This window comes from Coptis chinensis, chromosome 2, assembly GCF_015680905.1.
Source record: "Coptis chinensis isolate HL-2020 chromosome 2, ASM1568090v1, whole genome shotgun sequence".
Lineage (NCBI taxonomy): Eukaryota > Viridiplantae > Streptophyta > Magnoliopsida > Ranunculales > Ranunculaceae > Coptis > Coptis chinensis.
In genome coordinates, this window is record NC_141457.1 from 112973454 (window position 1) to 113044479 (window position 71026).

General features: G+C 35.6%; 7 protein-coding genes, 1 long non-coding RNA gene and 1 pseudogene across 12 annotated transcripts in view; 5 read left to right on the forward strand and 4 right to left on the reverse strand.

Moving 5' to 3' along the window:
- Positions 1-6209: 6209 nt before the first annotated feature.
- Positions 6210-7649, reverse strand: LOC147520837 (LOB domain-containing protein 37-like). The gene is made up of 2 exons (XM_086592345.1): positions 7139-7649; positions 6210-7024 (listed from the first exon to the last, which is right to left on the reverse strand). Exons 1-2 carry the CDS (start codon positions 7320-7322, stop codon positions 6495-6497), a joined length of 714 nt encoding a protein of 237 aa, XP_086448471.1. The 5' UTR covers positions 7323-7649; the 3' UTR covers positions 6210-6494.
- An 11420-nt stretch (positions 7650-19069) lies between these two features.
- Positions 19070-19779, forward strand: LOC147520838 (uncharacterized). Its single transcript, XM_086594340.1, has 2 exons — positions 19070-19229; positions 19325-19779. Exons 1-2 carry the CDS (start codon positions 19070-19072, stop codon positions 19777-19779), a joined length of 615 nt encoding a protein of 204 aa, XP_086450466.1.
- Positions 19780-20407: 628 nt separating this feature from the next.
- LOC147520839 (uncharacterized) lies at positions 20408-25624 on the forward strand. 2 transcript variants are annotated; one of them, XM_086592346.1, is made up of 7 exons: positions 20408-20813; positions 22897-23134; positions 23276-23466; positions 23573-23808; positions 24535-24778; positions 24923-25030; positions 25211-25624. In XM_086592346.1, exons 1-7 carry the CDS (start codon positions 20592-20594, stop codon positions 25331-25333), a joined length of 1362 nt encoding a protein of 453 aa, XP_086448472.1. In that variant the 5' UTR covers positions 20408-20591; the 3' UTR covers positions 25334-25624. The 2 variants fall into 2 exon arrangements, with proteins under 2 accessions (XP_086448472.1, XP_086448473.1); XM_086592347.1 differs by lacking the exon at positions 20408-20813 and adding an exon at positions 21404-21800.
- On the reverse strand, positions 25349-40943 carry LOC147520840 (uncharacterized). The gene is made up of 2 exons (XR_015212883.1): positions 40815-40943; positions 25349-25493 (listed from the first exon to the last, which is right to left on the reverse strand). It is a non-coding gene; the product is annotated as an uncharacterized LOC147520840 (long non-coding RNA).
- LOC147520841 (uncharacterized) lies at positions 32664-40942 on the forward strand. 3 transcript variants are annotated; one of them, XM_086592348.1, is made up of 8 exons: positions 32664-32825; positions 35940-36662; positions 38310-38547; positions 38689-38879; positions 38986-39221; positions 39954-40197; positions 40343-40450; positions 40625-40942. In XM_086592348.1, the coding sequence occupies exons 2-8, from the start codon at positions 36441-36443 to the stop codon at positions 40745-40747; spliced, it is 1362 nt and encodes a 453-aa protein (XP_086448474.1). In that variant the 5' UTR covers positions 32664-32825; positions 35940-36440; the 3' UTR covers positions 40748-40942. The 3 variants fall into 3 exon arrangements, 2 of the variants coding, with proteins under 2 accessions (XP_086448474.1, XP_086448475.1); XR_015212882.1 differs by lacking the exon at positions 32664-32825 and having other exon boundaries at positions 36334-36662; positions 40301-40450; XM_086592349.1 differs by lacking the exons at positions 32664-32825; positions 35940-36662 and adding an exon at positions 37201-37646.
- Positions 40944-42103: 1160 nt separating the features above from the next.
- Positions 42104-48866, forward strand: LOC147520842 (casein kinase II subunit alpha-4, chloroplastic). Of its 2 annotated transcripts, XM_086592350.1 has the most exons (10): positions 42104-42455; positions 42535-42664; positions 43273-43467; positions 44359-44516; positions 46223-46313; positions 46607-46672; positions 47536-47618; positions 47716-47779; positions 47863-47931; positions 48490-48866. In XM_086592350.1, exons 1-10 carry the CDS (start codon positions 42451-42453, stop codon positions 48550-48552), a joined length of 924 nt encoding a protein of 307 aa, XP_086448476.1. In that variant the 5' UTR covers positions 42104-42450; the 3' UTR covers positions 48553-48866. The 2 variants fall into 2 exon arrangements, with proteins under 2 accessions (XP_086448476.1, XP_086448477.1); XM_086592351.1 differs by lacking the exon at positions 43273-43467 and having other exon boundaries at positions 42114-42455.
- A 13821-nt stretch (positions 48867-62687) lies between these two features.
- LOC147520843 (putative N-acetyltransferase HLS1) lies at positions 62688-65449 on the forward strand. Its single transcript, XM_086592353.1, has 3 exons — positions 62688-63501; positions 64157-64350; positions 64444-65449. Exons 1-3 carry the CDS (start codon positions 63322-63324, stop codon positions 65294-65296), a joined length of 1227 nt encoding a protein of 408 aa, XP_086448479.1. The 5' UTR covers positions 62688-63321; the 3' UTR covers positions 65297-65449.
- Positions 65450-68050: 2601 nt separating this feature from the next.
- On the reverse strand, positions 68051-69648 carry LOC147520844 (uncharacterized; annotated as a pseudogene).
- A 172-nt stretch (positions 69649-69820) lies between these two features.
- The window catches only part of LOC147520845 (phototropic-responsive NPH3 family protein NPY4-like), a 6436-nt gene continuing 5230 nt past the window's right edge, over positions 69821-71026 (reverse strand). The window contains 2 exon segments of the mRNA XM_086592354.1: positions 69821-70635; positions 70638-70859. Coding sequence (XP_086448480.1) covers positions 70288-70635; positions 70638-70859 — 570 coding nt within the window. The 3' untranslated portion in view covers positions 69821-70287.

Consider the following 71026-nt stretch of genomic DNA (forward strand, 5'->3'; position numbering starts at 1 on the left):
ACAGCTGCAACTGCAAAAGCTGATGAAATTAAATTGTTTTTATTAGATGCGTTGGTTATTGTTTTTGGTCTGTGTTTAGTAAAAAACTTGGGTGTGATTATAGTGTGAGCGAGAGAGAATGAGAGAGGAGTTTTCGGGGGTTGGGTTTATTGCGGAGAGGAACATACAAACTAATTAGAAGGAAGACACCGATGATGATTAGTGGTTGTGTTTTTTAGTAGTGTTAGGATTTTTTATTGGGAGAGATTACGACACGTACGAATAAATGGTCGGGATCAATAGTCACGGTGGCTATTGATTTGAACAGAACATTGATATTAGCCGTTTATTTCAATCACATATAATACACGTGAAAAGGTAAATATGTCAATTTAGAAAATATGGACGGATCATCGTCAATTTTGGCCCAAAGGCTAATAAACGATCAATTGGTGACCAACTGCAAATTATCCATTATAAAAGTGGCCCAAAAGCTAAATACCCCTAATTAATAACATCTCTTATGTTTTCCCTGTCGTATATAACATTTTTTATAGACCAAAAAAATCGACAATTTTCTATTGGGTTTAATTTACATATGACAGTATCAAAATTCATTAAAAAAATTGAGTAAGAAAACGTAATGATATTAATTAATAATACCTCTTATGCTTTCAATTATATAATTTCGTCACATCATATTGCCGTATGTAACTTTGTATACACCCAAAATTGAAAAAAAAAATAGATCTAAGAAATTGTCATGGACAAAAAAATATTTTATATTTGAGCACACGTTGAAGAGATATTTGAATGCACAAAAAAAATCTTATAACATAATTTAAATTATAGTCCAAAGAAAACTAAAATTTGCTTTGTTAGGTATCAATAGGTAGGGTGCGCACAACTTTTTCAAAAGCAGGCTTCTTCATTTATTTTATCAGGACACAAAAGACTTGAAACTGATTATTTAAGGGTGAGGGTGATGAGAAGAACTTGCAAAGTAATAACAAAGTAATAACTATTTAATTTACTTGCTGAAACAGAAAGGACTATTTGATGTACAACATTAGTGTACGCTTTCTACAGTGCTCATCTTTATAGAGGATAACCATAACAACCTCGCTATGTTTTTATAACTTAGCTAAAACAAATAAAGAAAAGCTACTTAAATGTTAGAACTGAAGTGACTTTTTGCTATATAACAAAATTTTGAGACTAACAGGCTTGTCTATGGCTTTGCACTGTCTTTGTCTGTAGGTATATAGTTGTTGATTGGAGGCTTTCTCTTACACTTTCCATTCCCAGTGTAATTCATACACATCAAATTGACAACATCAATGGTTTCCTATAAGAGCCTTTTGTATTAAGTAGTTTCATGCAATGCTTCATCAGAGCGTGAGACCGATTTTCCTGATTACGAGTTGCCACTATGATAAATGGTAGATTTTTGTGACTTGAAATTGTTCCTAATCGAGAGATCAACTGGTTCACTATGAAGACTTTTCTTTGTGACTAATTTGTGATCGTTCTGTAATTAAGAAAATTATTAGTAATGTAGATTGTCTTAACCTATTCAGCAACAAAATGAGCAATAATTGCCCTAAAAACATGTAATGCGAGCACGTCAGAGAGAGAGAGATGCCTACTTGGTCATTCATCGTCTTCTTATGTGATCCTTTGAGCAATCTGTTTTAAGTATAAATTGTATCCCCTGCATTCAAGCATATCAAAATATTCAAATTGATCCTTGGAAACCATCTAGCTTTAGCCTAGCTAATTGTTTCTTTAGTATATGAAGCATTCACATTGTAGATTCCATATAACTAATGTTCGTATCAAATCTTGCTAAACAGTGCATACACATACACACTAATTAAGAATAATATAAATATATAATATAGCGATTTGATACTAATAAACAAAATTAATTGCACGTGGTCATCAAAAAACTACTATTTAATTAGCAACTAAATAACCTATAATTTATTAACACCAAAGAACAAATTAGGAAACTTGTTTGTTAATTTTCCAGTGAAACTAAAATTTAATTCATACAAAAATGAAATAAGAGAGAACATTAGACTTGGAAGGCGGAACGTCCAACTAACTGTTCCAGTTTGAGAGTGTTTTGATGATGCTAGATCTCTATGTTTCTTCTCTACTTCATAGATAATATAAGCATGGACGACACAATATCAAATGGGAAAATAGTGAAGAGTAGGGTTTAGTATATCACTTGTGGAACAGAAAAGGAACATTTTTCGTGCTATAAATTAAATCGTTGAGTTTTTGTTGGGTTTAGCTTTCCTTTTTCAGTTAAATACTTCTAATTTAATCTTCCTGATTTCTCATAATCCCCCTGTGATGTGGATATCATTACTGAACTGAAAAGAGGACCAAGTCATGGTTTCTTGCTCTATATCACATACTTAACTACAGAATAAAAGAAATCACACAATAGATTATAAGCACAGGATAACAACACTGCGTTGATTTAAACCAATTCACACTTCCAAGCTCAAGTTCAAGACTCAGGTTATACCAAATTAAATAGACTACTTACAATTCTCTCTTGTTAAAGAAACTGAATTGAGTCCTGAATATAGGCACCAAGTACCTTAATAGGCATGCATGGAACATCATTAAGTCTCCATTGAGGGTACTTGCAAAACTTTAAAGGAAAGAAACAGACATTTTGTTCTATTGAATACCAAAAACAGACCACCATCTTCTTCATGTTCATGTTCCTCCCTCCCTCCCCTCCTCAGCATATCAAAATATTCAAATTGACCGAGAGAGACACTGGTCCTCTATCTCTCACATCACTTTTATTTTGTTTACAAATCTCATTTAAATCGGTAATTTTTTATTTCTTCTCTCAAACTAAACTGTCAAATTGAGAAAATAAAATAATAAAATAAAAAATATATTAGATGCTTTTGGGGATCATGCAGTACATTGTAGATTTTTTATGATTTTAAATACCGACATGATCATGTTAGAGACATTTTGTGTGATATATTTTGGTAGGCTGGGTACAAGTGATTGATCCGAATCAAATGAGGGCGGATCGACACTTTGGCCTGCGGATGTTTTGATTTACAGTTGGTCTGAAGGAAAACATGCATGTGTTGATGTAAGTGGAGTATTTTCGTTGGTAGGGTTGGAAAATGGTAACTTTGAGGCGGGAGAAACTGCTAAGATGGTATCAACATGAAAGATGGAGAAGCATGATGAAATTTGTAGGACTAACCAATATTGTTTTATTCCGTTTAGTTTCAACACTTTTGGTTTCTTGGAATAACAGTCTGTTGAGCTCCTCAAGAGACTTTAGAAAGTTATGGACATTAACGTTATGACTGTTCGTTCTAACGAGTTTGTTTTTCGAATGATAGAATTTGTTATTTAGAAAGAACTTGCGGCACAGTTTGTTGCACGTCTATCATGATTATTTGTAAAACTCGTTATCATTATTAATAAAATTTCCAATTAAAAAAAAATCGTTAAAAAGATAGGATTTACCATTCATAAAAGACTTGCAGCGTAGCTTATTGCACGTTTGTCTTAATTATTTTTAAAACTCGTTATCGTTATTAATAAAAATTTCCACTTAAAAAAAAATTGTAAGAAATTTACAGAATATTAAAAATTTAATAAACATATCCTATATTATTAGATTAAAATTCTTTATAAGAATCCCCATGATAAAATATTTAGTTGGTGGTGGTGGCGGCGGCTAAGGGTGGTGGTTTTAAGAGGAGAATATGATAATTAAAGAAGAATAAAATGGAAGGTGGCGGCACTCTAGTTGGTAATACGGAGTCTGACGAATGTAGTGGTTGTTGGGGAGGGCGGCGGTGGTAATGGAGAGAAGAAGACTCTGTTTTGAGTGTTTACTAACGCAGGTTGTTTTCCACTTTTCCAGGTTGAACTTGGTGAAAATATAGGATTTGTAAAAAAAAAAAAAAAATTGAGCAAAAATAAACTATATTGACCAAGTCAACAAATAAGAAAAATTCATAAGGGTGAGTGTTGTTCAACATGCAAAGAACCATATGTTGAATCTTGAAAAACCAGTGGTCAAGATCATCTGATGGAATAGTGGAAGTCCACTGATCAAACATTTGATTCTCTACGAAAAAGAACTGCTAAAGTACAAAAAAAGTCATACCAGAGACGCAGAGACCAGAGATAGAGACGGGCACAAGAAAAAATGGAAGAAAAGAAATAAAAGATGGGGCAAGCAAGCAAAGCAGAAGCCCAAGTGGATGGGAGAAGGTTCCGTGGGGCCATCGCAAATGCGGCGAGACGCAGCGAACCACCTTTGTATTCCATTCCAATGTTAGCGGTGCTGGTTCCGTGCTTCTTTATCTAATCACTCATCTTTGTATGTATCTATCTTTATCTTCTTTAGAATAAAAAAGTGAAACAAAACAAACGCCTAGTGGTTGCTTGCCCCATATTAAAATACCATTTGTTTGGTCTTAATTATTGCCCAGCTGATGTGGAGCAGTACTTTTCAATAACTCTCCCTGATTTAAAAATTAAACAAAATAGTAATACCTTATACTTTCTTCTAATTGTGCATTTAAGCGTTCATCTCGCTATATAAATTGCACCGAGATGTTAATAGATAAATACCAAAATTGAGCTAGTTTTACGTCAAGGTTAGATTGCATATTTGAATCTATAATAGTATTTTTAAGTGAGATACTATCCTAACATCAAACATTAAATTTCTAATAATTTGGTGTTTTTTCATTTTCAGGAAAAGATACATATTAATGAAAATACAAAAAAATACCAAACCAAACGCCAAATTAGCCAAAATTTGGTTTCAGTTTTGGTGTTGTATCAAATCTTGCGGTTTTTTAAGAGCTTAGGTTAGAGTGTGGACTTCAATTACGCGGTTTTGCGAAAATCATGCGAAAGATTTGGAAAGAGAAAAAAAAAATTACGGTTTTACAAAACAAAAACCGCGTGAGAGATTTGAAAAAAAAAAAAAAAAAAAAAAAAAAGTTGATGTGCGACACATCGTCGCAGTTTCTAAAAAACCACGTGGGATTGAACTTTTAAAATGAGCTTCAGTGATACGGTTTATCCAAAACCACATCATTTAATGTCGAATATTTGATGTTTCTCTTAAAATTGGTTGGTGTTTGATTTGGTTAAAAATTTTAATATTTTTTTTATTTCTCTACTAAATATGTTCTAAATAACGCAACCCTTCCTTCAAATCATCAAATGTCTAGGTCACTACAGTGCATAGATATGCACCATAGGTCATTTGGGAAGACCTAGTCACCTAGACATCTAAACAAGGGCACTCTCACTATGTGAATGCCCATCATACACAAGCATTTTTAATTCCAAAAATTAGTGAATCAATCTGTAACCCACCTTCAAAAGATTTCACATTTTCAGCACCACCAAAGATGGATAGATCATGATGCACAGTAGTAATACTGTATTACAAAAGCAGACACAGACGTACCCCACGCTGACATGCCGCCGCACCCTTACATCAACTTGCAACCAATTACAAAATACAAATGGCTTAAATTGGGTCCCATAGCATCACCACCTCTGATTCTTTCCCCACCTCCACTTCTCACCACGTCTCCTCCTTTTCATTTCTTCCAAAAGCCGTCTCACCTCATCTCTCTCCTGCTGTTCCCCTCCTATATTCCATCGTCTCCCTACAAGACAAATCAACCCTCTTAAAATCTTAACCCCACCATGACCGACCTACCTTCCTCCTCCCAAACTCATCATCATCATTTTTTATTCTTGTTTAATGAAATTTGTTTTGGATAAGTATGGCAACAGATACTACTTGTTTCCTCCTCCACTTACAAGTTACAGCCCACACTCTTCTATTCCAACTGTACCCTTTAATAAAACCTGAGATCACAAATATAGATTTTGTCGAAATGCTTAAAGTTTCAGTAGTCAGTACTACGATAAGTATCTAATGATATGACAAAGTATCGAAAATGTCAAAAGAAAAGTTTAACTGTTCAGCTAACAAAACTTAAAAATCACTCATTTGCCAGAAAACTTAAATTTCAGATAAATTTTTTTTTTTTTAGCCCACGATAGTAAATTGCTGGAGGAACTTGAATACCAATGAGCTAACTTGAAATCATTTTGAATTTTAGCTTATGATGTGTATGAGAGTACTAAATTTCAGAATTCAGTTTGTCTATGAAGCTCACAAGTCACAATTACTAGGACGTTTCGTCAATTTAGATCATTTAAATAAATACATACATTTATTCATCAAAACATTGGTTTCCAGACAAACTCATTTTTCCCAAAATAGGAAATCCTATGCCGGAAAACTAAAACCAAAAGAAGTAAAATCCCTCTCGCCGGATACCAAAAACCGGGAAGATTACATTACACCTCGATTTAATCAACTCTCATAAATCGGAGTCATCATCTAAATGACTCACGACTCACATTCACTGCTACAACAACCATTGATTTGCCGCTGATTATTTTCTCAGTTACATAAACAGATTCAAAAGCGTCTTTTCGCCGCGATTGTTATGATGATGACGACGATCTTGTGCAATTGCCCCGCACCCGCTATCCAAGCTTGTTGTTACTGATTCTTCTGAAGAATACATAGATGGAGTAGTAGGCCTTTGTTTTTCGCCTCGTTCAGCTTGAGCTAGCTTGGAAAACTTTCTAGGACACAAAGAAAGATCGAGATCATTTACATCACTATGACTCATGTTAAACTTGTTCATGTTTTCAATCCCCTTTCGCTTCACCAACTTTGGTTGGAAATATGGATCTTGATACCGTTCCTCATTTCTACTACATCCACCAACTACTTCAGAAACATCATCAGAATCTTGCATCAGGATTCCACCTACAAATTCAGTCATCGGCCGTAATGTGCCGCCTCGTAAAACTGTGTCTACTGATGCTTGACAAATGTTCCAGTTTCCTGTCCAAAGTAGTCCGACAGCACCATTAACTGGATTGACTGTCCTTCCACATGCTTCGAACAATAAAGATTGAAACAAAGCTGAAACAAAAATACCCAACATCAGTACTTAACTAGCTTATAGATCTATGTAACATCCGGAAAGTCAAAAACTATAAATTTCATGAAGTATTAGTTTTGGTTCCAAATATTTACCAGGTCTTTGAGTTTCTGGAACAGCTGAAATGAATGACATAAGCCCAGCACGACCGAAAAACTTAGCGACAAAAACTGTAGCATGGCCTTGAGCTTCAGGACTTTCAATCCACTGTAAGCATGGTCTAAGAATGCAAGACTCACTGCATCCTTTTCGAAGAACACGACAACCATTGCAGCTCATTTTTTTTGATATTCCAATTTTCAGATCATATAACCTTAAAAAGAGAAGTATTATTAGGATTTAGGAATGACACAAGAGAAAGAAATGTCTCAAGTGAAAAAAAAAAAGGAAGAAAATGAGGAGAAAAGATGGAGAACAAGGGCTTGGAAGAGCAAGAGGGAAGTGGATATATAAGGCAAAAAAAAGTACGGTTGAGGCAATTAACCATGGTTAGGTAGGGTGGGGTTTTTTAGGTTCCAAAGTCCTGGGTGCGAGCGGCTCCGTGTTTCCGCGAATGGTTGTCCATCAACCGTTCGATTCTGATTCCTTGCGTGGGTTTCGAGAGATGTGGAGAAACTTTACTTTCCTGTCTTTTTATCATTAAAAACAAAGTATCCAGAGAAAAGCAATCTGTATTTTCGTTGTCTACGTGTTTTGTATGCGTACACTAATAAGCCTACTCTATTGAGTAGCGAGTTATTGACCAACATATCTATCAAGTGGATCATATGCTTATCCTTTTTTTTTTTTTTGTTTCCGCTACAAATCACATATTTATATATTATTATAGAATTAAATGGTACACCGAAAGTCTTAGCAATACTTTGGTAAGATATTGATGTCAGAAGAACTATAAGTCCATTTAGTTAGATTATTAGCCTCACCATTAAAATATTTTTTTAACTATCTAAAACATATGAAAACTTAAATTTATTAAGCAGGTCGATAATTGATTTTGTAATGTTTTGAAAAGACCAAACAATACTAGACTCCCGGAAACTCAAATTGTTAATAACGTTAATGTTGTCCCCCTCAAAAAGAAAATTTTATCCTCTTAAGTATTGCGTCAGCTTCACTGTTACCTCGACTATAAGAAATTCACTCTTCTCTGCTGACTTTGCTGTGAATCTCCTCACTGCAGCAGCAAGTAAAGCACCTTCTTAATTCCAAGCCATAGCAGCAGCAGATCCTGACAAAGATTTCTTATTGAAAGCAACGTCAAACTTAATATTTACAAAAGCAGGCATCTGAGCGTGGTGTTACTTATATGATAATATAAAATACATATATTATTATTGTTACTAGTAGATGTTGAAGCATGTGGGCTATGATTTGAATTTATATTCCTAAATGTAGTATTAACAGAAGAAGTAAGATTTGGATTCTCTTTGTCAAAAGCTTTGAGTCTTATTTTCCATTAAATCATAGTAGCGATTATTATAGATCCCATATCCGATGCTCTTTTATCCAAACTTCTCCAATTCCTATTATCCCACATAGTTTGCATTAGTGTGCATGCATATACACCCAAATTTACTATGTCAGGGATCTTGTTTTCACACCATTTTATGATCTCATCCACCTATCTTTTAATGGACCATCATCTGTTGACCTCTGTTCGTAAACCCAGTGGCGAAAAACCACAAAATTTTAGCCCAATCACATTAAAAAATATGTGTTCCACCGTTTCTTTTTGCCTTAAGCAAAAGCAACACATAGTGTCATTGTTTATAATCCTCTTCTGTATCTTATCTCCAGTTGACAATATGTTCATGTATAATTTTCACATGAAAACTTGTTCCCTAACTGCCAGACGAACTCTCCAAATTTTTCTGATAGTTTTTGCTTGAAAAGTAGAGTCATTTCTCTCCCAATCCTTTGCTTTCAGCATATGAAAAGCAGATTTGACATAGAATTTTCCTTTAGTGGCGGGCCACCAGGTTAACTCATCATCCCCACTATCATGTGGTCTGATGTGTGTTCCTTTGATAAGCCCTGCTACTATAGGATCAAAAACTTTGTCAATAAGTTAATCATTCCATGTTGATCCTTCCTTATTCATGAGATTTTTTACTTTCCAGTATTTATGGATCCCCACTGGTGGGTGCAAATCCTTTATCAGTATAGGGTGATCATGAAGCATAAGCCAAGGATCATTGAACACAGAGGTGTGGGCACCATCCTCGATGGTCCAGATAGACCCTTTATGCACCGGATCAAAACTTTTTATTGACCCCTCTCTCGAAGTAATCCAAGGGACTTAGGTCTCAATAGTGTGGATACTCTTAGATTCATCATGTCCATGCCACCAACATTTCCTACACACTTTATCCATATTGTCACAAACAGATATAGGGAGGGAATACGAGGTCATGGCATAAAGAGGTGGAGCTTGAGATACATCTTAGATAAAACTTGTTATGACAGCTTGGGATAAAAGTATGGCTCTCCAATCTTTTATCTTACTATGTACAATATCTACAAAATAATCAAAATCAGTTTTCTTACTGCTATGAGTAAAATAGGTACATCTAAGTATTTATCTTTATTTGAAAATTATCTCATGTGCTAATATTTTCTCAAAATTTTTCTATATTTAGCATGCACATTCATACTAAAATAGATACTAGATTTATCAAAATTGATTTTTTAGCCAGAGACCATACAATACTCATACAAAATATCTTTAAGAACACCTGCTTCATTTAAAGAAGCTTTAGTGAAAAGCAGTAAATCATCAACATATAATAAATAAACAATAGGATCATATGCTTATCCTAAAATCAAGTAGATTAGATTTCTATTTATCTCAATCAAAATTTTACCAAGTGAAAAGAGTAAAGAGTTTAGAACAATGATATCAATTTCATTGTTCGATCGGGCCCATGTGTGTTATGAATTACGAGCCTTATATATTTGCAACCAATTCTTTTGGCACAAATTTCGGCTGAGAGCTCAAAGTGTCTTCAGAGTTCTTTGGTTTCTCTAGCTCATTTCTGCTGCCTAACGCCGCTTGGTCCAAAATTCTCCTATTAGTGTTCGATCTCTTGAAATTTTAAATATTGAGGCAATCGCAAGGGTGATCTTGGACACCCACTTGCCAGATTGTATAGGTTTTGCAACTCATCTTCTTATTATCTATTCTTTCAGTTCTACCAAAAGTTTAAAAGTATAGAGAGTTGGGTACGGGAGTGTTTTTATGAGTGTGTCCAAGATCACCCAATCTTAATTATAAATGTTAATTAGCCAGAAACAATTAGCCTATTCAAAAATATAAAAGATAATTACCATTGATAATGTCGGCATTACTACAGTTAGACAGTTATGAAAATAGGGAAGAGGAACAATCCACTCTATCCAATTGAGCAGATCATATCTTATGACCTAACTAATTATCGGGAAAAAAAAATCTTGTGACTTAAGTTAGGAGTGCCTTAAAAACTTGTTTGGGGTGACTGAACATGATTTCAAAGTATTTTACGTTGGCACGATATTTATGAATGGTAACATTATATAGGAGACAATAATTATTAGTTCCTTGGCTGTTAGTGTTAGTTTTCGTCTTTTCCAAAGGTGTATGGTGCGCTCCTTGCCGAATTTGGAATGGTATGTACCACTTATTGGTGCTTGAGACTAATATTATAATTGAATGCTCTTCAATGATAAATTACTATATCTTCACTACGTGTAAATTGTCGTGGGCAATTTCAGATGTTACGTTTTTCACGTACATTTGGGATGAAAGGATCGATATGAATGGGCTGGGTTGTTGTTAAATGTATAGTTCAAAATATCGGAATCTCTAGAATTCTGATAAATCTAAAAATTGAAATTTCAGGTTTTATTCTGCTATATTCCGAATGCATTATGAATTTTATGTTTTTTCGACTCTTAATTCAGAATTCCAAATTTATCAAAAAACGAAATATTCAAAATATGAGAATTCCATCTACCGTCGAAATCACAAACTATGGTTCAATGTAAGTGAGACAAAATGTTGTAATTTTTCATTCTAATGCTACATATTTATCATATTATGTATAAGGGTATTATGGTATTTTTATATTATTATATTTTGCCGTGATAGGTAGAGGCAATAGCTAAAGACTATAGATTTTTAATTTCCAACCAAGAATACAAGGAAATAGAGAGGCGGTATGCTGGTATACGACTAATATATAAAGGTATACGACTAATATATAAAATAAATTGTGTTTTGCAAGGTAAAGCATCGCCATCATCGTCATAATCAATCTTAATCTATACCTTATCTCAAGTACTAAAGTCGGCAACTATTGGTTATTGGTCAGTACAATTTTGATCCTCGTTCTAAATGCGTTGTGTATTGAAGATGACATTTCCTAGCTAGGTAGGCCCCTCTGATCATATAATTCGATTATGAGACTCTTCGATTATATATTAGAGTGATCCATAAAATGAAATGGTACGGACGTAGATTTGAAGTCCGGCCCACACTCTCGCGTGCAACTATGTCAAGCTACCACAACGTTAGTTTCTTTACACATACTGATAAAAGCCCAGAAGCATTTTGGTAGTCACCAAAAATAAAATAAAATCATTTCTTTTTATTGGTACGTTTATTTTAACGAGGCTGTTATATGAACTCCATTTTATATAAATTTCAAATTAATTCCATCACAAAAAATGGATTTATAAGATGAATTGAGAGCTGATTTTTTGTGAAGATAGTATTTTTATAATAGAGAATTTTTCTATAAAAAATCATCCCAAACGAAAATGTTTAATCTTGTCAAAAATTATTTTGAAATTTGAAAAATCTAAACCGTTGGATAATTTTATAATATTGTAAACAAAATTTGATACGTCTAGACATCTTCAAATGTACTTATTTAAATGAGATTAGTAATTCTGTGATGTTGTTGGGTTCAAGTCCGAAACCTTTAGTATTATCACTCAAAGATTTTATTGACTTTGCTAGTCGGTGCCTGCCAAAATAAAATAAAATCATTGCTAATGAAAACATTTGGTTAATTTCTAAGATATAGACAATGAATGCAGCTAATTGGCTTGAAATTAAAGTACAATTAATGTTATCTATGTCTTTATCAAGAGAGAGAATTCCGGGAATCCGGATTAACTTCAATTGAACAACGGCATTATCGTATTAATCAAGTTTTATGCTTTTGTTGACATTTCAAATATTCAAGAGAACACAGTCATACCAAACGAATTAATTTGTACCATTTTCTATAGTATGTACCTGTCTTCGCAGATGTGGCGTCTTTATCCAATCTACAAAACAATAAACATATCCAAGAAATAAACATATCCAAGAAGTTTGGGGCTGACCCTACCAGGCTGCGAGTGGGAGCAAAAGGGGCTCGCAGGCCGCAATAACCACATGTAAACTGCCGTTGGTGATGCACGTTTGAAGGACAAAATTGTTTGTCTGTCAGCGTTGGATTTCAACGTTTGAAATTACATACAAATTTTCTCAGCCATTGAAATATGAATGTTTGATAAGTACACAGTATACACATATACATACATATCATACGACATACGCACTTATCAGGGGGGAAATAAGAGACTATACATAGGTACTGAATACTTATACAACACGCACGCTGCGCTGGGTATTTTTCTCTTATTTGGACTTTTGGAAAATGCTTGTTCACGATCGAGGTGACGAAGTGATCCCAAAGATGTAAAATCGTCTCTAGAAAAAAATTAACCAAATGACATTTGCACCATCTAAGTTAATTTGTTTACAATTTTGAAGAAGTCTGCACAATTTATTTTCACCGTCAGCCAATTTGTGGTTCCAGAATACGCTGAATTTGTAGCCCCTAGGTAACCTGAATCATGAGTATATTTAGGAACCAAATTTTCTCGAGTGTCCGGGACTAAGAGAGAATTGAATTCTAGTTCTAGTTCTAGTTCTAGTTCTAGTTCTAGGACAATTCACTGGGGCCATGAAGTGAAACATCAGTGGGCATATGTGGAATTGTGATGCCAGTAACGAAAGGGCATAACACTTGTTTTGAAGTTCATTACTGTCACTATGTTCAATTTCTCGTCTTCGCCTTACAGCGGACTGAACCCCAAGTTAGAGAAGGAATCAAGAAAGGGTACGGTGAGGCATGGCTCAACATCATGGTCCAAGACTGGCAGTGGCAATAGACGTGAAGAAGAAGCCATGGGAACAGAAGTTACCCCTTCACAATCGTTGGAACCCTTACATACCACATGTTACAGAGGTCACCGCACGGTAGGCGAATTGTTTAGAGTTGAAATGGTGAACTTCAGTGGTGGTGGTATCACGCATTCTTACTCTGCTGAAGACATTAAACATGCAGATCTCTCTCTCTCTCTTAAGTCTCACTACCTCACCTTAATATTACAGTTTAAACACATTAGATATTAGCGTTTATGTTCAATCACTAATTCAACCACCATGTTCGTTGACACATAATTGAAAAACAAGCAACCAAAATAATACTTATATGATCAAAGACCAACTAATTATGAATTGGGACTTAGCATAGGTGGTATATGTTGTGTAACGGAAGCGATAACTACAAATGGCGATAACAACAACAACAACAACAACAACAACTTGAGAGAAGTGGTGAATCACAACCAATCAAAGTATCAACTATACAAGAAATAACCAACTAAGTAATAGAAACACAAAGATTTAAGTGGTTTGGCTTACGCCCAATCTACAACCAAATGAGAAGTTTCAAATTGAGATAATCAAAGTGTTATACACTCACCTTATTCAATAGAACACCCAAAGTCTCATTTTAGAGGAACTCACAAATCTCTTGTCACCCTTTGGTTAAAACCCTAACTTTGTTTTTATATTGTAGCTGAAATTTCAGAGAAATACGAAATTTTGGCTCATTTCGGCATATGGCTATCAAAAGCCTATTAGGCCAATCATCCCAACAATTCTCCACCTCGGCGAGAATTTATCAAATTCGAGCTAACCAATCCGCTACACCAAACCATTCCATCATACATCTTGAGACAAATATTACCTATCCCCAAAATGCGACAAAGTTGATCATTCCCCATCAACACATCTCCACTATCAATCTCCTTAAAGCTTGAAAACCACTCCCGTATAAGACAAACATGATAGGTAGCACCTATATCCAAAATCCATTCACTAGAGTCAATGAAACAAATACTAGATGTAATAGCAAAAGAAAAATTGGAACCATCTGAATCATTACCTCCTTGAGCAATGTTGACATTGGCTTGTTTCTACTCATTATCTTTCATCTTGTGTTTCAACTTCTTGCAGTCATTTTTCCAATTCCCAACCTCATGACAAAAAGCACACTCATCTTTGGCCAGAGTTCGCCATCTCGACTTAGAACGAGATTTTTCTCTTCCTCCACCAAAATTTGGGCGGTCATTAGACCTTCCTCTTACCACAAAAGTAGAATTCGTCGACTCCTTTGAGTCCCTTTCATTATTGTTCATCATATCCCAACTTGTCAATGCAGTCTGCACCTTATAAAAGTTCAAAGATTTCTTTCCAAACATAATGGTGGTTTTTATATGCATATACTCCTCTTTAGGAAAAGATCTCAACAAATGGAAAGTTTTGTCCTCATCCTTCGTTTCTTCTTTAATATTCAACAAGTCGATAAGTAACTTATTGAACTCATTCATATGTTGGGCCAATGAAACACTTTGCTTATTTCTCATTTCATATAACTTCTCTTTCATAAAGACACGACCTTCCATTGTCTTATCCAAATACTTCTCTTCAAGTATTCTCCAGATTTTCTTGACCGAAGTCTCATTGAGAACAAGATACTTCACATCCCTAGCCAAACACGATCTTATGATACCACAAGCTCGTCTATTTTTCTTAACCCAAACACTCTCCTTTATATCCGATGGTTTTTCATCTAACACATCATCTAAGTCTTGTTGGCATATAGTGCATCTATAACTTCACAACGCCATATACTAAAATTGTTAGATCCATCGAATTTCTCCACATCAATTTTCGCATGATTGATATTCAAAGTCGTAGGAGATTTCTCTTTAGACGTAGAAGTAGTAGGAGTAATGATGGACTCCGTCGACATACTATTCTCAAACTTTCACACACCCCAAACAATCCACAATAACCAAAGAAACACTCTCTTGGGAATTTCAACACACACTTGATAGTCAAAAGAGAACCCAAATACTAACAACCATAATAATCAACTAAGAAACTCACTTGAGAATTTCTTCAAACACTTGGACTCCTCCAATAACCACAAGTACAAACCCAAAGTAGAACCTTGGCTATGATACCAATTTCTTGTGCAACGGAAGCGATAACAACTACAAATGGCGATAACAACTATAACAACTTGAGAAGAGTGGTGAATCACAACCAACCAAAGCAAACAAAGTATCAACTATGCAAGAAATAACCAACCAACTAGTAGAGACACAAAGATTTAAGTGGTTTGGCTTATGCCTAATCCACAACCAAATGAGAAATTTTAAATTGAGAGAATCAAATAGTGTTACACACTCACCTTGTTCAATAGAACACCCAAAATCCCCTTTTTTAGAAGAACTCACAAATCTCTCATCACCCTTTGGTTAAAACCCTAACTTTATTTTTATAGTATAGCTGAAATTTCAGAGGAATACAAAATTTTGGCTCATTTCCGCATATGGCTACCAAAGGCCCATCATCCCAACAGTATATTAGTCCAATCCGAGTAGTGTGATACTTCCTCTTAAATTAACAAAAGAAGATAATTTAAAAAAGAGAAGACTTAAATGTTTGATAGTAAGGAGGTTTCAATATTACACATTTATATTCAGTACAACAATAATAATAGAACTACAGTTAGTGCATAAAATATCTACCCAGCTAAAAAATGGTAAAATGGTTCGGGTATACTACATATATTAGCATTCTCCTATACCTTCTTTCTTGGTCACTGAAAACTTATCCAATACAATAATTATTTAATAATTTTCAGTTCAAAATGGTCTGTGGTGTAGCAACTAATTAAATACAGAAAAACTAGAACATTGGAGGCTTAAATACATTATAATAAGGAAGTTTCAGTAGAGGGTATGTAATTTAAGCACAAAATATTATAAGTACCAACAAGTTTGATAAACAATAGAGTTTATCACAACAATTTCTGCAAACCAAAACACTTTTTCACCAATTGGTTGACACTTTGTGTCTATTCACGTTCAAACTACATAACATTTTTTTGTCGTTACTATCACACGTATTCTAAATCATTAACTAATGTAATTTTAAAAATGCAGGCCATGAAATATGAAACCAAACACAATATTTTACTAAAGACAGTGTTGAGGGAAATTCTCATCAAGAAAAAAAATCCAGGGAGAACTAGTTTACATATCAAAGATTGAAAATAACCAATACGCTGCAGATGTCATAATAAATTTGCCGATAATGAGAGAAATTTTCAAAAATCCTAATTATCCTATTAGCCAATTATTTCTAGGGGCGTATCAAGCTAAGAAAGTGGAATCAGAAAATGCTACTACAGGAAACGTTATACGTTTTCTATAACAAATATACAAATTTGAAATTTTAGACGTCAACCACAAAGAAGTCATTACGAAACGTGAAGAGCTAGATGAAGCAAATACTAAAGAAAATCAACTTCATCAATATATTGAAGAGTTAAGAAAAGAAAATGCCTATTTGAAGGCAATAAATGAAACATTGCTTATAGGAGGCCCAAATTAGGAAATGGACTACCTAAGCATTCCAAATAATTTATTAGAATTGGATGAGGATTAGCATAGTGTTAGATCTATCAAATTTATTTATTTGAGTTGTTTTCGAGTTGAATTCTCTATTGGATGAGGATTAGCATAGTGTTAGATCCATCAAATTTATGTTTTAGTTTTTTTTCGATTTGAATTATCTATAGTTCATCATAACTTAATAAAATATTTACTTTTATCTACATTTGCATTTACTTTTACATAAAATTCAGTGTTACATTTGTTGTACAGATGAAGGCAAACAACTGACTACCAATAATCACGGCAGGCATATACACATGTTTAGATGATACTACTGACAACTCAATGGTTAGACATATAATTTTCAGCGCTAACACAGTTACAAAAACCCCTAAAATTGTAATGGATTTCAATGCTGATGAAGAAATTGAAAAATGGATTGAAAGAAACGAAATTGGCTTAAGGAATGAAAGATTTGTCAACCGAGTATTCAAGATGAAACTCGAGAAATTTATGATGAATTTACGCAACAAACAATATTTTGAAAAAGGTAAATCAAAACGTTTTACATTTAATTATTGTTAAAAATTAACAAATCAATGTTAGAGATAAAAAAAGATAATTAATAATTTTTTTTTTATTGTTATCTATAGGATAAATTTTCGAACCAGAAGACTTCCAAGAGCACAAATTCTTTTAATTTTATAGGCAGTAGAAAAGAAAGAATATGCCAACAACGAGGAAAACAAGGTTTACATGGAACAAAATGAAAACGGAAAAACATACTACACATGCCCAACTGCAGCAGAAACAACTTGGATGACATTCTTATTAGAAAACAAACAAGTTTTCTATATCAACAACATAGAAACCATCAAAGCGTGACAGAAAAAACACTATGAATAAAAGTTTACTATTTATGAACATTAGTCACTATTGAAATTGTTATTTTAAATTTTAGTTTAAATTTTGTCTACCAAATGGAACTATGTCATAATCAATTAGCCGATAGTTTAATGTTTATAGAATATGCCAATTTTTTTGTTTGTCTTTCCTCTAACATATTATTATTATATTGAGACTACTTTGAATATGAATTAGATTGAGGTCTTGCATATAATGCAATAGCTATACAGAAAGCAGTGTAATTAAAAGCGAATAATCCTACGGAATCCAAGAAGACATATAGACAGGTAAAAATTATAAATCAACACTTACTCAACAAAGTAAACTTCTCGATCCCATTAGATGTAGAAGTAATATGGCATCCAAATAATGTTCATTTCTTTATGCAGTAAAACCAAACTTAATATACAACAAAGTGTAATGACTCAGATTTTCAGCAAAGGGTAATCGAGTCATTTTTCACTTTGTTTCAACATTTCTATAAGAAATTACACGTTCGACTTGTCTTGTTATAATTGATTTTGATGTGAACTTGTGTAGTTGAATTTGACACAAATAAATTGTTAAGTGTTTTACATAATTAGTTGATGTGTAGTATTATCTAGTGTGAATTTATTGTTTATACCATTAATTGGGATCTGGTTGGCGGAGGTTTAACGTTTATATTTGGCGGGGTTGGTATGGGTTATGGATGTGGATAGTTGGTTGAATTGGGCTTGATTGTGTGGGCTTGAGTAGAAATATCAATGTGCATGTTCTATTAAGCAAGGTCGTCGGTTCAAATATAATTGGTTCTCATAATTTCCTTGGTTAGAGTACTCAATAAAGAAGGATAAAACTTATTGTTTTTCTTGTTTCATTTTTAAACAAATCCGCCGAAGCGTCTAGAATTTTCTATTAAAGGTTTTACAAACTGGAAGAAGGTTAATGATGGAAAGAATTGTGCTTTCTTGCAACATGAAGGAGGTCCATGTTCACCACAATGTCAAGAAGAGCTTGCTAATAATTGTTTGCTAGTCAAAGATATTGTTCAATGTATTAAATTGCTTGCGCTATGAGGGATTTCTTTTAGAGGTCATGACGAGTCAACCGAATCAAAGAATAGTGGGAATTTCAAGGAAGTGTTGAAGTTTGCGGCGATGTTGAATGAAAAAGTTGCGGAATTAATAGGTGGGGCTCGGAGAAATGTCAAATATACCTCACCTAAAATTCAAAAGAAATTTTTGAATATATATGCTGAAAAAGTGAGAAAGAGGATTCGTGAAAAAATTGGTGATGCAAAATTTTGTATCCTTGTCGATGAAGCACAAGATAGTTCAAACAAATAATAAATGGCGATTGTCATAAGATTTGTTGATAGTGGTGGTTTTGTTAGAGAGCGGTTTTTGGGCATTGTCGGCGTGAAAAACACTTGTGCATTGACTTTGAAAGAAGTTATATCCAATGTCCTTGCTCGTCACAATTTGCTTGTTACAAATCTGAAGGTCAGGGGTATGATGATGCAAGCAATATGCGTGGTCAATGGAATGGATTGCAAACATTGTTTCTTAAGGAGTGTCCATATGCATACTATGTGCATTGCTTAGCACATCGTCTACAACTTGCCTTAGTTGCAGCTTCTAAAAATGTGTCGGATGTTTGGTTATTTTTCTCAAAGTTGGCTTCTATAGTTAATCTTCATATTTTGCCAAAGCGTAAATCTGAGTTACATGAGGCTCGACAAATTAAGATTGATAAGTTGGTAGCTAGTGGTGAAATCATTAGTGGAAGAGAAGCTAATCAAGTGTCCACCTTGCAACGAGCTGGAGATACTCGATGGGGTTCTCATTTTGAATCGGTTAGTAGCTTGATAGAGTTGTTTGGTGCAACTTGTATAGTTCTTGAAAGTGTCATGGAGAATGGGTCAAGTAACTCTATGCATGAGGAAGCTAAAGGTGTTTTAATTGCAAGTAACTTTATGCGTGGCCAAGTGGTGCTTTTAAGTCTTTCGATATTGATGATATTTGCAAGTTTGCCAATTGTTTTTATTGTGAAGACTTAACTAAGTAGGAGATATATATTTTGAGAAGCCAACTGCAACATTACAAGATTGATGTGGTTAATCATGCTCTTTTTCAGAAAATGTCTATAATCTCCGAGTTATGTCAAGGATTAGTTTAAACAAAAAAAAGTTAAAACACTATTTTTTGATTGATAGATTGATTCGTCTTATCTTCACACTTCCTGTTTCCATGACAACTACAAAATGAGCATTTTCAGTTATGAAAATCGTCAAAACACAACTTCGTAATAAGATAGGAGATGTGTTTCTTGCCGATTGTATGATTGTCTATATTGAACGATAGTTTGCTGAAGAAGTCGATTTGGATGAAATAGTATATGAATTTATTAAGAAATCACGTAAGGCGAAATTTTGCTAGTATGATACTTTGTACTTTGTTTAAATGTCTTTGTTATAGTTGTCTAAGTTTGTAGGGACCACACTCACTCTTTTGTCTATTTTGAGTATTATAATGAAAATAACAACTCTTTTGTTTACAATATTAGTTAATTATGATTTCAAATAGATATTCACGTGGTTTCTTTTGACACAATTAGTGGATTGAATTGTTCGATTTGATTGGTTCTCTTAATAAAAAAAATTGATTGGTTCTCTTAATAAAAAAAATATGATAGAAGTGAATTTCAAACTACCCCCCCTGATATTACATCCTGGTTCCGCCCCTGTTCTCAAGGGTATAACACTTGTTTTGAAGTTCAGTACTGTCACTATATATGTTCAATTTCTCGTCTTCGCCTTACAGCGGACTGAACCCAAGTTAGAGAAGAAATCAAGAAAGGATACGGTGAGGCATGGCTCAACGTCATGGTCCAAGACTGGTAGTGGCAATAGACTTGAAGAAGAAGCCATGGGAACAGAAGTTACCCCTTCACAATCGTTGGCACCCTTACATACCACATGTTGCAGAGGTCACGGTAAGCGAATTGTTTAGAGTTGAAATGGTGGACTTCAGTGGTGGTGGTATCACGCATTCTTACTCTGCCGAAGACATTAAACATGCAGATCTCTCTATCGTAAGTATCACTACTGATTACACCTCACCTTACTGATGAACACCTTACTGATGAAGCTGCATAAAGTTTCAATTACTCGTACACGCACACACACACATGTATACACCCTAAGCTAAACCGGTCTGATAAAATTGAAGACAGAAGAACTAGACATGGTTCCGCTTGAGGCCTATGGGCCAAGGTTGGTCCATGGGAATTACATATGAATGGGCCAGAATAATGTCGGAAAATGATTCCAGCTACTCTGGACTCGGTTATTTTGAGCTTTCGCTTAACCTCGTTTATGTAATTGTGTCATTTGTTTGTATAATTGTATGCTCGAGTCTGAGCAGATTTCATTCATATAATTGTATGTATGAGTATGTGTAAACTATGAACAGATTTTAAAGCTCGTTGATGATCGAGTCAAGGTCAGCCCTAGGCCCCCTAGCCATAATGAAGCTCAGTTCCTTTGGCTCAAATTCCAGCTCTAGATAAGTGGGTAGCCATTGAGCTTTTGGTAATATCATATCACGCTTCACTAGATTTGTTTACATTTTCGTAAGAACAGAATCTCAACATGAATCAGGCATAATCGCAAACTATGTCTCACATACTTTGGGACCATCAAAATAGAAAATTGCAGTATATACTAATGAAGTGCAATATAATTGATAATAAGCGGAAGAAATAAATAAGGAGAAACCAAAAGTCAAACAGTTGTTTGTCAGATGCTGCTTGAAAATCAGGCATCTTGTTACAAATCCAGCTTCTACCAATAGTTCAGTCATGGCTCCTCGCACTCCGAAATTAGTGGTGCCCATAGACCTAAGGAAGAAGCCATGGGAACAAAAGTTACCCCTTCACAACCGTTGGCACCCCCATATACCCCCAGTCACTGAGGTTCAAGAGGGAGATTTTTTCAGAGTTGAAATGGTGGACTGGACTGGTGGTGTCGTTCAGGACAATAACTCTGCCATGGATGTAAAGTCCATAGACCTCTCCACTGTAAGTTTCTTTTTCATCCAGTGGGAATAGTTGGCTAGCTCCTTAAGAGCATCTTTAATGGTAAGACCTGAATAATACCAAATTTTTGACCAAACAAACACCAAACAATTTCAGCCTAGACATCAAAAATTCAACACCAAACTAAGCTGCTTTGGATAAACCGCGCCAAAATAGCCAACGCAGCTTTCGAAAAAGCCCACAGTTTAGCCCAAAGCCCACACGGTGTTTCAAACACCGCGTGGCTATTGAAACACCGCATCGTACAATTTAGCCTAACGCCCATGTTGTTTTGAAGCCCACACTGCTTTCTGAAAACCGCGCCAAAGAAGCCCACAGGCCCACACGGTGTTTGTAAAACTGTGCTTATTGAACACAACTTCCTACGTTTGATACAACATCAAACCAAACACCAAATGGGAGCGCCCCTTTGGTGTTTTTTTGGTTTAGTCTTGCCATTGAAGATGGTTTTTACCAAAATTTCAAGAATTTGGTGTTTGGTATTCATTTGGTCTCACCATTTCATATGCTTAAGTTCAGAAAAGCACTTTGAATAGAGTAAAAAGTGTTTATGTTGTTGAATGTGGCCCTTCTGGCCTTCTCCACTTGCACACAAGGCAGCTCAAGTCAAAGGATGTTTTGTAGCTAGATCCTAAAAAATAATAAAGGGAAAAAGAAAAAGGAAAGTTGTCTAATATATGGCTTGAATCTTTAGATGATGTTCAAGGCAAAAGTAAAAATCACCTTGTATATCCAAAGAACAATAGATATTGGCATTGGCACTGACTATGTATGCTACCATCTACATGTAGCATAGGTTGAATATCATGTGGAGGATCAAGAGACCTTCCAGTGATGAAAATTGTTGCATTCAGATGACTCTACATACGTGACCAAGGAAAAGTTTTTGAATTTATGTTTAATTTGGTTAGTATATGATCAACTTTTAATAAACGATGCACTAGAGTAATTAGGCTAGTATAGTTTAGCAATATGTGCTTTGTAATTCAGGAAAAGCATGTATTTCTCGTCAGTGTCTATGTTCACTCCAATTTCAACACGGCCGTGGCAAAAATTATGTATCTTAACAATGGCACAGGTGCATTATCTTAGTGGACCTATCAGAGTTATCGATACAGATGGTGTTCCAGCCAAGCCTGGAGATCTCCTTGCAGTTGAAATCTGTAACTTGGGGCCTCTCCCTGGAGATGAATGGGGTTATACAGCAACATTTGACAGAGAAAATGGGGGTGGATTTCTGACAGACCATTTCCCTTCTGCAACTAAAGCTATTTGGTATTTTGAGGGAATATATGCCTACTCACCTCAGATACCTGGTAAATTTTCATTTTACTTCAACTCTCTCATCATAAGCCGCTTACAATTCATAAAATAGCCTACATGTTTCCAGGGTGAAGGAGAACTAATTAATGTTTCTAATCTTAATAATTTGTGTACTATTATACACAATTGGTCAGGTGTCCGTTTTCCAGGTTTAACTCACCCTGGAATAATTGGAACTGCACCATCAATGGAGCTTTTAGACATATGGAATGAGAGAGAAAAACAAGTCGAAGAGAATGGCCTTCAGTCTTTGAAGCTATGTGAGGTTGTGCACCAACGGCCATTGGCGAACTTACCATCTAGCAATGGTTGTCATCTTGGACTGGTATGATAAATCTGGCGATAGCTATGAAAAGACATTTACCAGTTCAAGAATGGTTTTTAACATCAGTTTCCTTTACTTCTTACTAACAGTTAATGGACATGTGTAGATTAAGGAGGGCACTTCTGAGTGGGAAAGTATTGCATCAAAGGCAGCAAGGACAATTCCAGGAAGAGAAAATGGCGGCAACTGTGATATCAAGAATCTTAGTAAAGGCTCAAAGATATACCTTCCAGTTTTTGTAGAAGGAGCAAATTTTAGCACAGGTGACATGCACTTCTCTCAGGGTGATGGGGAAGTCTCGTTCTGTGGAGCAATAGAGATGAGTGGATTCCTAGAGCTCAAGTACTTTCCTTATCTAATTTCTTCTCATTTTTGAAAAATTTACATGAAAGGTTTGTCCTCAAATTTCTTTTAACTGATAAACAATAAAAATAAAAATTAAGTGTTATTTTACCTTCACGGATACAGTTGATGCTGTTCGATCTCTTATATCAATCCATTAATCAACATCCATTAGTCCAATGTATCTTGATTGACATATCCACTTGTCATATTTTGCCACAACTTTGTGCAGGCAATATATCTATATATCTGTTTACAGATATATCTACGGGACAAATCCATGCTTAAGGTGCATATCTTAGCACCTTTCCTTTGGTTCCATAGCTCGAATCTTTCCCCCTGAAAACATATTGAAAAAACTTTGCTTCAGATCTTCCACAATGAAAGCTTTTAATCACACTTTGATTATTAACAAGTGTAGCATTAGCTATTAAAATATTTGTTCACTAGCTGTTCAAGGGGTGTCACCACTTAATTTGTATGATCCTATTTCACAAAAGATACCAGAAGACCCTTCACTGGAGGACCGTTCCATTCTATCCTCCATACGTATGTAAAGGTATTGGGTTTCAGGTAGTATTGCTGGTGTCTCTTAGAATCTGTTTTTGCAGGAAAGAAAAGAAAAGAAGAAAAACCTGCTATATATATAGGGATAGAAATGCTTCATTGTAACATATATTATGAACATAACCAAACTTCCTACTGCTTAATATATCTTGTTGTCAGGTGTGAGATTATAAGGGGTGGAATGCGAAAGTACCTGACACCAATGGGGCCAACTCCACTTCATGTCAACCCAATCTTTGAGATAGGCCCAGTTGAGCCGAGATTCTCAGAATGGTTGGTATTTGAAGGCATCAGTGTTGATGAAAGTGGAAGGCAGCACTACCTTGACGCAACTGTTGCGTATAAACGAGCAGTTCTCAATGCCATTGATTACCTCTCCAGATTTGGATACTCTAAAGAGCAGGTCCAAATTCTGCTTTATAATCCGAATCCCTTATAATATATGAATTCTGTGTTTAAGGTGTGATAGATTTGTATGTCAGTCACTCTTGGCAATATGTATCAGGTTATTTCTTGTACTGACACTTACTATGGTGGGAACTATTAGATCTATCTTCTACTATCATGCTGCCCCTGCGAAGGGAGGATTTCAGGAATCGTCGATTCTCCCAATGCTTGTGCCACTCTTGCAATCCCAATAGCTATCTTTGACCAGGTAACTAGTTCCCACCACTGTTTCTAGATAAATATTGACAATATGCATAAAAGGAGTATTTGGGTTTTAGCATCCTTGTATATAATTTGATCTCATTAAATATCATTCATTGTTTCCAACCACTAAAGAGACCGCTTACTGATTTTTCCTGTTAAAATTGGACTGTCCATGTATGTGCAGGATATTCGTCCTAAATCTAGCAAAGTACCAGTTGGACCACGGATAGTGAGAAAACCGGATGTCCTTAAGTGCTCTTATGATGGGAACTTGCCCATCACAAAGAACCCTGGTGGCACAACATAATTTGCAATTGCCGAAGTAGAAGCAAATTGAACGTGTTTGATCATGTGTCTGTCTGCAGCTGATACACACACCTTGTATCTCAACATTTTCATATGCCTTATGTTTTAAAAGTTTGAATAAGTAGCGCTTCAGTAACCGAAAGATTGGAGTTGATACACACCTTGTATATCAACATTTTCTATGCCTTTATGTTTTAAAAGTTTGATTAAGTAGCGCTTCAGTAACCGAAACATTGGAGTTGAATTGTTTGATAGACAAAGTGTGAGTTAAATGAACAATTTGCTACTGAAAGTGTCCAAATGCTTTTAAAGATCTCATGAAAAGGGTGGAAGCCCAGCTCGTTTATATGCTTTCGTTTAGAGCCAAGTTAAACTTGGTGAGTCAGACAACTATGATGAGAAAAAGGTATGTTGATGCATATGATACTTTCTGTTCATTTCATTTCTCTCCTTTCCTAGGTTTTTTTTTTGGTAATCAACATATATTTTATATATTAATAAACAGAATTTACATATAGTCTATCCTCTTCCAAGGAGTTCATCTGCCATATTAGGTGGTAGCTCGACCCATTCACAAGGAAGGTGGATATTATTCATATACAGACTATCAAAAGATGCAAGGATATGTGCAACTTTGTTTCCAGTACGTCCTACACAGTTTGTAGTGACGTTTGCAAAACAACCAGAAAAAGCTAGTGCATCATTTAGGATGAGCTGTGATGTCCATGAAAGGTTCAAAGTCTTCCGCTAGCTCCAAATTTTTTTTTTGCTGCCTGGGAACTTGTCTCCACCTCTATGTTGTTTGAAGTGAACTTCCTACACCAGCTAGCTGATTCCTTTGAGTAAGGCTCTGCATACTGCCTCTTCATAGCAGTTGTCCCATCCCTGTTCTCTTCCTGCAGCAATATAGATTCCATAAGAATCTCTTAAGACATAGCTATAATTAGATTTGGCTCTCTGTTTTTTAAAACTTGCGTCAGTATTGAGTTTCAGGTAATTCCCCAAAGGGGGTTTCTAGTTCTAGTATTTGTAGGACACATGAAATGCTCACATTAGAATGATTAGAAGCAAAAAGTTTTGATCTAAAATAAGTAGTTTGTACAAATTTGGTGGAAGTTTATTGTGGAAGATTGAACATCTTTCTAGCCAGATGTTCCAGTACAGCATAAGCAGAATTTTGTCCATGTTTCATTGTCAATGGGCCACCCTGCAAGTGGTGCAAACCACATATCTTTATCAAAATTTGATATATGGACCAGCTAAGGAGTGGCATACCATAGGGCTCTTGTAAAGCTGCATTTCAAAAGGATACGATGAATTGATTCTATATCTAAGCCACATAGCTGGCAAGATTTATTAGGTATGTACATGAATTTGCTAAGATGATCTCTAGTAGGAACAATATCATAATAACATTTCCAAGCAAATAAAGAGGCCCTCTGGTTATGAGTATTTCTCCAGAAAACTAGATTAGATTTATGGTGATTTATAGTAGAGGTAACTTCACTAAGCTTAATGTACATAGACTTAATACTGAATTTTCTAGTTTTTTCAAGATTCCATTTAGGGCAGAAAGATTTTTTGGATCTCAAGGCTAGTTTTGTTGTCAAACAAACTATTTAAGATATTTACATTCCATGTCCTAGTGTGTTGATCAATAAGGTCAGACACCATGAGAGGGATTCTATTTACAGCTAGGTGGGGTGGTATTTTCATAGTTAAGAAGACTAGGGATCCAAGGGTCAGCCCACACATTTATGTTCATACCTGTTCCAGTTTGCCATAAAGAGTTATCTTTAATGTTTTGTATCATGCATGTGTAGCATGCCAAACCAAAACCTAGAAATCCCTTAATTACTCTTAGAGTGTAAGACATTACATTTGGGGAAATACTTACCTTTAAGCTCTTGAGATAGGAAAGAGTTTGGATTAGTGACAATATTCCAAATAATTTTGCAGAGATGAGCATGATTCGTTAGAGTCATATCTCTAATTCCTAAACCCCATTGAGCTTTGGTTGGCAAATGAAATTCCAGCTTTTAAGATATACAAGAATTTCATATTGGGTTATACGACTTGTGGTCTAATGCTTTTTGCTTATACTTTCACATATTGGCTTATACTTGCACCTGCACTTGTTAATATACCCTAACAAAATGGATAGACAAAAGGTGGTGGGAATCTTTTCAGGATCTGTGTTTGATGTGCGTGGGGATTTCCAATAGTTAATGAGATGATTTTTAATACAAATTCAATGCCATGCATCGGTTGTGCATTGGATTCCTAATGTAATCAAATTTTCAATTAATAATAAAAATAATAGGCATAATTATTCTGGGGAGTTAAACAATCTATTAATACATTGTGTTCATAACGTTCCGGGGATCTCTTCAGATGTTGGTTGAATGCCTCATTTAATTTCCCAGGACTGCCAAATTAATTGGGTTTCCCATCCCTCCTCCTATTTCAATTAGAACATCATCATCCTCTTGTTTCAATTAGATCGAACACTAATTATACTTAATTAATTATATTTGAAAATAGAAATAAAACTATAATAACGTAACTCCGATCCTCTCTAGCTCAGAAATTTCATTTGACAAAGACTTTCCAAAAAAACGAGTTGTTGTTTACAACTTCTTCTTCTCCCAACGCCCTATTTCTCTTCCCCCTTTCTTCATCCCCATTAACACAACCATTAGTACTGTTTTCCTTATAATTGCTCCACTACCGTTTATTGCAATTACTCCATTGAGTTAAAGCAGATGTATGACCAAATAACGCATCTGATCGGTAGCTACTCAATTGCTTCTCTCAAGTGTATAAAACCACAACAAAGCTTCCTCTCCCAACTCCAATAACTCTCTCACCAAATTTCTGCCATCAACGTTCCTCTACCAAATGTAAAAGGTCATATATTCATCATTTACACAATGTTGCTTTATTCATTGTAATAATTTTTATTTAATTTTTTGGAATCAAACAGAAACCGGGCGATAAACACAAAGGAACATACTGATTCAAAATTTAATGAAAATAAATGCAGCTTGGTGTTAATTGTGCCACTTAGAAACCCATGATCTCTGAAACTTGCTTTGCTCCTTGCAATAGTTGATAAAAGTACTCAGTTCCCTCATCTTTGTAAATTACTGGAAGTATTTACAAATTTTTTGTGTTAGGCATTTGTAAATGTATTTGATATTCTACACACATCTTGATATTCTAGCATTTATTTGGGGGTCGTTGAATTGTTTGTGCAGTTTTTTTATTTGATCTTATATGGTTCATTTCAAGATTAGGTATTGCTCAAGTTTGGATTTGTTTTAATCTTATAGTAGCATCTTTGTAGTTGGAATGTGAGTAGTCTAAGATTTTTTTTTTAATGGATGTTCACTGTTTGTTAAATCTCAATTACCAAAAAGAAGTTCAATGTAAGATAATTTTGCTTCAAGTTGTAAAAGCAACAAATACATTACCTGGAAAAAAAATGTATATTACTTCTGAAGTGTTAAAAGTGGTTATGTTATGGGTCTAAATTGATGGCTTGAATATGAGTAAGGTAAAAGAGATTGAATGGGGTTTTATGTGCTATTTGTTGAGTCGGGCTGCCATGTTATTGTTTGTGTGAATAAGTGTATTTAGGTCTTTTAGTGCCATTTCTTTGGGTTAATAATGTGAATTGGCAAGTATTGGTTCGAGCAAGAGATCAGTTTAACCATGTAGTGATTGTTGTATTATTTGCTTATTTCAAAAAATTAGTTAGTTTCCCTTGGTAAAAACTTTGTATGTTTTTTTTTTTTGTGTTTTAGGTTTTGTGATCTAGCTCTTGTTATTTAATGAGGATAACATCTGATCTTAACAAGTTGTTTTACCACACTTTTTATACCATAGTTTATACCATGCCCCACAACTTTACCTACAACATGAATTATAACCTAGGTTTTTTATGGATGTGTTCAACTAACCATGAAGATCACCTTTATAAAATATCAACTCATTTGATAATGTTTAATTATGTCAAAAGATGATTGCAAAATTGAAGAATATAGGCCGTTAAAAAAAATTCAAAGTTGACAATGATTTTTAACTATGTAAGAGATTTCCAAATGAGATGAAATTTTGTGGAGATGTTATCTATGGTTAGTAGATCATATCCCCAAATTATTAGCACTTCACTCATCTTGTAGGGGGGCGTGGTATAAACTATGGTATAAAAAGTATGGTAAATGGAACCTGCTCTTATATATAAGGGTCCGGTGGGGGGTATTGTATAAAACGTTGTATAAAAAGTGTTGTAAACGAACATATATATATATATATATATATATATATATATATATATATATATATATATATATATATAGTCATCCTCTTAAAACTAGTTACTTAAGTTAATTTTAAAATAAGTACGTAAGTAAAATTTCACATACAAAATGAATTTAAACCTATTTTTTTGTGGATATGATATACTCAATATTAAGATCATCTCTACAAAATTTCAGCTCATTTGGAAACCTCTAACATTGGCAAAAATAATTACAAAAATTCAACATTTCTGGACCGTTAGATTTCTTTTTAAATATGACAATAATTTTTCTCTATGTTAGAAGTTTCCAAATGAGCTAAAATTTTGGGAAGATAATTATTATGATGAGTGTTTCATAAACTACAAAAAATTAGGTTTGAATTCATTTTGAGGTGAAATTTTACGTACCTACTTATTTTAAGTTAACTTAAGTAGCTTATGGTCCGTTAGATCTAATCCTGAGATCATCATATCTAATTCATTTAAAAATCGCGAAATTTTAAAATTTTAGAAACCAAAAGTGAGGGTAAAAATGTCTTTTACGTCTCATCTTCTCAAAAACAAAAAAAAACAAAACCAGATCTACAAAAAAAACCATAGACTATCATATGGTTATGACGAAGTTAAATATTGTAATTCAAGTGGTGACTACTGACTACTACAAATCATGGATGGTTTATCAGGCACCAGCATTCTACAATGACCAATTAACAAACTTAGTTGGACAAATTCCATTTTCGCCAACTAAATTGAAACTAGAAAAACTTAAGAGTTGCTCTGTTCTCTAGAATGGGCTCAAAATACACGTTTGCAAGTTGCGCTTAGATAAGAAGCACACCTTACCACGACCATCTTCTTCTCCTCACTCACTTACTCACTCTCTGTCTGGTGAAGCATGAACGCGCTCATGCTTCACCAGACGCAACTCGAGAGAGAGAGAGAGAGAGTTAATCGTCATTTGGCACGAGATTTTTAGTTCACTTGAGATGGAGAAAACCCGTAGAGAAATCATGGTTTCTCTTGCTGTCGAGATAGGGGAGAGAGAGATCCAAGGCGTGGATTTCTAATTTGATCTAGGAAATGACGTTTTTACCCCCAATTTGTTGTTTGAAATTTGGAGTGTTAGATCTGATGATCTTAGATTAGATCTAACGGACCAGGAGGGGTGTAAGATAAGGGTGGCAAAATAAGGGTGTCATTATAACCAAACCATATATATATATATATATTTCATTTGAGTTGACCTAATTTAAGAAACATGCAGTTTAGAGTGGTTTATAGAGACAAGGAGTAAGGACCCATATTAAAGAGCTAAATGAAGTTTGGCCGCATTCTTTTCATTTTTTTTAAACATTTATACTAACTTAATGGTATTTGAACACCATCTTGAAATAATTGGATTAATATTATTTTCCAAATTGCTTCTAATTGATATATTAGACATATTATTAGTTTATTACTCTAGCATCATTGTATTCACCACTTATTCCATGAAGGGATGCATACCATGCATGGTTTATTGAAGGCATACATATTTTTCTTGACTTTTCTATGATAGTTCCATCATCTTATCTGTACATTTTCTTTTTGATATAGGTATGTAATGTATGAAGTTAGTATTGGTGTTGGGGTTGGATTCATTGTTGAAAATGTTAATGTTGTTGTAGATTAGAAGTAACTCCAAAAATATTTTGTTTAGTGTAGTTGTAACAATGACCAACTATGATTCATTCGATTTTACCTCATCCCAATTTTCTCTTTATGTCAAAGATTTTGCGATAGTGTAGGGCAATTTGTTTTTTTTGGCTGAACAAGTCATCAAAGCCATTTCCGGAGAATTAATGCCAATGCGTACGTGAACATAAAGATGAGGCAAGCAAACTGTGTTTCTATAGTTAATACATCTTAAAATCATTAAAATATTGTAATAGGTGGATCTTGGTGGCTCAATTTCTAGAAATGACCCATGATTAGATTTTTATTGTAGTTTGGTTATAGGGGATGGTTATATGAACTCCACCTTATAGCGACTCCAAAGTTACTCCACTCATAAAAATGAACTTACAAAATGAACTGAGGACTAATTTTTTGTGGATGTGTACATCTCATGATGGAGAACACCCCCATCAAAAATCAGCTCAATTGAATATGTCTAACCTTGTCAAAAATTGTATCAAAATTAAAAAAATCTGAACCGTTGGATAATTTCATAACTTTTTAAATGATTTTTGATGAGGTTGTACATCTTCAAATGAGCTTATTTTTTGTGAGGATGATCTCTATTGTGTGGAAAACATCTCCACCAAAAATCAGCTTCTAGTTCATTGAGTTAAGTGGTGGAGTTCATTTGGAGTTCGTTTTAGTGGAGTTCATATAACCATCCCCTTGGTTATAATTATTAAATTTTAATTTGGTTATAATGATTAGTTTAGTTATTAGATGTCGTTGCTCTTATGTAACCTTTAACTAATGTGCTATTTTCATTGTCTTAATGACTAAAATTAATGTAGATGGCAATTAAACTTTTTAGTCGTAACTTTGATATACTTTGTTGTTTTGTTGATACACAATGTGTTTCTTTTCTTATCCTGCAAACCATCGTAGAATCTAATGTGAAAATTGTTGGTCATATTGCTCATATTAAAGGAACTTGCAGGTGCATCAAAGTATGAATCATATCTTTTTTCCTATGTTATATGGACATGCCATATTTGAAAAAAAAAATCCGTGTTGGATATGTATTCACGTGTTCGTGTCGGACACATATCAGATACATATTGTATGTGATTTACCTCATATTTTGATATTTTGCTATGTCACACACTTCGTATTTGTGTCCGATACGGACACGTATCTATGTCAGTGTAACTTAGCCTTTTTCATTTGATGCAAAACCAAAGGAGTTACATTGAAGATAAAGAGGACTATATTCTAGTATGTAGTCGGTGCCTTTATCTCTGAAGCTAACATCCATGAGCTGATCAACTTTGGGGAGTGGTGGGAAATCCAGGTCAATGCAAAAAACATATAAAATAAAAGGTTAAGGTGAAAAAGAAAGGAGAAGATTGGACTTTGGAGGAGGTGGATTGGAAGAACTCCATGCTCTTCAGTTGTTTGGAAGAGGAAATCGAGGTCTGTGTTTGGGTGGGGGTTGTTAAGGGTGAGCTGAGCTCGATATAACACATTGGTAGTTATTGTCTCTTTACCTTTTGATATTGTTGACTGCATTCAATGATTAGAAACATAAGCTAGCTATTTGTTTTATTTTTATTTTTTTAAAAAAAACCAGGATATAAAAGAAACATAAGAGCATCTCTAGGTGGACGTATCCGTGGTCGCATTCTTCAAATTTGAAGAAATGCGTCGGAATTTCCCGGAATTCCAACTCTAGGTGGTCGCATTAGGTAGTCGCATCACCGCTTGTTACGCATTCTTGTTAAAAATTTGGCAATTTGGATCGCGGATCTTGCGGAGGCGACAATAGTAATGTCGCTGCGCCATTACTAATGTCGCGCAACTTTTTTGACTTTGACCCACAACCAAGGCGCGCCATTACCACTGTCGCGCGCCACTACTACTGGCGCGCGCCACTCCTAATGTCGCGTGCTTCAACGGGCAAAAAACGGGCAAAAAACGGCCGGGAGCAAATGACCAATAGACACCCTAAACCAGTAACGGTAGTACTGCTCATAAGTCTGCAATGTAACTAGGTCAGAAGCCTGTAGCCAAATCCAATGCACGTTACTCTCGATGACTTGCTCTAAGGTCATGTCCTTAGCCTCTGATACATGGGTAGGCGGATCAGGAGGGATACCAAAGTATGGTGTGAGCTGTCTGTAACATCTATCCCCTAAATACCACTCCATATCACTCCCACAAGTGAATACCATCCTCCTATGAAAATGAACAATGCATATCTATCCATTCGCTACGATGTGCACGAGATATCCTCCAAGGCCTCCAAACAATAGAAGCACGTGGTGCTAAGCTCGATCCGGGTTGGACCGAAGTTATGTTATGATGATCTCAATTGGTCGACGCGCCGACAAGACAAGGTCCGTGCCAAACCGACGAGCCTAGGCCTCTCATCGGTATACTCTGTGAGGATAGGATTTGCGACGGAAATACTCATAAAACCATACCTCTAAAGAGAATGACAAACCCTCCCATCCGGGGACTCCGACAACACCCGGTATGTCGAGGCGCCCTATCTAAACAACGAACAAATGACGGTATATGGCTCCACCAAAATCAATACCGCCCAACTCATGCAAGTGCTCAAAGTTAGCTAGAAATCCCAAGTTAATCGTGGAATGGCGGAAGGAAAAAAGAAGACACCCATCAAATACATACTGAAGCTCTTACATACTCATCAACATGTGTTTGACCATCATCTAATCAAGTGACAAATAATCTATCAAAAACTGCAATCTGAATCGGTAGTCAACGGTGTAATGTATGCGACCTTGATACCGGAAATCCTAACACCGGCCTTGTCATACGACTCCTCGGTCGGATAAAGGGAAGAAAGTCATCATTTGGGCACAACTCACGAATTGATTACTACATCTCAACGGATTACCTAATCCTATACTCAAACCAGATATCATGCAAAAATCTAATGGAGTGAAGCCCAACTCTCCCTGAGGGAAGTGAAAAGTATGTGTACTATCCCACCATCTCTCAACTAAACCATTAATAACTCCCTGAATGTCAGTCTTATTGTAAGGGATGTCAACTAGATGAGCAAAAGAGTCGCTAAAATTGCATCTCTAACATGGTCAAGTGCACCGACTTTCTTAATATCATCCCACCACTTCCTAAGCGCACGTGGAGTGCACCGAACCCGATACATAACACATCTCTGATGTACGCAAAATGAAACTAAAATTAAAAAAATAAAAATAAAAATATACGTATTGTATTGAACTACTAAAATTAACTACTACTACTACTAATTTATGAAATTAAAATACATACACCGCTTGTTCAAGAACAACTCTTGAGACATGCCTTTCATGAAACCTCTTAGACACCGCCTAAGATGGTCGAAATCAATAGCCTCCAGAAAATTCAAAATCGACTTTAGCGATATTGAAGCGACAATGGATCGTCGACCTCGGTTTGATTTCCGACTCAGGAAGTGGTTGGTTCATCATCTAGATCACCACTTGGGGATTATCCCAAATGTATGCCTTTTTTTCTTCTTCCTCACCGCCACCACTCCATCGTGTTTGGTTATTATAGACGGATTCGTCGTCGGAACTCATTTTTTTCCTACTAACTAGAGTGAATGAGTTGAAAAAAAAATTGTAAAATGACAAAAGTCCATTTGTCGCGATATTAAATAAAACACAAAGACGCGACATTAATCTTGGCTAATGTCGTCTAATGTCAGTGGGTCCCCCCAATAAATTTTATGACCATTTAATTTGCGACCACCTAGAGTTGGTCGAAATTTGCTATCAAATTTTGTGGTAGCATTCTTCAAATTTGAAGAGTATGCTACCACCACCTAGAGATGCTCTAAGCCATTTATATAAATTCTTGGCAATAGATTAATGTGTTGAGTGTGAATGACATCTATTCTTTATATTCACTACAATATTTTTCTTTCTTTCTTTCAAGTATTGTACTGTTAGCCGTATTTTGCTGTAATTTTTTGTACTCAAGGTATTTGCTGCCTATAATTTCTTGCAATTGGTTATTAGTTTAGTGTTATGGATGTTTGGAGATTTTTCTTGAGATTGGTTATTTGATCTTTTCGGTGTCATGAATGTTTGGAGATTGTTGTTTTTACCATAACAAATGATGTTAAAACGTGTATGTATATTTCATTGACATGTACGAGTTACATGAAAGAGTGACGATGAGATTAAACAATAAAAGGAGTAGATGCACACAAGTACTGATTGAATGAGAGTTAATTCGTGTACCTCAGAGGTGTCTGCTCACATATAATTGTCATGTAGAGCAATAGCTCTTTTTGTGTTTGGGATTTTCTTACTCTTATTAGCTTATATTTGCAATAGCATGGGCAACATTATTTGACTCAGGAATTCAAGGTTAGGAGCGACCTCACTGTTGGGGCACATTAGTAATGGCATGATTTTGATGTTCAGTTATACTGGTTTTGTTCACTTATTGCAATGTACTATCGCCTCGGTCACATGGTGAAAAATACGGTCACCTCTTTCAGGTTACAGTCTGTATGAATTTTCAGTTTGTATACGAATATAATTTCTCACAAATTTCTCTCAAAATGCATGTTCTTCACGACTTTGCATTCCATTTTATGCAGATATTTGATTGGATTGGCATTGCTGATTTGCACTTGCATTGTAAGCATAGGATGGAAGTTCAAATGCAGAGCTAATACAACGTACACTGCAAAAGATTTTAACTGGCCTTTGGATTTGTACGAGTGCATGCTACATTGGATTTGTTTGGGAGAAAGTGGCAAGGAACAAACCTCAAGTTAATTTGTTTACAACTTTGAAGAAGTGTGCACAACTTATTTTCACCGTCAGCCAACTTGAATTCTAGTTCTAGGACAATTCACAGGGGACCAAGAGAGAATTGAATTCTAGATCTAGGACAATTCACTGGGGGGGACCCATGAAGTGAAATTGAATTCTAGATCTACGACATATGTGGAAATGTGGAATTGCGTGCCAGTAACGAAAGGGCATAACACTTGTTTTGAAGTTCAGTACTGTCACTATGTTCAATTTCTCGTCTTCACCTTACAGCGGACTGAACCCCAAGTTAGAGAAGAAATCAAGAAAGGGTACGGTGAGGCATGGCTCAACATCATGGTCCAAGACTGGTAGTGGCAATAGACTTGAAGAAGAAGCCATGGGAACAGAAGTTACCCCTTCACAATCGTTGGCACCCTTACATACCACATGTAGCAGAGGTCACGGTAGGCGAATTGTTTAGAGTTGAAATGGTGGACTGCACTGGTGGTGGTATCACGCATTCTTACTCTGCCGAAGACATTAAACATGCAGATCTCTCTCTCGTAAGTCTTGCTACCTCACCTTACTGATGAAGCTGCATAAAGTTTCAATTACTTGCACACACACACACATGCATGCACCCCAAGCTAAACCGGTCTGATAAAATGCAAGGCAGAAGAACTAGACATGGTTCCGCTTGAGGCCTATGGGCCAAGGTTGGCCCATGGAAATTACATATGAATGGGCCAGAATAATGTCGGCAAATGATTCCAGGCTTCCAGCTACTCTGGACTCGGTTCATTTCGCTTAACGTCGTTTATGTAATTGTGTCATTTGTATGAGCGAGTTTGAGCAGATTTTTTGTTTGTATAATTGTATGCTCGAGTATGAGCAGATTTCATTCATATAATTGTATGTATGAGTATGTGTAAAGTGTAAACTATGAACAGATTTTAAAGCATGATCGAATCAAGGTCAGCCCTAGGCCCCCTAGCCATAATGAAGCTCAGTTCCTTTGGCTCAAATTCCAGCTCTAGATGAGTAGGTAGCCATTGAGCCTTTGGTAATATCATATCACGCTTCACTAGATTTGTTTACATTTTCGTAAGAACAGAATCTCAACATGAATCAGGCATAATCGCATACTATGTCTCACATACTTTGGGACCATCAAAATAGAAAATTGCAGAAACCATGAAGTGCAATATAATTGATAATAAGTGGAAGAAATAAATAAGCAGAAACCAAAAGTCAAGCAGTTGTTTGTCAGCTGCTGCTTGAAAATCAGGCATCTTGTTACAAATCCAGCTTCTACCAATAGTTCAGTCATGGCTCCTCGCACTCCGAAATTAGTGGTGCCCATAGACCTAAGGAAGAAGCCATGGGAACAAAAGTTACCCCTTCACAACCGTTGGCACCCCCATATACCCCCAGTCACTGAGGTTCAAGAGGGAGATTTTTTCAGAGTTGAAATGGTGGACTGGACTGGTGGTGTCGTTCAGGACAATAACTCTGCCATGGATGTAAAGTCCATAGACCTCTCCACTGTAAGTTTCTTTTCATCCAGTGGGAATAGATGGCTAGCTGCTTAAGTTCAGAAAAGCACTTTGAATAGAGTAAAAAGTGTCTATGTTGTTGAATGTGGCCCTTCTGGCCTTCTCCACTGCTAGTCAGTAGTCACTATAATCACTTTACTGTTGTAAAATTTTGCACACAAGGCATAAAAGCTCAAGTCAAAGGATGTTTGTAGCTACATCCAAAAAAATAATAAAGGGAAAAAGAAAAAGTAAAAGGAAAGTTGTCTAATATATGGCTTGAATCTTTAGATGATGTTCAAGGCAAAAGTAAGAATCACCTTGTATATCCAAAGAACAATAGATATTGGCATTGGCACTGACTATGTATGCTTCTATCTACATATAGCATAGGTTGAATATCATGTGGAGGATCAAGAGACCTTCCAGTGATGAAAATTGTTGCATTCAGATGACTCTACATACGTGACCAAGGAAAAGTTTTTGAATTTATGTTTAATTTGGTTAGTATATGATCAACTTTTAATAAACGATGCACTAGAGTAATTAGGCTAGTATAGTTTAGCAATATGTGCTTTGTAATTCAGGAAAAGCATGTATTTCTCGTCAGTGTCTATGTTCACTCCAATTTCAACATGGCCGTGGCGAAAATTATGTATCTTAACAATGGCACAGGTGCATTATCTTAGTGGACCTATCAGAGTTATCGATACAGATGGTGTTCCAGCCAAGCCTGGAGATCTCCTTGCAGTTGAAATCTGTAACTTGGGGCCTCTCCCTGGAGATGAATGGGGTTATACAGCAACATTTGACAGAGAAAATGGGGGTGGATTTCTGACAGACCATTTCCCTTCTGCAACTAAAGCTATTTGGTATTTTGAGGGAATATATGCCTACTCACCTCAGATACCTGGTAAATTTTCATTTTACTTCAACTCTCTCATCATAAGCCGCTTGCAATTCATAAAAGAACCTACATGTTTCCAGGGTGAAGGAGAACTAATTAATGTTTCTAATCTTAATAATTTGTGTACTATTATACACAATTGGTCAGGTGTCCGTTTTCCAGGTTTAACTCACCCTGGAATAATTGGAACTGCACCATCAATGGAGCTTTTAGACATATGGAATGAGAGAGAAAAACAAGTCGAAGAGAATGGCCTTCAGTCTTTGAAGCTATGTGAGGTTGTGCACCAACGGCCATTGGCGAACTTACCATCTAGCAATGGTTGTCATCTTGGACTGGTATGATAAATCTGGCGATAGCTACAAAAAGACATTTACCAGTTCAAGAATGGTTTTTAACATCAGTTTCCTTTACTTCTTACTAACAGTTAATGGACATGTGTAGATTAAGGAGGGCACTTCTGAGTGGGAAAGTATTGCATCAAAGGCAGCAAGGACAATTCCAGGAAGAGAAAATGGCGGCAACTGTGATATCAAGAATCTTAGTCAAGGCTCAAAGATATACCTTCCAGTTTTTGTAGAAGGAGCAAATTTTAGCACAGGCGACATGCACTTCTCTCAGGGTGATGGGGAAGTCTCGTTCTGTGGAGCAATAGAGATGAGTGGATTCCTAGAGCTCAAGTACTTTCCTTATCTAATTTCTTCTCATTTTTAAAAATTTTACATGGAAGGTTTGTCCTCAAATTTCTTTTAACTGATAAACGATAAAAATAAAAACAAAAAAAATTAAGTGTTATTTTACCTTCACGGATACAGTTGATGCTGTTCTCTTATATCAATCCATTAATCAACATCCATTAGTCCAATGTATCTTGATTGACATATCCACTTGTCATATTTTGCCACAACTTTGTGCAGGCAATATGGCTATATATCTGTTTACAGGATATATCTATGGGACAAATCTATGCTTAAGGTGTATATCTTTGCACCTTTCCTTTGGTTCCATAGCTCGAATCTAGCCCCCTGAAAACATATTGAAAAAACTTTGCTTTAGATCTTCCACAGTGAAAGCTTTTAATCACACTTTGATTATTAACACGCGTAGCATTAGCCATTAAAATATCTGTTCACTAGTTGTTCAAGGGGTGTCATCGCTTAATTTGTATGATCCTACTTCACAAAAGATACCAGAAGACCCTTCACTGGAGAATCGTCCCATTCTATCCTCCATACGTATGTAAAGGTATTGGGTTTCAGGTAGTATTGCTAATGTCTCTTAGAATCTGTTTTTGCAGGAAAGAAAAGAAAAGAAGAAAAACCTGCTATATATATAGGGATAGAAATGCTTCATTGTAACATATATTATGAACATAACCAAACTTCCTACTGCTTAATATATCTTGTTGTCAGGTGTGAGATTATAAGGGACGGAATGCGAGAGTACCTGACACCAATGGGGCCAACTCCACTTCATGTCAACCCAATCTTTGAGATAGGCCCAGTCGAGCCGAGATTCTCAGAATGGTTGGTATTTGAAGGCATCAGTGTTGATGAAAGTGGAAGGCAGCACTACCTTGACGCAACTGTTGCATATAAACGAGCAGTTCTCAATGCCATTGATTACCTCTCCAGATTTGGATACTCTAAAGAGCAGGTCCAACTTCTGCTTTATAATCCGAATCCCTTATAATATATGAATTCTGTCTTTTAAGGTGTGATAGATTTGTATGTCAGTCACTCTTGGCAATCTGTATCAGGTTATTTCTTGTACTGACACTTACTATGGTGGGAACTATTAGATCTATCTTCTACTATCATGCTGCCCCTGCGAAGGGAGGATTTCAGGAATCGTCGATTCTCCCAATGCTTGTGCCACTCTTGCAATCCCAATAGCTATCTTTGACCAGGTAACTAGTTCCCACCACTGTTTCTAGATAAATATGTTTGCATAAAGGAGTATCTGGGTTTTAGCATCCTTGTATATAATTTGATCTCATTAAATATCGTTCATCGTTTCCAACCACCAAAGAGACCGCTTACTGATTTTTCCTGTTAAAATTGGACTGTCCATGTATGTGCAGGATATTCGTCCTAAATCTAGCAAAGTACCAGTTGGACCACGGATAGTGAGAAAACCGGATGTCCTTAAGTGCTCTTATGATGGGAACTTGCCCATCACAAAGAACCCTGGTGGCACAACATAATTTGCAATTGCCGAAGTAGAAGCAAATTGAACGTGTTTGATCATGTCTGTCTGCAGCTGATACACACACCTTGTATATCAACATTTTCATATGCCTTTATGTTTTAAAAGTTTGAATAATTAGCGCTTCAGTAACCGAAACATTCGAGTTGAATTGTTTGATAAACAAAGTGTGAGTGAAATGAACAATTTGCTACTGAAAGTGTCCAAATGCTTTAAAGATCTCATGAAAAGGGTGGAAGCCCAGCTCGTTTATATGCTTTCCTTTAGAACCAAGTTAAACTTGGTGAGTCAGACACAACTATGATGAGAAAAAGGCATGTTGATGAAAATGATGCACCAACCTAGTTTACTTCTTTTTCCTAAAGCTGCTTTGCATTGTTTGCAACTCCTCATGCAATTCCAACCGATCTACAGGGTTTGGTGATTCATAAGAAAGACGTCGCACGTGGCATGATCTAATAATGAGAGTGTATTTTGGTCGCATGACTTAGGGATGTCCAAATGGGTACCCGACCGACCCAAACTCGATTTTTTGGGTTTTAAATGGGTATCGGGTTATCCGAACTCGGATTGGTTTTCAACGGGTCGGGTTAGGAGTTGGATATTTTGTTGAGAAGGATATTTTGTTTTCGGTACTCATCCAGCTGTTTGGGTTTCGAAGTAAAATAAAACCAAATGAAAAAATAAGACAATATTTATTTAAAATATATTCTATTTTTTGGGTATCCATTCCTTCAAACAAAATAAAACTTCTAAACGGATTGGGGTTTTTTCTTTCATATGATTTAAAATAAAACCGGATATAAATGAAAAAAAGATATCCGATATAATAAATCTTATTTAAAATATATATTTCTACATTTTATTATTTTTTTTCATATATCGGATTTCGATATGAAAGTTTATATCAAATAAAATAAAACTTCGATATATCCGCTGATTTTTGAATTAATAACTTAATATTGAAATTTTCGATGATTTCCGATTTTCCGAAATTTTTTTGACCTCACCAAAATATATATATCGATATATGTTGACTTTTATAACCAATTGTTAATAACGATATATCGGATAAACTATAAACACATGATCACGTGCAATTACTGGAAAAAATGAAAATCCCGACATAAAATTTTCCATAATCCAACATATTAAATAACTCATCATTGTAAACATAAATGAGATCATAATCCAAATATTTATCTAACTCATTCTTTTATATGAGATTAGTAATATGTAATTGAAATCGGATTTGGGGGATTTCGGTCTGGATTTTCGGAGCGAGTTTTTTGTTTGGATTTTGGGCGCACAGCAAAATTGGCGTCGAATTAAACCGCGTAAGGCCCAAAAGGAGAAAAAAAAAAAAAGGGAAAAGATTCTCTCTTTCTCGTTCATTTTGATGGCCGCAAGGCCCCTACGATTATTCATCAACAATACCTCTTCTTATTTCCACAAACCATCTTTCTTCTCTGCTCCTCCTCCTTCTCCTCCTCCTCATCTTCCTAAGATAATCTGTGGGTCCCCTTTAGCCGCCGCCCAACGACAACAAAACGAGCGTCGTCCGTTCCCATTAGAAAACCTGGCGCAAAGAATAGGGAAATCGATTAGAAGGCCTGGTGCCACTTCCAAGGCCCGGGTTCATGCCGACATTAACGTCGTTCGTCCTAAAGATTATTGGGACTATGAATCTCTGACTGTTCAATGGGGTAATATAATACTCTATTTTTTTTTTTTTAAATTTCAAGATTTGATTTTTAATTTGATTTGAAATTTTGTGGTGGGCAGGGAGCAAGATGATTATGAAGTGGTTAGGAAAGTGGGGAGAGGGAAATATAGCGAGGTTTTCGAAGGGGTTCATTGCACCAATAATGAGCGTTGCGTTATCAAGATCCTTAAGCCTGTTAAGAAGAAAAAGGTCTTTCATTTTCTTTTCATCTTTTTTATGTGGTGTAGGATTTTGGGGTGAAATATTCTGTTTTTTAGCTATAAGAGATGAAAATTTGATTGTATAGGCTAAGTTATCCATCCAGTTAATCTTACCTATGATTCATATTCTTGACGCAATTACGAATTGCATTAGGATTAAATTAGACTAAGATTGAGCATTTTATCAACTTCTTCTCCATTAGTGTTCCTCATTTTCTGCAAGGTTTGATGCTACTTTACTATCGTTTCTGTCAAGGCCTATTGTTCCCGTCTTAATACATCATTACAGACTTGGGTTTAAGTAAGTTGATGAAGACCCTAATAGGGTATTTGGTTGAACCATTGAAATACAAATTCAATCTTGAGGGGTTGGTGTTTACTATCATTCTTTTCATTTCTTTTCTATCCTTTCAATGATTAGGATATTGGTTATAGGACTTGTGGTCCAATGCCTTTTGCTTAAAGTTTCACATATTGGCTTATACTTGCACCTGCACTTGTTAATGTACCGTAATTGTGGTTTTATGTTTGTCGTAGTTGTATGATGCCCTCATATTGACTTTTAATTGGAATTTCACTTTTTTAATGCTAGTGCAGATCAAGAGAGAGATAAAAATATTGCAGAACCTTTGTGGTGGTCCAAATATTGTGAAGTTGTTGGATATTGTCAGAGATCAGCAATCAAAGACCCCCAGTTTAATATTTGAATATGTGAACAACACTGATTTTAAAGTTCTTTATCCAACGCTAACAGACTATGATACCAGATATTATATCTATGAACTGTTGAAGGCAAGCTTATTCTTCTCCTGGCCTCTGCATACTACATTAGTCCGCTTGGAAAAATAGTAAAACATGTCTATTTAATGTGTTATGTCCATATGCTTCTGTGTTTCCTTATCAATGTTTCAATAGTATATACATTTTAATTGCATTTTGGGAACTTATGTTTCCTTCCTTGCTTGTAGTGTTTGATTAGCCACAAATTGTGAGGTGGAAGTGGTACACAAGTTAGAATTATTGGATCACAGGGTTTTTTTTTTTTTTTTTTTTGCGGTGGATCACAGGGTTTAGTGTTTGATTGGATCAAGGAGAAATCCCAAAGTAGCTAGTGGGGGTCAATGGTGAAATAAATTGGCCACAACCTCTCTGGTTTCTGATCACAGTCACTAATTGTACATTCGTACCACTTTAGTAAGAACAACCACACATAGTAGAAATAATAGAAATATTAAATAAGCAACCAATTTTCCAACCTTTTATGTTAAGGACTAGTCAAACCGACTAATATGATACCTAGTTTAGTAATATCAACTGTTCTTTAGTAATCTTATACATATGCTACTTATTAGTGCAGATTGTTCTAATGTATCATCCATACTTCTGTCATGGTTGCAATGTTTTATGTATGTATTTATTTATTTACGAGGGTGGATTGGTATGATCAATATTCATATCACAATGACGGTCTTAATAGGTTTGGATAGGATAGTCATCAAGCACATGACCTCTGGAAAACAGGAAAGCACCTCAAAAAGTAACTGAGGACTGAGCCACCGTCCTTGAGACCCACTCAAAAACAATATTTCTTTATGATATTGATTTTAAGTACATGCAAGTGTGCAACTGTGGAAATTTGGTTTCTGTTAGGTGATATGTTGCTTACTTTCATTCTATCTTTAGGCATTAGATTATTGCCACTCACAAGGAATCATGCACCGAGATGTCAAGCCTCATAATGTCATGATTGATCACGAACAACGTAAACTTCGTCTTATCGACTGGGGGCTTGCAGAGTTTTATCACCCTGGGAAAGAATACAATGTTCGAGTGGCTTCAAGGTATGACTGGTTGCTTCACGTATTTTGAAACAGTGTGAATCTGTAGTCTAAATTGAGTTTTCTATTTGACAATATCTTGTTGTTTGGTAGTTGCTTGACAGCTCTTCATCATGTATAGAAAATGAATTGTTGGATTGGGGAGCTTTGCTTTTAAGTTTCACATATGTGGTTGCATAATTTCATTTACTTATTTTGGTCAGTAATAGGTAGAAATTTTATTAACCTACTACTAAAAACAAAAGGCAAAAGCAAAAGGGTACGGCTCAAGCAAAATACAGTAGATCATGGCCTGTAGTCCATTTGCAAGATATGACCACCTAGATACATATATGAGTAAAAGAGGTACCATACATACCCTTCCTAGTCTTCGAGCAACAGGATAATGCACCCTTGTTCATGGCACATGGAAGCTCAACAGTCAACACCATAGTCCATTAGGGAGTTACCCTTCAAACAGAACACTAACGAGTGTCGAGGGCCATCAAACAATCAAATGAAGCATCAGCCAATCTAACCCCGAGGAGTGACCAAAAAGAAGAAAAACTATAGGTGCTTGTGAAGTGGGGAGTGACCAAAAAGAAGAAAAACTATAGCTGCTTGTGAAGTGATGTACTGTTGTGGTTCAACTGACTAAGTACATGTTTTCACAGTTTGACGTTAAGTAGCTGGCACAGTTGTCAGTTATATGTTTCTCATGATTTATGAATGTGCTGTTTTTTATGGTTCTCTTGTTATATGATGGGATTTAGTGATTTACACCTCTTACTTGAAATCATCTTCTTTTATTTATGTAAGTGCACATACGAATGCTTTGGATACTATATTTTTAGTAAGTTTGGCTTGCTGAACTGGAAGGGATTATGCTGTCAGATCCAGCTTGTATGAGGTTCAGTCTTTAGGAACTTGCGAGTCTGTTACCTTTAAAGGCCTTGATAAGTGAACCTCTCTTAGGCTGTTATCTTTATATAGTGGTGATATTTCCCGCCTGAGAAAGTGGCTTTTATGGTCTGACCAGTCAAAATAAAAAAATAAATAAATAATAAATAAAGTACTCTGAAGCTTTGGTTCATCTGAAGGAAAAAGCCCCCCTTTCTCCTTTCAGGGCTATTAAGTATATCCTCTATCCAGTACCTCTTAGTCGGGAATGTCTGAATAGGACGAGAACCATTTCTTGCACTCACTTGAGGCCCAATCAGAGAACCTTTCCTTGCTTTCCTCACTTCACTTGGGGCCAACCGGAATGGTTCGAACTGGATAGCGGGCTTACAACTTGGATGCTTAGTAGTTATCGACTTTTCGAATTCACAATTGGTAGCCAGCGTATGCCGTGGCCCAATTGAAGGACCACAGTCGAATAAGTGTTTATGAGGATGAGGGAACCTGGAACTTTGGCATTATAGTAGTTCTATAAACACATTTATTGGATTATTGTATCAAAACTTGAGAAGGAAGTGAAACTGAAATCTAAAATATCTGTAGTTCTGAGCCACTAATTTTCTTTTTGGGAAGTTTCTTTTTTTTTTGTGTAAAAGGTTTCCCACTGAAATGCTGCTTCTATTGCAGTTGTCAGTAATATTAACTAGTGATGTAATTGCTATATTTCTTATACTTTGCTTTCCACTACACATTGCTCATTTTCTTTCATCTTGCATGGGTTCAAATGACTTGCCTAGTGCACTCATGTTTTGCTTTCACTCACGTTTCAGATATTTCAAAGGCCCTGAACTCCTTGTCGATTTACAAGACTATGATTACTCATTAGACTTGTGGAGCCTTGGCTGTATGTTTGCCGGAATGGTAAGCTTTACTGCCTATTTGGGAGTGAAGTTAATAATGTGTTTGTGGCAGAGTACAAATTTCAAAGTGCGATTATCCAGGAGAATTCTACCTGTTTAAAAACCCTGCGATTCATGGGGAATAACCTATTAAAATTACTATTATTTTAGTGTTAAATGTATTATTCAAAAGATGGCATGAGTTATACCCTGTAATGGTTGAGATCTAAAAGATATCATTTATAAGTGAAAATTTTCATTGAATCTGCATTTTGACATCTCAAGCTCAATTTACACATTTTCTCTGCTCTACAGATATTCCGCAAGGAACCATTTTTCTATGGGCATGATAATTATGATCAATTGGTCAAAATAGCCAAGGTATGTGGTATTATATGAGGTAGAAGGGTTTATTATACTTACAAAAGTTACAATCAACCGTGGTTATGTTATTGTTTGAATCAAAGCCATGGAGAACTAGAGATTGGAATAGTCATTAGTACTCCATGTAAGTATCAAATATGTAGCACATGCTGGAAAGGACAGACAGTTTTAGCCTATCGATTACAGGAAGTACACGATCATTCCTCTCCTTTGTAGGTTATGCAAAGAAGTTTATTGGACTTCATTTTGTATTGGGAAACTACTATAGAAAGGTAGAAACTCTTAGTAGGATAAGCTGGCCCACTGTAGTACATTGATAAAGCACAGTCAACCAAGAAACATGATTGTAAGAAATACTATTTTAACTTAAGATCCACGATGAGACAGGTCTAATAGCCTTTTAATGTTATGGATGGTGTGTTGACTATTGTGGTCCTGGTTGTTGAAAAGTTTTTGTAGCGCTCCAACCAAACGCCCTAAATGTAGCATAAGGTATTAGCTTTCCATATACTCTTCTTATCTCGTAAGGGCCTGAGTGGACCCAAGACAGACCAGATTAAGCTTCCCTTATCCTCTTCTTAGCTATGGAGACCACATGGCTAAGGCTGGAGAAGTTCTTTTATCATTGAAGTCCTGAATATTTTTTAGGTATATGAGTAATGAATTTCACAGGTAACCCAACATGCGTTCGTTTATATGTTCGAATACCTGACATCTACCCAATCATCCAAAGCGCCCTAATGCAAATAAATTATCATATTAAGTGTGGCTAACCTCTTTTCTTGGTTTCATTTGATAATTTTCACGTAGTTTACTGGTGAAAGAGACCGACTAAATATAAGTTTTCATTGCTTCTCTAGGTACTTGGTACTGATGAACTGAATGCATATCTAACCAAATATCGTTTGGAGTTGGACCCACATCTCGAGGCTCTTGTTGGGAGGTTATTGGCTTGATTCTTTTCAAAATGCATTTATTAGCATTTCATGCAATTGAGTGGTTTTTTTCTGAGAACGAAGAGCTCCACTTTTTTTTTTCAGGCATAGCAGGAAACCATGGACTAAGTTTATTAATGCTGATAACCAACATTTGGCAATTCCCGAGGTGCATTCCTTACCCTTTGGAAGAAAGAGTTTAAGGAACCTTGTTATCTAAGCTTACTTACACTACGTTTCCCTCTCGTGTAGGCGGTTGACTTTCTTGACAAGTTGCTGCGATACGATCACCAGGAAAGGCCAACTGCAAAAGAAGCAATGGTAGACTAGCTATTCCAGTTATCGTATAACATTGGTGTAACATGAAGACATGAAGTTAACTATATCTTTAATTAGTCCTGCTGTCTGAATATATCTGGTCTTGTACTTAATAAAATTAAAATCGTTTGGTATAGGTTCATGTTTTAGTTGTTTCTTATTATAAGATATGTTGAAGTGACCTACCTTAAACAGCCGCTAATACTGAACTTTGGTTGGTGCAACATTAGATGTACTCTTTACTGTGTCAGCTTTGAAACACATTACATAGATCCTCGTGCTTTTTTTGTGGATCTGGTGTGTTTCAGGCTGACATGGAAAAAGGGGGTAGGGTCCTTTGTCAGAAAGTGAGGTTATTCCAGTTAGTCTTATTTGTCAGCTGCATACAATGCGTTAATTGCGACTGCCATTGAGAGGTATATGTAATTGGACTATTGAAACTTATGTTCACTACAGGTTTGATTGTTTAGGAATTTCGAGATGTTATTTGAGATCTTTCATTTAACTTGTTCCACGTTTTATGACTATATTTTTGAGTTTGCTACTTCTTATATCTTGCAGGCCCATCCCTACTTTTATCCTGTGAGGAGTGCAGAAAGCAGCAGGACCACCCGCAACCAATAAAAAACTCGTTTGGCTGGTAAAGAACAACAGCCTCTGCATGTCTACTTATAAAACCAAACTGTATTCTTTTTCTCTTTTACCTTATTCTGGGTGAGTGTTTTTCTAGTCGGCAATGCTATTGGCAATATACTGTATTTAATTTTTGTCAAGCCATAAATTACTAAATGGAGATGTTCTTTTTCTTTCGATCATGTCTAGCATATGTTTTTATTATTGGGATAGCGATGTGCACCCATTAAACTTGATGTTCTCTTTGGTGGATTTCGAGAGTGTTTTCTAGACAACAATTTATATAGAATCTTTTTCTTCCCTTCTGCACTTGCCTTTTGGCCTACCCGAAATTTTGGAGAAAATGTTGAATGTGATTGGATCCCCCATTGCTAGAAACAGTATTATGGTATGGACTCAGAAGACAAGGCTCCATAATGAGACATGTTATATTTGTGTGTTTCTTATAAACTTTTGTGTAGTTGGCGGGCGGAAAGTGTTCTTGAGGATCATCTGCTACAACAAAGGAACTTGGGCCTTTTCCGGAGTTTAGAAGAGTAACACCAAATGTTGGAAAAAGTTCTTTGTTTGTGTGCATGTTTGTTTGTTTTCGTTGTGGTTTATGACATTTTTAGGTTTTACATTTCATGGCATTTTTTGGGTTTTGGTTTTAACTAGCAAACGGTACATTGCCAGTAAAGAGTAAAGACCAGCCATCCTCCATTATGATAAGTAATATATGTGATAACTAGTTGTCACTAGCAGTGCTATTTGTATATTTATTTTAGGGCAAGTTTGAAGTGTTCTAGGAGACATTGAAGGAATGAAGGGCTTATTAGATGATTCCGCCAATTCTTGAAGGAGAAGAAAAAGTAACTGTGTTTCAAAAATTACATATGTTCATCTGTTTTCAAATCTTTTTTCCTTTGGGGGCGGTGGAAACACTTCCTAATCTTTAATCACCTCCAATTCTTGCTCTAACCAGAAAAGTTAAATTTTCGGGCCCCAGATATTTTTTTTAATGATTGTTATCTAGTTAATTTATCGTTCGGTGTATATCAGATGAGTTTAAGCTGTAGGCTCAAGGAACTGATAACAAATTAAAATTGCTACATGCTTAAATGACTACAAACCATTTTTTTCAGAATGCTTCAACAAAACTGAAAGTGTTGAAAAGCACCCCAAACAAATACCGAAAGACTGTCGGCTACGGTGATAGTTGAGGTTCAGTTTGTTGAACTTGAACTATTCAACTTTGAATGGTTATGGAACTTTTGTCTAAGGCTGCAAAATGGAATACACGGCTGATAGTTTCACTGCAACCGACTAAACTAGAAGGCTCTACAGGCTACAGATCAAAGAAAGTAAAATATTTGTGGTTATGCTGCATATGCAAAATATTTGTGGTTATGCTGCATATGCAAGTTTGTATATATGTGCCACCATGAAATAACAGAAGATTCAATGGAAAACAGGACAATTCTAGAACCATCAGTAACATGACTCTTAAAGATATGAAACATTATTTGGAAGTTCAGGTTGAGGAGATCAAATGAGAGTGTTGGCTGACAGAATAGGTCTATCGCTTTAATATAGGAGGACAGAACTCATGACTCTTAAAGATATGAAACATTATTTGGAAGTTCAGGTTGAGGAGATCAAATGAGAGTGTTGGCTGACAGAATAGGTCTATCGCTTTAATATAGGAGGACAGAACTCAAAAAGGTTAGATGGTTACTATGGTTACTACCTCCTACTCCTACTGGGTACATAAAGTTGAACTGTGATGGGTCTATGAATATGAAGATCTTGGATATGGGTATTGCTCGAAATGAACATGGGCAGGTCATTTTTGCTTATACTGGTGGTAGCAATGTGCATTCTCTCTTGTTCCAGGAACTAAAGGCAATTGAAGTTGGTATCTTAGGGGAATTGAGACAACGCCATAGACATCCTGGAATCTGGTGGCACCAATTAAGAAACTTATGCTTAGTGTAAACTAGATTGCCTTCCTTCGTGTCTATCGCGAAAAGCATAGAGTTGCATATCACCTTGCAAAATTCTCTTTGGGTGCTAATATGAAACTTTTTGGTTTTTCAAATCTTTTATGTAAGACTTTGAGTACTATAGTACATGATGATGTAACTAAAGATTATGAAAGATAATAAAAACAGATGGAGATATGCAAAATCCCAGCCATATTTTTTTTTTTTTTTTAAAAAAAAATTGAAGAGATAAGTGGTTATGCTGCAAATAAAATGTTTTCCTAAAATTGCCTCACGAACTATATCTGCCAAGAGTCCGATTCCTCTATTACCAGGTACAGAGATCAATCTATGCACCACACACACACCCATCTCGTATCTCGACACACACACATTTCGGAATACACACAGGTATCGAGGCACACACACATCTTGAATTTGAATGAACGGCGAGATAACATGGTTATCTCTGTACCGGTTGTAGAGATCTCGAGCCAATCCCCTTTTTATCAAAAAAAAAAAAATATCGGGCAATCCCCTACACTCTAGTCCATAGTCCATACTGTTTTTGGACTCTCAAGTGGTGGGGCGAATCCACGAAAACGAAAGCAGCTGTCTCAGCAGGCAAAAAGATCTTTCTAAAATTCAGACATGAATGGTGACAATCTTTGTGTCTCCAACTTTTCCTTGTGATTGAGACACTTGGCATCTAAACCCTGTGAAAAAGGCTAGAGGGCCACATCACTTTGAAGTTTGAACATTGTATTTATTAAATTAACAAACTTTTGTCATAAGATAATGGAGAGATGATTTTTGTTTGAATGCAGTTGTGATGTATGTATGGTTGATTTGTTATGAAAATGGCGTGGCATGGCTTTTGAAATTGTATCCAGAATTGAAGAGGTACCCATGCTTTCTGGTTTCAGTACCTTTTGTCTTGTCTTCTAAATTCTAATACCTTCCTCGAAGAATACATATTTGGCATTTTCTACACTTTTGGAATCCTCCAAGATGAAAAACTAATTAGCGAGACGCAAAAGTCCTATCACTGGCTAATACTATGAATGTATCTACTTATATCATTATATGGTTCTATAGGAATGGTATTCCAGGAACTAAGATATAACATGTAACTACAAATGTTCAGATTCAAGTGGCTTAAAACGAAAGAACGAAATTGAAAAGGGGATGAAAAAAAAACAGGTATTGTCATAATGTCATAATGTCATCTACATGATACCAAATATGTTTATCGAAATAAAAAATCTACGTGATACGAAATGTTTAATGTAAAGTCATTGTCAGAATATTTAGTGGAAAGATATAAAATTGTGACTGGATCAATCTGCAGTTCTGCTCCCAATACGCAACCTAACTTTTACTTTTTTTTTTTTAGCGGCCTATCTAACTTCGAAACTAATATGCAACGAGGTCCTTTATCAATACACTCAATTTGTGAACAAGACATTCTGGATGGAGGTCGCACTGGTGCAGGTGTTTAGGCTGAGTCGAATGGCTCTGTATTCTGCATCTCTATTCCTTCTAAAAAACAGTGTTATACGGATAGAAAGGAAGTTTCGCTGAAACAATAGTCTGAAGTCAAACAATCTTACGCTATGAATTGGCGCGGTTTGAAACCCATGTGTTTTTCAATGCTATTGCGACCAATGTCGTAGGAAATTGTATTTCAAAATCGGTTTGGTGGAAACACTTCGCAAACTACTCTAGTTCAAATAGCGCCGTATAAAATTATTTTTACATTCCATACCACTTCAAATGGTGTCATTTAGATTTTTACAAACCATATCATTTCAATTCGCATGGAATACACTCTCTATAGAATGCACTCTTGAATAATATTTTCTATATATAAAGAGTTAAATACGGATAGAGAGATGGAAAACCACCGTAACTCCAACCGATTTTGAGGGGATGTGAATCCATTGCACCCGGCCTTATAAAAGATTTGCAATGCGTTCCATAAAAAGTTTGTTCTGTATTCATCATTCCATGAGGTCTGCTAACTCGTTGGAAGTGATCTATCAATAAAGTTGACTAGTGTTACTTTGTCTGTTTGTCACCAATTATCATCTTCATTCAGAGACAAAACTGCAACGTGGTAGATTGGTAATGGTAGTGACCCAATAGGACAAAAAAACAATGATATATTAAGGCCTACGTGTTAGAGGACATCATCCACAGCATGTAAGCCAAGTGGAGGTATTATCAAGATAAAGGAAGGGAGGGACGCTGGAGTTGAGATTATCAGAGGAGGGAATGGGACAATAGATGGGCTCGATTCAATTAGGAGAGAAGAGAGATGGTGCATAGTTCTAGCGATTAGGCTGAGCCAGGGGCCGCACCCTTGTGTCGGACACTTAGCCTACAAAGGCTTACAAATGGAAAAAAATTGCAAAAACAACACACACAATGACAGCTCTTCACAGATTCACTACTACAAATGCGTCCCCCCTTGAAAGTACACCAAATCCATGGCAGTAGTACTCGATCTTTACCTTGTCCCCCTTTTGTTCTGTCTGCAAATCTTCAAAGCTGTACTCCAAGAATCAAGGACCAAGTACCAAAATATCGAATTCGAACAATATATTATATACTTAAAAATTAAGATTTATTTGGTATATTGTTATATCAAAAAATATCAAAAATATTATTAATTATATTATAAATGTCATTGATATATTAATAAAAATCGGTCAAAACCAACTATTTATATCGTATATATCAATCGATATATATTGATATCGGAAATTATGATATATATCAACAAAAATAATATTCAATATTCAATATTCAATAGAGATATATCAAATATTTTCATATTGGGTACCTAAAAAACAAGATATATCATCAATATTTTGAGCCTTGCTAAGAATAACCAAACAATGGGTATCTTAGATTCTTAGAGCATCTCTAAGTGGTGGTAGTATACTCTTCAAATTTGAAGAAAAGTTTTGAGAATCTGGTCGCAAATTTCGACCAATTCTAAATAGTCGCAAATATCGACCACAAAATTGAATGTAGGGCCACCACGCGCGCTATTAATACTATCGCGCGCCATTACTAATGTCGCGTGCTATCGAGTAGAAAATCTGGAATTTCACAAATTACTTTAGTCTCACCCAACACTCCAAAACTATATCCACAACCATAACTTATTATTCATAATTACAAAAAACTAGCCAACATACCGATGTTGCTGAATCAACTCAACAATCCTGTTATTTTGATACATTTAATCAAGAGATGTGCAAATTAAGAAAATATCTTGCGTTATCATACAAGTATCTGAGCAAAATGTGTTCTAAAGCACTACATTGTCAAGATTATATGCTCATACATAGAAATTGTAACGAAGATGAAAATGAAGATGAAGATTGAAGGGTCAAAATCTCATATACTTCATGATCCATTTTTTAGCAATGTGTGTGTGTTGTTTGTTAAGAATTGATGTGAAATGGTTAAGTTGTTTGATAAAAATGTTTGAGTTGAGTATATGTAAAATAAATAAGGAGATGAGTGTAGATATATGGATGTAGAATTCCGACTATTTTTTGCCCGTTTTTTTTTCGTTGGAGCACGCGACATTGGCAATGATGCGCGTCATTAGGAGTAGCACGCGACAGTAATACTGGCTCGTGGTGCTGGTCAAAGTCAAAAAAAAATTAGGGCGATATTTGCAATGGCACGCGACATTACCAATGTTGCTCCGCATCTGCATCTAAATTGCCAAATTTGCGAACAAAAATGCAAACAAGCAGGTGATGTGACTGAATTTGAGGCCACCTAGAAATGGAATTCTGAAATTTTTTGAAATTTTTCTTCAAATTTGAGGAATTTGACATGTTATACTACTACCTAGAAATGTTCTTAGGTGGATAAGTACATGAAAATTTAGTATATATATATATATTTTTTTTTATGATATTTTGTCGATTTCTTTGAGAATGGCGCCGTATATATCGTGTGTTCATTTTGTCTGTGGATACTCCATTGGCATGGAAACCCAGTCCTCGTTACATTGGCAGTATATGTCGAGATTTTAAAGTGTAATTGACATCATGATTAAGATTGAGATTATGAATGAACCAAGTCTTCTTTAAAACCAAAACAAAACATATCCAAGTGGCGCAAAAATCTAAACTGGAGTTACTAAGTATAGGACTTCGGGTGCCTTTGACTTGAGTACTTGACCAGGTACAAGAAGCCTTTTTTTTGTAATGTAAAGACCAAGTGGCCATTAGAGTATGTTCAATGGGTCAATTGAAGGTCTCGATGACAGAAGAAACCTGGTGGATGAAGCAATGGGTCAATTGAAGGGCTCGATGACAGAAGAAACCTGGTGGATGAAGCCATGAAGTTATAGATTTATAGGTCAATAGCAAAGGAAAAAAGATGTTCGTCTGACTAGTAGTCCTCGAGCCACACCAACCACTTAAATTTAACAAATAATTGGAGGCTGGTCAACTTGCTGAAATCCCATTAGTCTAGTTGGGCTTAAATATCATATTATGGCCTAATTAATCTGGTCATTTTCAACTAACCAGACAATAACCGAGATAACTGTGAACATGTTTGCCTAGTTGCCAGTTACTTATGTTCTGTCCTATATGTTGTTACCAATCGATTGCAATTCTATCTACCAACACAATGAATTAAAAACTGATTTTATTAAAAACTGATTTTATGAGAATGTGATCTCCAAGATATGAAGATCATCTCTACAAAAAAAAATCAACTCTTTTAAATATGTTTAATTCTACTCAAAATTGAGTTCAAATTATAAATTTATCTGACGGTCCAAAATTTAAATATCTTTTAGACAATACTAAAACATCCAATTGAATTGATTTTTGTGGATATGATATCCATTATAGGTAAGTCATCTCTACCAAAAATCAGCTCTTAGTTCAATGTGAAAGCCTATTTTTGAAATGCGTGTGTCATTTTTGTATGTCGATGTAGCCAACTCCATATATGTGGGATGTTGCTTCTTGAATTTGTTTAATCGAAGAACAAAGATATTGGGTGGTCAAGGGAAAGTTTTTGTTTTGAATTAGGCCAACAATATTAGTTGTGTTTCCAAATCATTAGTCATAAGAAAACATCACGGTCAAACTCAATTGACGGGGGCAGGTGTAAATCTTTAGATTAAAGAATTGTGGGGGTAAAGCTAATTAAGAAATCATTGGGGGTAAAAGTAAAAGACCTTTTTTTTTTATAAGTGATCTTTATTAAGAGGGTTGTGCAGAGCACAAAAACAAAATAAAAGAAAATAAAACTAAAACAGTGAGTGAGGACCTCACTTGTTTACAAAAAACATAACAAAACTAACAACCCTCCCAAGACCCCCTAATCACTCTCCTGTTAATACATGTGACCAATCTAAAACAAGGTCTTTGAACCTGTAGTTCCTTCTTTGATATGTAAACCTCTAGCCGATTACTCGAACTGCTAACACTGTACCCTGAAAATATGATTGTTTCTTGTTTTCCACAACACCCAAATAGTAGCATGTTAAAAAGGCGCCATATCTTGTCCCCAAAGCATCCGTATCTTTTCCTCGGCCATAGTGATAGAAAATCTTGTAACGACTCGGCTTGCAAAAGTGGAAAAGCTATTACCCTTGGTTGTGTCAATTACACCTCTAAAGCATAAGAGCAGTGTAGAAAAAGATGACAAATATCTTCATCAAAAGTGTCACACATTGTACATCTTGGAGACACCATAGTTCCCTATGTCTAAGAATATCGTGAGAGAATGCAACTTCGGAACGGCCTCCCAAAAGAAAATTCTCACCTTCAAAGATATGGGAAACCCGCCACACCAACTTAGTGGGAAAAGAGGGGGTTGGTATTCTTGGTCTCTACCTTCAACAATTAGTATACCATAGAAAGTGCTTGCCGAGAGATACCATCCTTCGTTGAAAGCCACAAACACTTATCTTCCCCATGGCTTATCACCACCGTTTCCAAAAGCATGACCAAATTAGGCATATTGTTGCACCTCCCAATGTGGAAACAAATTCCACGCCATTTAAAAGGGTAAAAGACCTACAATGAAATTTTTTTATATGTGTTAACCAAAAAGATAACAATCAAGCATGGTTGACTTGGATGTGTTGTGGTCTTGGTGGGGTGTTAAACCTCTAGATTAGAGGTCAAGCTAATTGGCTTAAAAAAAATGGGGGATTAAAATTAAAAAACTGATAAAAAAATATAACTATTGATCACTTTTTTCTTGTCAGTTTTACCCTTGCTTATATTTTAAATTTCAATATTTACCTTACAAAAACAATTGAAGTATTTGTAAGGTAGTTGGGGTATAATTGTAACTACAAAAGATTTTCTTTTGTTGTTTTGTGAGTGGAAAGTGGGTCCATGAGTTAGGTGTGTGTTGCACGTGCACCATACTAGTATTTATAAATGTCTTCAAGATGTATCATTTTTATAAAAGAGACCAAAATACAAAAAAAATGGTACCAAATTAATAAATGGCATGGATTTAAATTCTCAATTAGTCATTTTCACGATGATAGAAATACATCTCTATTCCCTAGATGTTGAACTCCTTCAATTCAATTAAGGGTGGAATTTGACCCGAGCAGCTTGAGTTCAACTCGTTTAAATTCAGCTCGAGTTTGGTTATTTAGTTAAATGAGCCAAGCTTGAGTCTATATTATAGTTCGTGTAACAAACGAGTTTTATGAAGCTCGGCTTAATATGCTCAAATAACATATTTGTAGTGTAAAATAACTGAGCTATTCAGGCTCATTCTTATAATATATGAGCCAAGCTTGAACTTTATTTCAAATCTCGCTAAATAAACGAGTTGAGCTTAAGCATAGTAAAGTTCAGCTTGATTAGCTCGAATTCCACCCTTACTTTTAATGGCTAACATATAGTATGATATATTTGTTATTTATACGATTTTTATTGATCAAATTAAGTAAAATCTATCTAATAAAACATAAATGAGTGGGGGACAAATTCCATGTCATAAGGTGAGACGTGGTCGGCACACCCCTAACCATAGCCACTAAAAAATCATGATAGATGAGTTAAAAAGGTTTGTTGGGGTGAGTTAAAAAATCATTCTCACCTCACCCACCCCACAAAAAGAAATTAACAATGGATTGAACTTTTATGGGCCTCGAAACTTGAGCATGAGCTTGGGGGGATGTAGTACTACATTTAAAAGTTGACTAGAAATGGTAATATACAAAGGAAATTATTAGTCAGATATTCATAATAGATCTTTTATATTTATAAAATTGATTATAAATTTTTTTCACCAAATTGGATTTGATTTGTGATTGTGTTTCTTTACATCAATAACAACTATTAGTTCTACTAAAACTCTCTTTATAACTCCTTTAGAACTCTATTTCCGAGAAATATATTCACTCGCAGGCGCTTAGGAGCGAAAAGTCTCATAAGCACCCATCCACCACACATCCACAACTTTCTAACTATTGATTAACTCTAGCTAATTAAAATCTAACCAAATATTTATTTTATTCTCTCTCCCAATCATTCTATTTTTATATAATAAATAATAATAATAATAAACTTTATATAATAAATTGAAAGCTACACTAACATTTATGAAAAAAAATCTTAAATTTTATCGTAATTTTTAAAGAAATGTAAATGTAATTACAATTTGTTATTTTATTAGAACCCAAAATATTGACGATTCGCACTATAATTGAACGAAGGAGAACCCCTTGAAAAATTTGCAACAAAAAATTAAAAATTAATTTACAAATTTTTTAATTAAAATTTTAGTTAATAATTTTTATTTTATTTTTAATGGAAGCATAGAGAAATAAAAAGTTTGTGGAGAAAAAAATAGAATGATTTGGAGAGAGAATAAAATAAGGGTACTAATACTCTCACCCCACAACTTGATAACCTCCAAACCATAATACCCAATATGGCCCTTCCTTAAACACCACCGGATGCCAACTACTCCTTGTTTCGCTTTTTGTGATTTTGCCTCTCCAATATAAAAAATGAATCAAAATGATACCCTGAAGCATGGATTCGTTTCATGGATTTGGATCCTCAATTGAGCTCCAAAAAGTTCTCCAATTACCTCTCATCAAGAGCAAGCGCTCTTCAACCACTCCCTCCAAGGTCAGCGATACCCACCATTGGGTGTTGTTCATCTAAAACCACTACACATTTTCTCAAGTTATTTGACGTTGAGTTCTTCTACTTGATCATTTTCGGACAGCCAATTTCTCTGTTTTAATCTTTAGGAGAATGGGGCTTCTTTTTAAACAATTAAAGACATTGTTATATTTAAATCATGTCTTAATAGAGGCATGCCTGTAAAATATCAGGTTAAAGTGTGAAGGTCAAAGATCACCTGCTCGCCTTCTTTACAATTTAACCTGTGTAAATTGCATTCCCAAAAACCAAGTGATTACTTGATGTATGGTAGCTGAAATGCAATTTTTATAATTTGAGTAGGTTGAATTTTACTCACTTCCAAACGAGTAGGAGATAATGTCACGTTGGAGATGGCATGTTGAAGGAGAAGATAGTAGGGTGGTGTTAGATAGAGGGGTATAGAGGGTATTTTGGTTTTAGAGCGGGGATGCTATCAAGTTGAGGGGGTGAGAATATTAACACCCTAAAATAAATATTTGTTTAGATTTTAATTAACTAGAGTTAATCACTAGTTAAAAGAGATGGTGGATGTGTGGTGGATAGGTACTTAGGAGACTTTTCACTCCTAAGCGCCTAGGAGCGAATTTTTTATCCCATTTCCTAAGTGGCATCAAATCATATTCTCTCCTTCCAAAATTAAAATGCAAATATATAAACAAATTAATTATAAATAACTTACCTAATTATATAGCTAATACAAAAAATAGTAACACATAAATAAATAAATAAATAACTTACCTATATTTCCATAAATAAATAAATTAATAAAAAACTTTAACACTAAAAAAATTGAATCGGGTGCCCAAGTGCGAAACAAATCATCATATTTTTTGACATTTATATACACCATACATATGAACAATTTATTCAAATCAATAGATACAGAGCCGTTCCTGAGTTTTCAATAGTTTTGTGCAAATGGTAAAATGGATCGTCGAAATATTTATCTAATCGCATTTTTGGCTGCAAAATCATCAATGAAGTTTTCAAAGTTAATTTTCTTTAAAAATTCATTTTCAATAGATATTTAATTTTTTTTAAAAAAAATTATTTTCAATAGATATTAACACTAGCCTATTCAATTTGTAACGTCTGCAATTAAAAATATATATACACAAAACAAAATTAGACTATATTATTTTGGAATTAAATTGAGTTATTAAAATAATATTTAGAAAGGGAAAATTGATTTCAATATTTAACAAGAAGAATCAAAAGTTAGGTAATAAATAAGTAATTGAGATTGATCCAAGTGAAAACTACACATTTACAATTGTGAGATTATAAAAGAAATAAATTGATGAGAATGAGAGGATACTAGGTAAATGATGTGTGTGTGTGTGTGTGTTTTTTTTTTTAAGTAATTGAGCGACCTCAAGCAATTAATTGGAGTGAAAAAAAAAACACTATTAATTAGTAATAGAAAGATATCTAGTCGTTAAAAGAATCTATTATATCTATTATCCTTGTATGTTGGGGACTTGTGCAGTCGACCACATGACACTTGCTCATGGTCGGACCTGAATAGATAGAAAACCATTATAAATTAATATAAATCAACATAAAGTGATAAAAAATGGAATTTTGTAAAAGGAAAAAAAGATAGAGGATTTAGAATGCCGAAGGTGATTTTTTTGGGCACCTATTTTTCTTTCTTTTTTTTTTAAAAATTTGTTTGTGGATATATAATTATGTTTTTTTTTTATTATTATTTTGAGATTTAGTTATTTAATTGGATAAGTTATTAGTTGTTTATATGTTTCTATTTTTGTTTTTTATTTTATTTTTGAAAAGAGATGTATAATTTGGATGCCATCTCACATGTGGAGTCTATAGGGAGTTATTAAGGGAGTCTAAATAGATTTGTTGTTATTATATTTGTTTGTTGCATCCAAATGTGATGGCTCCAGATGTCGAGTTCAAATTTCTTCAACTTATAGCATCTCCAATGGGGAGTGCAAACTATAGAGATTGAAAAGTTTAAACTTCAAGTGTCAAAAAACTCTATCCAATAGGAGTGCTAAACCATAGGTAATAGACTCATCATCTCAAGTGCTCACGTTACTCCAAGTGACGTCTCTATCTATTTCCAAAGTCACAATTTGAAAATTGACTAATTGGAGTGAAAAAAAAAAACACACTATTAATTAGTAATAGAGAGGTATCTAGTCGTTGATAGAATCTATTATATCTATCTATTAATCCTTGTATGTTGGGGGTCTGTGCGGTCGCCCATATGACACTTGCTCAAGGTCGGACTTGAATAGATAGAAAACCATTATAAATTAATATAAATCAACATAAAGTGATAAAAAATGGAATTTTGTAAAAGGAAAAAAAATATAGAAGGATTTAGAATGTCGAAGGTGAATTTTTTTGGGCACCTATTTTTCTTTATTTTTTTAAATTTGTTTGTGGATATATAATTATGTTTTATTATTATTATTTATATATTATTATTTTGAGATTTAGTTATTTAATTGGACAAGTTATTAGTTGTTTATATGTTTCTATTTTTGTTTTTTTATTTTTGGAAAGAAATGTATAATTTGGATGCCACTTGAGATGTGGAGTCTATAGGGAGTTATTAAGGGAGTCTAAATAGATTTGTTGTTATTATATTTGTTTGTTGCATCCAAATGTGATGGCTCCAGATGTCGAGTTCAAAATTTTCTTCAACTTTACTCCAAATGACGTCCCTATCTATTTCCAAAATTATAATTTGAAATATTTAAACTCGGACGTCACTTAAAAAGGGACGCTATTTCAAGTGTAGTTCGAGTTTAAAATCAAATTTTTTTATATTTTTCCATTATCAAATGAATAAAGTAGATATTTATAAAGGCTATCTGATAATTTACAATTAAAATAAGTAAAATCCTAATAACGACCTAGGTGGAGCCAGGAAAGTTTCTAAGATTGTAAGGGGGGCCCCAAGGCAAATTCTTAAAAGGACTAAATTAATTGAAAATATTTAAATATTTATAAAAAATATTTTAAATGCCTAAAAAGTAAAAATCTAAAATTATTTAGTGTAGCTTGGTTGCTATTCTAATTTCCTATGTTTTAGATTTTTGTATCCGGATCATTAGATATATAGTAGATAAACTCAGGACAGCTTTTAATGGGGCCTTTATTATTTGGGATCGGGCCCTCAGCTAGTCGGATTAAGTCGTTAGGGCCGGCCCTGGGTGGAACCTATATGGAAGGTAGTTTTACACCACTATTGGAGATTTGGAGATGCCCTTGTTAAGAAGGAATCCAATATTTTCTGGAAATGGTGATTAGATTCCACTTCGTTACTAAAAATAAAAATCCACTTTGTCCAAAAATAAATATGTTATCAAGCCCCCCATAATGGCCCACTTCTCTCTCATTTTTCAGCCGCTAAACTGTTATTCACTTCATGTTCCGTTCAACTTAACCAGCTAAGCAAGATTTCGTAACATGCTAACATACACCAATTTCAACTTATCTAATTAACGACAAAAATTGTAGGACATTATGTCCGTTAATCTACATAGTTTATCTGCATTAAATTTGGATTGTTTGTCGTGGCACTAGCCAGTTTGACTAGCCACGCGTCAAAAATTCCATGGTAACGTAGACCTAAACCTATGTTACTGATCAGAAGGCAGGCGTTACGCCACGTTTCCAGTTACGGCGGCGGATAAAAAGTTTATAACTGGAAAGTGATTTATTAGCACGATGAATGCGTGAAATGGGTACTGTGGTGGGTCATGCACATGCATAATTAACATGGTCATCATACACACGACCCAATGATGTCAAACACCAAAAAACAAGAAAGTTCCGCCTCAAATATGAGATTGATGTATGTGGGTATGTATGGATAGATAAGATGATGTGGGGAGGAGAAGATCAGGTAATGGGGTCACTGGGTTAGTGAATAATAATGAGTAATGATTAAGATAGAAAGAAAATTGGGGATAATTAATGGCCAGCACCCAATCCAACCCCCCTAAAGTGGAGAAATAAATGATTAAAAATGAGGAGTGTACTGAAGAGACTGCGCAGCCATAGCCGCCATTTATATCTACTACTACTACTACTCTCCAGAGAGAATAAGATGGGGCATAATGAATGCCATTAATTAAGTATTGAGAAACCCTTTCTCCTTCCAATGATAATCTACTCTCACTCTCTCAGTCAGTTTAGTCACTCACTTTTTAGCCTCCTCTATATTCTATAAATTGAATTCTAACAGTGAAGAGTTTATCACCATCTCCTGTGCCATTTCTTATACATTCAAGATTTTTGGGAAAAGGGTTTTTAAAGCTCAACAACTTTCCTTCTTTCGCTCGCTCTATCCATGTTTAGGTTTTGTTTGCTTTACACGTGATTCAGGCGAGATTTCTCTCTTCTCTTTCCCATCTTTTTATTTGGTTTTTTAACCCCACATATCATTGCCTCTTCTGTCTCTCTCTCTCTCTCCAATAATCAATCTTCTATATAAGTCTTTGTTCCCCTCCCATTTCTTTCTTATCCCATCCCCACCAAACTTATGAGTTATGACATAGTACTACAAATAGTGTATTTTTGTTTCTAAAGGTGTTTTGAGTAGAGTACTAGAAGTGATGGAAGAGGTAGTGGTAGTGATAAGGTTAAGAGAATATGACCCAAAGAAGGACTCTTTAGGAGTAGAAGAGTTGGAAACAAGGTGTGAAGTTGGTCCAAGTGGTAAGATGTCTCTCTTCACCGATTTGTTAGGTGACCCCATCTGCAGAGTTCGTCATTCTCCTACTTTTCGCATGTTGGTATGTGCTCTGTTATTCATTCTATTTTCTTTCAGCTTATTTCTTCAGTTTTGTCAGTTTTTTTCCTCACAATCTGAAAGCATTACACAATCAATTATACATTAATTATTATACTCTAATTCAATTAAATTAACATAAAAAGGAAACGACGTACTTGTTGCTGAATAAAGAAAGAGGAGGTGCATTATCGTCAATTACAGCATAGGTTCTAGTAAGTAGTTTTTTTATAATCAGGTGGATCGGTTCGACGTCATTACCACAGCAGAAAAGACAGATTTGTCCTCTGCAACGGATGCATGGTAAAGATGGTGATGAGGTGGAGGAGGTTTGAGTAGCAGTAGGGAGTAATGAGAGGGTGGTTTGTGATAATGTACGTGCTTTGTTATGGTATATTCTCCATAGTAAAAAAATGAGATAGAGATTTGGGGAAGTGAGAATAAAGATTTGCTCAATAAGGATGGTTATTGTTGCCTTCATTTCATTTGTTAATAAGATTGTTTGCATTAATTTGGTGTACATGGAATTGTGAGTCTAAAAATGTTATATGTAATTGGTACAATTTCGGTAACATCCTAGTATTTCTATCGAAATGACTATGTAAAAAAAAACATTCATGATTTTAATGGGCGTGTTTACTTTTTGCTTACTGCATCAGGTAGCTGAGATTGGTGATGAAGAGGAAGAGAGAGAAATAGTGGGTCTTATTAGAGGCTGCATCAAAACCGTTACATGCGGCAAAAAACTCTTGAGAAATGGCAAAAATCATTCTTTTCGTGAACCGCCAACTCCTCTACCTATCTACACTAAGCTTGCTTACATCTTAGGTCTTCGCGTATGTCCTTCTCATAGGTACCGTATCTTCTTAATTTGCAAAAAAAAAAAAATTCCATTTTCAATGTGTCTCGAATATTAATTTTATTACTTGTTATGTGTATATTTCAGGAGAATGGGTATTGGATTGAAATTGATAAACAGAATTGAAGAATGGTTTAGAGAAAATGGAGCTGAATATTCATACATGGCTACAGATAAGGACAACAAAGCATCAGTTAAGCTATTCACCGACCGGTGTGGTTACTCAAAATTTCGAACCCCATCAATTTTAGTCCAACCCGTTTTTGCTCATAGAGTCAAAATTTCAAAACGAGTTCGTATCTTTCATCTCACTCCATCCCAAGCTGAAACTCACTACAGAAAACGATTCTCCACCACTGAGTTCTTCCCTCGTGATATTGACTCAGTTTTAAATAACAAACTCAACTTGGGTACTTTTGTTGCTGTCCAATCTGACTCAGTGTGTTATAGTCCAGAACGGTTTCTAGCCGAACCACCCGAGTCATGGGCGGTTTTCAGTATATGGAACTGTAAGGATGTTTTTACATTGGAAGTTCGGGGTGCGTCACGAGTTTGTAGAGGACTCGCGAAAACGACCCGAATCGTGGATCGGGCGTTTCCATGGCTCGGTATTCCTTCAGTACCTGAAGTATTTCGACCGTTTGGATTACATTTTTTGTACGGTTTAGGAGGGTGTGGGACCCAATCAGTGAAATTAATGAAGGCGTTATGTGGGTTTGCACATAATTTGGCTATGGACTATGGTTGTGGTGTAGTGGCAACCGAAGTGGCTAGTGGTGAACCACTGAGGTTAGGAATTCCTCACTGGAAGAAATTGTCTTGTGACGAAGATTTGTGGTGTATAAAACGTTTCGGTGAAGATTATAGTGACGGGTCACTTGGCGATTGGACGAAATCGGCACCTGGAATTTCAATTTTTGTTGATCCTAGAGAGTTTTAAAAGAAAAAGGAAATATAGTATTTTTGTTGTTGTTGGGATTACAGTATAATGCTCTTGTTGAGTTTTTACTGTTAGTGAATCAGTTTTGAGGGTGTAAGGTACAAAAAAAATGATTAAGGTTTTATAAGTTTATAAATCAGCCATTTTTCGTAAGAGTATTGCTTCCATTTTATCTTTTGCAATTGGAATTTGTTAAGTAACGGTTGTAACTTTTGTGAGACAAGAAAGAGAGCAATTATCAATAAAAAAAGATATTGGAAGAGAGCAAAGAAAACTTTTCAACACTTTTAGTTATGCTTACATTTTTGTGATATAATAGTAGTTTCGGATAATGATTAAATAAGCGTTACTTTATTTGTTGAGAGGGGGTCGTGTTGGTATTTGTTTTTAGTTGCTTTTTTTAGTGATTTGATATGATGCTCTTTAATGGTTTATTTGGCTTTTCATGATGTGGGATTGTGGGTTCTCCTTCAAAAATCTTAAGAACGAGCCAAAAGAGAAATGGCAACTTTCATGTTTCTCCACCGTATTTTATTCTTGCTTTCTTTCCTATTTCCTCCCTTAAATTGGTGTGTTTTTGTTCGGATATAATTAGATGTTTTTGTCTTTATGAAAGCCCCACACTAAAGGATCCTTTCTCAGCATTTTTTGGTCGAGTATGTAATGCATGGTTGTGGGCCTTCTTACACTTCACACGGACCATGAATCAATGATGATATCAAAGAAAATAATCTCATCGCACAGCACCATAGTTGATGCTGATTTCCGTCATGTGTCATGCATTCCTTTAGACACTTGCTTATGCAAAGGCCAATTCTAACATGCATAGATCAACATCAACTGGGGCCTAGTTGTATGAAAACCACTGTACAGAATCCCAATTTTAGATCACTGTGTCGATTGTTAAAAGCTCATTTCATAAATATTGACTTGCAAAATCTAAAAAAATAGTAGCACGCTGTAATCCTCCGTCAGTTTGGCTTTATTTTCTTTTTTGTTTATATATTTTCTAACTTTTCCCTTAAAATAACGCGTTTGCATTAAAAAAGACTTAAAACAACACAAACAGAACAGTAGAAATAAAAAAATTGGGAGGGAGTGAATGAAACTCGCATAAACCTTAAATCAATGGTACCCAATATGTTGTTAATTGTGATTATTAGATGTAGGGTGTTAAGACGATAAGTTAATATATTAAATGCTAGGAATTCCTATACAAGATATTGTAGGACCAAATATCGAGTACGATTCAGGTAAGCCCCACGGCATTCAGACCATGATTCATAGGCGATCCTAAAGGGACTGAGGGAGTGAACCAGACAAAATTCAAGACAAACCCTGGTATTATTGATGTTGAAGGGAATGCCGAGTAGGGCAGACAATCTGTTGTTATTCTTTGTAAGGTTTGCATCAATATCATGAGGTGGGCCTAAATAAGGATATACTTATGGGGTAAGTACTTTTTTCAATTTTGAGTATCAACTCACTTTCACAGGGTTTCGCCATGTGAAAATCCTTGAATTAATATGTCAAAATTTGAGTGGAAAACATCACCACACTTTGAAGGAGAGGAGTAGTTTTCAGCTGATGTTTACTTGACAACTGTTTTTGGATTTCTGTGAAGGTTAATAGAGAATCCTCAATCGGGAGATGTATAAGTGTTTTTTCGATGATAGATGCATCACATTATCACGTATTAGTGTCTTACTAGGGTTGGAAATGGAGCGGTTTGGATCTGATTCTCATTCAAAACTCTATTATATTAGGATCTTCGAGTTGGATTTTCGATATCTATATCTATTAAAAAAAAACAAAAAAAAATACTATTTTAATGATTTTCATATATTATAATATAAATTAATTTTTAGGTATCGAATCTTGTTAAAATTGTTTGGGTTAGGATGGGATTCTAATCACCAACATAGAAACCATATCATATATAGTAAAATAGATTCAGATATGGTCGGATTCGGATTCAGATTGAAACCATACCATTTCCAGCCCTACGTATTACATGCCCAAGTTGTTTGATGTTCGGTCTCAAATTCATTTCTACTTGTAGACCGTTTAAATGGAGAGGTGGCCCAAAAACAATTATGAAGCCCAGCTTCAAGTGGCGCAGTAACCACATGATCAAAATCAAAAGAAGAATGATCCAGCATTATCAGGCCCACAAGAAAATCAAAAACAAAAATACGATGGTCAGGTTAATTTGATGAGTATGGAGTTGATGGACTAGGATCAAATTTGGCAATCTGATAGTATACATTGTATGAGGGTACTTCATTGAGTTCATTCATCAGTTTTTTAGAGCCAACAAAACAGGATTTATTGCCAGCTCCCCCTGAATCAGAGTAGGACAAAGTGATAAACATCCACTCTTCTAATGGTCCGCTCAGGGGTCGTTGTTGTGATGTAGTACAGTAGTAGTAGTGTAGTACAGGTCCCAACAATAAGATCACCAGGGTCTTCTTCGAGCGCATCTTTCAAAGTTTTGAAGTGCAAAGACTTGCTTTCCAATTTAGGTGTTATGTGAGTTAGTTGTCTCTATAGTTATGTCAGTTGTCTCTATAGTTATGTCAGTTAGTTGATGTAATTTGTATATCGTAATGAATTTGGATTAAGGTGTTAAACCTTAAAAAAAAATCAAAATGAGAAGTTTGCTTGTGCTTGTGATTGCAGCTCGTATACAATGACTTGTGACTCTTGCACTTAAAATGTTTTGTAAAATTCAAAATGACGAATCAGTTTGTGTTGAGTGTAGTAATGTTGAGATTTTCTCATTGACATCTTAAACAATTCAACATGAATTACACATAATCATATATATTACATACATTATTAAGATTCTAAACTAAGCTTCCTCTTCTTTCTGGTGTTTCCTTGAGAGCTGTCAGATGACTCGAGTCTAATTCTGTGCTTGCTGAGTGAACTCAAAGTCACTGAATCCTCATCTTTTTCTGTCATACTCTTCCGTTAGTAAATGGGTCTTGGCATTTCTTAAGGCATTCCCTAAGGTTCCCTGTCATACCACCTAGTCCGATTGACGTAAAGAAGTTGATGCAAAATCTGATATTCTTGGGGTTATCCTTTGGGAATACCGATTCAAAATAAGCCTGCACTAGTAGATCTTCAAGCCTTTCATTTAGTAATCGAATGCCAAGATGCTCGGACAGTTCCTTAAACAAAATCTTAATGAAGGTGCGGGAAGATGATGTCGTATCTTCCTCTGTCAAACTTACTTAAGAGAAGATTTGCCAAGGCAATGCATGGTTGGCAAGGAGCTGAGCGAAGAACTTTGCCACATTACGCAGCTTACAAGTTTCAAGCTGATGAATCGATGAATATTGCTTGACAAAGCATGTCTCAAAGTGTTTCTGGTAGATGTCACTAAACATGCAGAGGCAATGCCCAAAAGACCATAATAGCGGAGATAGGTTCGCGCGCTGCTGAAACACTCCAGGAGCATGATGCATAGTTCCATCTCTTGGCCTGGCTGAACCATAATTTGTAAGAGTTTGTGCCCAGCCTCCTCGAAGTCGATGCTTGACATGATGGTCAGATAACTGTTTCGTCTCTTATGTCCGTCTTTTCATCATCAGATTCTTCATCTGACCCCGCTTCATCCTCAGACAATGATGATTCATCACCAAGGATGTTTCTCTTTAGTTCGTCATAGTGTCTCTCATTCTCTAAGAAACTTGCATCGGCCTTGAAAATATCGAGACATGACTCTGGGTCTATGACGTCTTCAAGTGATAACTCGTGTGTTAACTGGTCGTCGCGATCCACAAGATCCAGTTCAGGGAGGACAGCAGGGTAACCCTGAAACTTGGCTTTTCGAATAGCAAAAAGGCTCTCAATCAAGAACTGAAGCCTTTTGTAAGTTTCTCCTTCATGAAGTATTCCACGAAAGCGCTCGAAGATACCATGGAGGGCCTTGGGAGAGAGGTCTTGCAGAAGGGACGAATCCAACAGCTACCTTGACACTATCTTCAGTAGGATTTTCCAATAATACGGTAAGTAACTCCAGAGCAATTAGCTCATGAGCAACCTCTTGGTTAACAAGGTGCGCGATAACCTTACTGGCAGCGAGCAATTGGGGCTTATCGTTTCTCTTGCATGCTCTCTTGAGTTGCAACACAACTCTCTTTAACAGAAGACCTACTTCAGGATATTTAGAATTAACGACAGAAACTAATGCTGAAAAGACGTGTAAACTGAGGAGACGCTAGTTGAGACTTGATTATAGATCTTCAGAAGATACCTCTTCCTCTGATAAGATTCTCTTCAAAGAGCTCTGGAACAATATTCTTAATGTTAGTAGCATTCACTTCGTTGGCCAAGACCATTCAAATTTTGACAAATGAAAAGAAGAAGATTGCCGATAGTTAGTTATGGAGTACGGGAGTACCCTTTGTTTGTGCATTTTAACCATTTCAGTGAACAGCCATAACTGCCATCCACCAAAGAGCTTGAAGGACGGCAGTGTTCTTAAATATAAATTTGGTATTTTGAAGAGAATTGATAAACATCTTTTTCCATCTAAACCATATATGTTGTTTGTGTACATGCACTCGTAATCCCTGGTAACAACCGAGTAACCAACAGTGAGTAGTTTTGGCACGACGGAGTCATCTATGGATTAACAGAGGTCTAAAGAAATAAAAGCAAAGCATGGACTTTGCTTTTTCAGTTATGGTACACCAAAACTGGGTCATAAACAGTTGAACACAAACCCAAAATAGAACAAAAGGGAGAAGAAAGAACAGGATTATCTTAACTCTTGGAGAACAGCAAATGACAGTTACCAGCAATGATTTCCATAACTCTGAAGCCACATACTTTGTTTTGGCTCAAAAAGATCCCCCTCATTTCAATCCATGTCAAACATTGGAACATTGTTAGCAGTTCTAACCTCTAACTTCCTAATGTCAAGGAGGGAGAGAGGGAAGAAACAACTTCCAAGCTCTCTCCCTATCATCTTTCTACTATGAGACTGAGTACCTCCTATTTCTGGCGGGTGTTGATTTGGTTTCTTCTCGGTTTCCAGAACCAGGGCTCTCGGATGTATCTGAGCTGCTATTCTCATCTTGTGAACCTTTGTTTGACCATATCTTTGAAAATAACTTTTTAGACATGAGTAGCCCTTTCACTTTGGTTGCTGCAGCTTTATCAATACTTCTATTATCACCCCCATTCTTCTCACTTCGTCCATTTCCCAACCTAAGGGAAGCAAGCTCTCCCTTGAGTGCCTTAAGTTCTTCTGCTGTTGCAACTGCATCCCAGTCGTCCTCTGTGTTGGTCGTTGTAGTCCGTGAGCTCCCATGGGAACCACCATTTTCTCGGGCAGTAGAGCTCTGAGGTTACCAGGAATATCAGGTGTAGAACTCCCAGGAGAAGTGGCTGCCCTAACCTGCTCAAAAAAGAGGACCTGCACCACCACCCGGAGAGGAAGCCGCTCATTTTGCACGGCATGCATGCAAGCATCTGCTGTTAACTTCTTGCAGTCCATCAGTTTGCAGATCCTTTTCCTCTCACTCTTGCTCACACCTGGGTGCTCCTGAACAAAAACATGAACAGTTGGGGCAAATGGGCAATCAGTGAGTTATCCATAATCGCTAATTTATCGTGCTATTGTGTATAACATAACGGATTGACCCATTGTAAATAACTGTTATACACAACAGTTCAGACCGTCATCAATTAATATGGTTTCATTAAACAATC

Excerpts from the sequence above, each read along its gene's own strand:
- LOC147520842 (XM_086592350.1), top strand. Across the intron at positions 42,665-43,272 it reads AGCCTGTTAAGAAGAAAAAG|ATCAAGAGAGAGATAAAAAT; the intron begins GTCTTTCATTTT and ends ATGCTAGTGCAG. Across the intron at positions 46,673-47,535 it reads AATTGGTCAAAATAGCCAAG|GTACTTGGTACTGATGAACT; the intron begins GTATGTGGTATT and ends TTGCTTCTCTAG.
- LOC147520841 (XM_086592348.1), top strand. The coding sequence starts at position 36,441 with ATGGCTCAACATCATGGTCCAAGACTGGTAGTGGCAATAGACTTGAAG. Across the intron at positions 36,663-38,309 it reads AACATGCAGATCTCTCTCTC|GTGCATTATCTTAGTGGACC; the intron begins GTAAGTCTTGCT and ends ACAATGGCACAG. Across the intron at positions 40,451-40,624 it reads CAATAGCTATCTTTGACCAG|GATATTCGTCCTAAATCTAG; the intron begins GTAACTAGTTCC and ends ATGTATGTGCAG.
- LOC147520837 (XM_086592345.1), bottom strand. The coding sequence starts at position 7,322 with ATGAGCTGCAATGGTTGTCGTGTTCTTCGAAAAGGATGCAGTGAGTCT. Across the intron at positions 7,025-7,138 it reads TCCAGAAACTCAAAGACCTG|CTTTGTTTCAATCTTTATTG; the intron begins GTAAATATTTGG and ends TTTTTGTTTCAG.
- LOC147520843 (XM_086592353.1), top strand. The coding sequence starts at position 63,322 with ATGGAAGAGGTAGTGGTAGTGATAAGGTTAAGAGAATATGACCCAAAG. Across the intron at positions 63,502-64,156 it reads CTCCTACTTTTCGCATGTTG|GTAGCTGAGATTGGTGATGA; the intron begins GTATGTGCTCTG and ends TTACTGCATCAG. Across the intron at positions 64,351-64,443 it reads CGCGTATGTCCTTCTCATAG|GAGAATGGGTATTGGATTGA; the intron begins GTACCGTATCTT and ends TGTATATTTCAG.
- LOC147520839 (XM_086592346.1), top strand. The coding sequence starts at position 20,592 with ATGGCTCAACGTCATGGTCCAAGACTGGTAGTGGCAATAGACTTGAAG. Across the intron at positions 23,135-23,275 it reads CTACTCACCTCAGATACCTG|GTGTCCGTTTTCCAGGTTTA; the intron begins GTAAATTTTCAT and ends ACAATTGGTCAG. Across the intron at positions 24,779-24,922 it reads TTGGATACTCTAAAGAGCAG|ATCTATCTTCTACTATCATG; the intron begins GTCCAAATTCTG and ends GGGAACTATTAG.
- LOC147520838 (XM_086594340.1), top strand. The coding sequence starts at position 19,070 with ATGGCGATTGTCATAAGATTTGTTGATAGTGGTGGTTTTGTTAGAGAG. Across the intron at positions 19,230-19,324 it reads TACAAATCTGAAGGTCAGGG|CACATCGTCTACAACTTGCC; the intron begins GTATGATGATGC and ends TGCATTGCTTAG.